At 51.9% G+C, this 59,766-nt stretch overlaps 3 protein-coding genes across 3 annotated transcripts; 2 read left to right on the plus strand and 1 right to left on the minus strand.

The window, feature by feature from the left end:
* Nucleotides 1-238: 238 nt before the first annotated feature.
* Nucleotides 239-43,072, plus strand: TRPM4 (transient receptor potential cation channel subfamily M member 4). Its single transcript, XM_081108415.1, has 25 exons — nt 239-300; nt 612-679; nt 5,220-5,394; nt 6,432-6,612; nt 6,802-6,965; nt 7,101-7,284; nt 12,567-12,628; nt 12,781-12,972; nt 13,273-13,372; nt 17,257-17,369; nt 17,586-17,948; nt 18,246-18,380; nt 22,484-22,613; nt 22,761-22,906; nt 24,374-24,486; nt 24,830-24,907; nt 27,254-27,673; nt 32,496-32,628; nt 32,906-33,080; nt 34,117-34,294; nt 40,694-40,887; nt 41,115-41,247; nt 41,468-41,540; nt 41,688-41,793; nt 42,025-43,072. Exons 1-25 carry the CDS (start codon nt 277-279, stop codon nt 42,027-42,029), a joined length of 3,645 nt encoding a protein of 1,214 aa, XP_080964541.1. The 5' UTR covers nt 239-276; the 3' UTR covers nt 42,030-43,072.
* A 53-nt stretch (nt 43,073-43,125) lies between these two features.
* On the plus strand, nt 43,126-43,730 carry LOC308531483 (large ribosomal subunit protein uL6-like). Its single transcript, XM_081108417.1, has one exon. It carries the CDS (start codon nt 43,144-43,146, stop codon nt 43,684-43,686), a length of 543 nt encoding a protein of 180 aa, XP_080964543.1. The 5' UTR covers nt 43,126-43,143; the 3' UTR covers nt 43,687-43,730.
* A 3,643-nt stretch (nt 43,731-47,373) lies between these two features.
* LOC308530653 (orphan sodium- and chloride-dependent neurotransmitter transporter NTT5-like) lies at nt 47,374-56,358 on the minus strand (the record flags this gene model as incomplete). Its single annotated transcript, XM_081107350.1, has 11 exons — nt 47,374-48,349; nt 48,552-48,717; nt 49,147-49,306; nt 49,647-49,851; nt 50,285-50,471; nt 54,273-54,514; nt 54,682-54,792; nt 55,123-55,301; nt 55,439-55,559; nt 55,674-55,831; nt 56,139-56,358. 11 exons carry the CDS (start codon nt 56,356-56,358, stop codon nt 47,864-47,866), a joined length of 2,235 nt encoding a protein of 744 aa, XP_080963476.1. The 3' UTR covers nt 47,374-47,863.
* Between the last annotated feature and the right edge of the window lie 3,408 nt (nt 56,359-59,766).

Consider the following 59,766-nt stretch of genomic DNA (forward strand, 5'->3'; position numbering starts at 1 on the left):
CTCTCTGGGTCTCTGTCCCTCTCTCTGGGTGTCTGTCCCCCTCTCTCTGGGTGTCTGTCCCTCTCTGGGTGTCTGTGGGTCTGTCTGCGCCTCGGTCTGGCAGCCCTGCCCCGCCTCCGCCCCGCCTCGCGCTCTGCGTGTCTCGGGGACGCCCCGCCCCCCGGGCGCCGGGCCTGGACGGGCCGGGAAGTGGCAGATCCGGTTTGTTCGGGCGGATCCGAGGCCGGGCTGCGAGGGAATGTGGGGAGCCGGGTAGGCGGCGGCGGCAGCGGCAGCATGGTGGTTCCGGAGAAGGAGCAGGTACCGTGGCCGGACCCGGGTCCGAGGGCACAGGGAGCGGGGCGCCTGGTCCCCCGTTCCCGCAGAGGCGGGTGCTGCGGACCCAGATTCGGGGGGCCGACGAAGACGGGGTGTCGGCGGGGCCCGGACTCGCGGGTCCGTGGGAGCGGCTCGGAGGCGGCTGCGTGTGCGGCCGGGACTCCGCGGTCCGGGGAGGCGGGCGCTGGGGTCCCTGATCCTGGTCCTGGGGCAGGACACGGGGTGCGGGGCTGCGTGTCCCCGAGACGTGACTGGAGCCCTCCCCCCCCCCCCGTCCCTGTCCCTGTCCCCAGAGTTGGATCCCCAAGATCTTCAGGAAGAAGACGTGCACGGCGTTCATCGTGGACCCCGCAGACCCGGGGTGAGGAGTTCGCCCCGGGGACCCGCCCTCCCGCCCGCTGGCCCCGCCCCCGGCCCCCCTTCCCCGACGCCTGACCCCGGGACACTTCCAAGGGCGTTCCCGGCGGGTGTCCCTCGGGGAGGGTGCGGGTCGCTGGGTCAGTGTCAGCGCCGGACTCGGTTCTGTCTCTTTCCTTCCCCTGGGCTGTCTGTCTCCTGTGTCTCTCTCTGTTTTTCTTTCTTGCCTGTTTCTGTTCATCCATCCGTCCGTCCGTCCGTCCGTCCATCCGTCCATCCGTCCATCCAAGAAAGCTTCCCTCAGGGCTCCCAAGACGGCCTACTTTTCAGGAGCACAGGCCCTGCCAGGGCTCAAATTTCACCTGGGGGACACGCGCTGTGTGGCTTTGGGCAAATGACTGCCCCTCTCTGGGCCTTACCTGGCCTCTGTGTGCGTACAAGCAGACCCTACCCCCCAGGGCCGTGGTCCGCAAACTGTGGCTCACGAGCCACATGCGGCTCTTTGGCCCCTTGAGTGTGGCTCCTCCTAAGCCTTAGGAGTACCCTAATTAAGTTAATAACAATGTACCTGTCTGTATAGTTTAAGTTTAAAAAATTTGGCTCTCAGAAGAAACTTCAGTCGTTGTACTGTTGATATTTGGCTCCGTTGACTCATGAGTTTGCCGACCACTGCGCCCCAGGGTTACGGTGAGAAACGTTGGAGTTATTTCTGGAACCGTGCCGGCCCACGGTAAGCCCTGAGAAATGCTTGCAACTCCCAGGGGCAGGGAGCAGGTACCGCCCGGGCAGGCCCGGAGCTTATGGGGGGGGGGGGGGGGGGAGCCAGACGGGTTGCCACCCCTGAGCCGCTCCTGGCCTCCAGAGACCATCTCTCAAGTGGGTCTGGTCTCGTTACTGGCAAGACAGTCTCGGGGCGTGGAGTGTGTTTTCTCGTGTGCCTGTTATGTTGATGCAGTCTGGCTTGCAACGATGGCTCAACAAACAGCTGTGCATTTAGGGGGTGAGTGTTCTAACACTTCCTGGTGGGCACTAGGGTGTGGTCAAGAAAGTGTAGGAACCTCTGGTCTAGCGGGCGGAGGGTAGCGGTAAGGCCAGGCCGGAGATCCAGATGCGAAGGGCGTGCCACTGGGTCCCGCGGGAGCTGGGGAGGAGACGGGGCATCACTCATGTCCTGGGGAGAAGGGGCCAGTGCGGTGACATCTGAAGGATGAGCTGGAGTTGGACGGGTGAAGGCTGAAGGCGGGCTGGAGAGAGGAAGGCGGGAAGTGATTCCGGGAGTGGGAACAGCATGTGCAAATTGACCATGTGATGAGTCTTGAAAATGGAGCGGAGTTCAGGGTGCACTGTCGGGAGAGTGGAGGCCAAGGAGGTTGGTGGGGCCAGACCTCATGGGGCCTCCAGTACCACTCGGGGGGGCAGGGACCCTGTCCTAGGTTGCTGGGGACCCACGGGAGGGGCAGGGGCAGCTCTGGGTGCGGGAAGACCCTGAGGGGGCCGTGTCAGGATGAATAGGAGTGCGGGAAGGCAGGGAAGAGTTTGGTCAAGGGTCCAGGTGGGAGGGGAAGAGGCCTGAGCCAGGCCAGGTCTGTGGGGACACAGGAGGGGTCACAGAGAGGAGAGAACGCGCACGCGGGTAGGACCTCGGGGACTGATGGATTTGGGGAGTAAGGAGAGTGGCTCCCGGACATGTGGCTTGGGGACTGAGAGACAGTGGGGTTGTCCCCACAGTGAGGGACCCAGGAGGATGAGCAGGTTTGGGGGTGCGTTTTGGGGCTCGGTGAGAGATCTAGTGAGCTGGGGCCCCGGGGCACTCCGGGCCTCGCAGACCTGGGTCGGGGACTCAGGGGAAGGTCTCGGACTTCCATCCAGGCTTTGAGAAGTCCTAGCTGTGGGTGGTCATGGAAGCTGGAAGTGGGGGAGGTGTTATGGGAGAAAGCGTGAAGTCAGGGAGGTTGCCAACTGGCAATTCCGTGACCTGTTTCCCCCCCATGGAAGAGCATTTGCAAACACCTGTCTCCAAACGCCGCCTCAGGTCCCAGGCCTGGGGCAGCCTCTTCCTTTCCACCTGATGCTTCCTTCCCTGAAGCGACTTGCCTGGCCCCTGGGCTTCAAGTTTGAGACTGGTGTGGGGAAGGGGCCTGGTCCTGGATCTGGGGACCACCTGACGCTCAAGCGGGGAGGAAGCCACAGATGAGGGAGGACAGGACGAGCTGCCAGGGGGAAGGTTTCTGCCACTTCGTGGTAGTCAGATAAGACCTGAATAGAGGCCATTGTATTTGGGGACACGCGGTAATTGCCGATCTTATCGGGAACAATTTCAGTTCCGGCGGCCACACCGAGAGGGCGAGGGCGGGCGGGGAGGAGGTGCGAGTGCAGAGGGAGCCGGCCAGCCCCGGCCCGCGGACGTTCGGTCGAGGTGGAGCTGTCCTGCAGCCACTGGCCACACGCGGCCCCTGACCGCTCCGAGAAAGTGGATTTTTAACTTTTATTTATTTATTTTTAATATATATTTTTATTGATTTCAGAGACGAAAGAAGAGGAAGAGGGAGATAGAAACGTCAATGAGGAGAGAGAATCATTGATCAGCTGCCTCCTGCACACGCCCCACACTGGGGATGGAGCCTGCAACCGGGGCATGTGCCCTGACCTGGAATCGAACCGTGACCTCCTGGTTCATAGGTCGATGCTCAACCACTGAGCCACTCAGGCTGGGCTGGATTTTTAATTGTATTTCACTTAAATTTACTTGAATACTAGAGGCCCGGTGCACGAAACTCGTGCAAGAGTAGGCCTTCCTTCCCCCAGCTGCGGGCACCAGCTTCCTTCTGGCACCTGGGACCCAGGCTTCCCTCGCAGCCCCAGTTTGTCCGGAAGGACACCCAGTCTAATTAGCATATCATGCTTTTATTATTATAGACAGAGAGCCCCATCTGGCTAGGGGCTTCTGTATGGACAGCTCGGATTCTGGAACATTCCTTGGATACGTTTTGCAGGGAAGGGCCGGTAGGAAGTCGATGGAAGGGAACAAGGGAGTCCAGGGATGAGGCTGAGATGGGTGAAAGGATCAGGGGGGTAAACCGAGGCATGCCAGGACCCTGGAGGTAGACCCAGGAAGGAGGTAGGGTGCATCTCCCCTGAGCTTCTCTCTGCCGGGTGCTGGGCCGAGCGTATTCTGTTCGTGGACCTTCGCGGACCGGGTGGCCATTCTTTTGTTGACCAAAGTTCGGTCTTCACAGCTCTTATCAAGTCCATGTGCCGCTTGTGCTGTCCTTCCCATAAAGCTGCTCCTCACTCACTGCCTTTGTGTAAACGCGCGTCCCCTGTTCTGGAATCGAGGACCAAAGAGATTCAGATACATTTGCAGCTTAACCCCTCCTTCCCCAAACCGGGGTTCCTTGCTTTCTAAAACTCTGGTGCCGGCTCTGGCCGGTGTGGTTCAGTTGGTGGAGTGTCATCCCAGGCACTGAAAGGATGCGGGTTCGATTCCTGATCAGGGCACATGCCCGGCTGCGGGCTCGATCCCTGATAGGGAGCATGCAGGAGACAGCTGATGTTTTGCTCTCACATTGATAGTTCTCTCTCTTTCCCTCTTGCTTCCTCTCTCTCTAAAAGTCAAATTAAGAAATCGTTAAGCCTGGCCGGTGTGGCTCAGTGGTCACGGTTGGATTCCCGGTCAGGGCACGTGCCTGGGTTGTGGGCCCCAGTGGTTGGTGTTTCTATCCCTCTCCCTTCTTCTCTCTCTAAGAGAAATCAATAAAAACATATTAAAAAACCCACCTCTGGCCAAATGGCATTGAGATAGCAGGGGCTACTTGTATGTTTGTTTAGGGGGGAAAAGTATCATAGGCGGTGCACTTGCCGCAAAGAGAAACGAGCCACACAAGACTATTACAATGAAAACCAAAGAAAGGAGTTGGCCCTCTCGCCGGAAGCTGTCGCCAGCCCCGTTTCAGAGCCTGCAGCCGGCGTTTCTGTGTTAAAGAGAAAGCTGTGCACGGGGCTGGGCGTCCCGTTCCGGCCCCAGCCGAGCCTCTGTCCCGGGCAGTCATCAGGACTGAAAAAGGGTGACGCCCTCGCTGTGTTTGTCATTCGAGGTTATTTAAAGCTCTGCGAGGAGCCCATGCAGCGCCTGGTATGTCGCCCTCGTTCCAGGGACGTTGCACAATGCCCCTGGCGCCTCTCAGGGCGACGGGCCAGGCTGTGTTGTTAGTGCCTTTTGCTTTGAGGGGGTTTTAGCTCAGAGAGGTGAAGCCACTCGCCCAAAGCCACACAGCTGCCTCAGCCTCTCTGGATGGTTCTTTCCTCGGTGAACATGGTCCGTGTGGACGGGGCAGCGAGGTCCCACCGTCCTCCTGGTGGGCAAGGCGGCTGTCTCTCCTCCCGCCCGTGTCCTCCTCAGGCTGCGCCAGGAAGGGGCAGGGCCAGGGTCAGCGGGGACGGTGACGGCCTCTGGGGCGCGGGCAGAAGTATGGACACGTCTCCAAGACGCTCGGGGCCGGGGGCCACCTCTGGGGCTCACGCGCCCCCTTGTCCCTCCCCTGCAGAGGGACCCTGTGCCAGTGCGGGCGTCCCCGGAGTGCCCACCTGGCCGTGGCCGTGGAGGACGCGTTCGGGGCGGCCGTGGTGACGGTGTGGGACAGTGACTTGCACACCACGGAGAAGCCCACCGATGCCTACGGGGACCTGGACTTCATGGGTGCCGGCCGCAAGGCCAGCAATGTGAGGCCTGCATGCTGGGCAGGGCCAGGGGCGGCCAGCGGGGCGGCAGGCTGGGGGCTCTCGGAGCTGGGGCCTGGGGCGCCCCAGCTGAACAGGTGTCTCCCCATTTGCCCACCCCTGTCTTCACCTCCCTCTGGGTGTCTGTCCCCCTCTCTCTGGGTGTCTGTCCCCCTCTCTCTGGGTCTGTGTCCCCCTCTCTCTGGGTGTCTGTCCCCCTCCCTCTGGGTGTCTGTCCCCCTCTCTCTGGGTGTCTGTCCCCCTCCCTCTGGGTGTCTGTTCCCCTCTCTCTGGGTCTGTGTCCCCCTCTCTCTGGGTCTGTGTCCCCCTCTCTCTGGATCTGTCCCCCCTCTCTCTGGGTGTCTGTGTCCCCCTCTCTCTGGGTGTCTGTGTCCCCCTCTCTCTGGATCTGTCCCCCCTCTCTCTGGGTGTCTGTGTCCCCCTCTCTCTGGGTGTCTGTGTCCCCCTCTCTCTGGGTGTCTGTGTCCCCCTCTCTCTGGGTCTGTGTCCCCCTCTCTCTGGATCTGTCCCCCCTCTCTCTGGGTATCTGTGTCCCCCTCTCTCTGGGTGTCTGTGTCCCCCTCTCTCTGGGTCTGTGTCCCCCTCTCTCTGGGTGTCTGTGTCCCCCTCTCTCTGGGTCTGTGTCCCCCTCTCTCTGGGTCTGTGTCCCCCTCTCTCTGGGTGTCTGTCCCCCTCTCTCTGGGTCTGTGTCCCCCTCTCTCTGGGTGTCTGTCCCCCTCTCTCTGGGTGTCTGTCCCCCCTCTCTCTGGGTCTGTGTCCCCCTCTCTCTGGGTGTCTGTCCCCCTCTCTCTGGGTGTCTGTCCCCCCTCTCTCTGGGTGTCTGTCCCCCCTCTCTCTGGGTGTCTGTCCCCCTCTCTCTGGGTGTCTGTCCCCCTCTCTCTGGGTGTCTGTGTCCCCCTCTCTCTGGGTGTCTGTCCCCCTCTCTCTGGGGCTCTGTCCGCCCTCTGGGTCCCTTTGGGCCTCTGCTCCCTTCTGGTCTCTGTGCCCCTCCTGTGTCCCCCCCTCCCCTGTGTCCACAGTTCCTCCGACTCTCTGACCGCACGGATCCGGCTACAGTTTATAATCTGGTCACGCGCACATGGGGCTTCCGGGCCCCGAACCTGGTGGTGTCAGTGTTGGGGGGGTCGGGGGGCCCCATCCTCCAGACCTGGCTGCAGGACCTGCTGCGCAGCGGGCTGGTGCGGGCCGCGCAGAGCACAGGTGACTGAGGGCGGGTGGGGGGCTCTGCCTCCGGGGCCGGGGCTGGCTGCTCGTCTCCCCCACTTCTCTGGGATGCTGCCTGCCCCCCTCTCCGTGTGGGGGTGTTTGTCTCACTCTGTTCTCTCTCTCTCTGTCTTTACGCACCTGTGTGCTGCTGGGCCTCACCGTCATCACCCCCTTTGTCTGCAGGGGCCTGGATTGTCACCGGGGGGCTGCACACCGGCATTGGCCGGCATGTGGGCGTGGCTGTGCGGGACCACCAGACAGCCAGCACTGGGGGCACCAAGGTGGTGGCCATGGGCGTGGCCCCCTGGGGAGTGGTTCGCAATAGAGAGGCCCTCACCAACCCCAAGGTAGGACCCGGGGGCTTGGAAAAGGAGCGGTTTGGGGGCCTGGACCCCTGGGTCTGAGGGAGGAGGGGCTGGAGGCCCGGACCTGGATTCCCGGGTCTGATGGAAAGACTCCCGGGTCTGGCCCCTCACCCCCAGGGCTCGTTCCCTGCGAGTTACCCGTGGCGCGGGGACCCCCAGGACGGGGTGCAGTTCCCCCTGGACTACAACTACTCGGCCTTCCTCCTGGTGGACGATGGCACCCACGGCCGCCTGGGTGGCGAGAACCGCTTCCGCCTGCGCTTCGAGTCCTACATCGCCCAGCAGAAGACGGGCGTGGCAGGTGCGTGGCGTCTCCACTGGCGGCCCGGGCTCGGGACCCAGCGGCCTGATCTGGTCAGGATTTGGGGTTTGGCGCGAGGAGGAGGTTTCTGTGGTCAAGGCCTTCCCGGCATTTGCTGTATTTTTTAAAAAAACCCTTTATCTGAAATGGGAAATGCACAGGAGTGGACAGCTCGCTGATTTTTATTTTTTTTAATAAATTAAATTTTCTTACGCCACCAGCACCTAGATCGAGAAGCAATATTAGCAGCCCCAGAAGCCTTCCGCCCGCACCATGGGCCATCTCATCCTGCTTCTAGCATCACAGAGTAGTTCTGGCCTGTGTTTGTCTTCACTACCATCTGTACCTTCTGGAGCCTGGCTTCTGACACCCGACATCATTTCTTTCTTTCTTTCTTTTTTTTAAATCTATTTTTTTAATTGATTTCAGTGAGGAAGGGAGCGGGAGAGAGAGATAGAAACATCAATGATGAGGGAGAATCATTGATCGGCTGCCTCCTGCACGTTGGACGGAGCCAGCAACCCAGGCACGTGCCCTTGACCGGAATCGAACCCGGGACCTTTCAGTCCACAGGCGGATGCTCTATCCCAGGGGTCCTCAAACTACGGCCCGCGGGCCACATGCAAATATAAATATTGTATTTGTTCCCGTTTTGTTTTTTTACTTCAAAATAAGATATGTGCAGTGTGCATAGGAATTTGTTCATAGTTTTTTTTTTTTAAACTATAGTCCGGCCCTCCAACGGTCTGAGGGACAGTGAACTGGTCCCCTGTTTAAGAAGTTTGAGGACCCCTGCTCTATCCACTGAGCCAAACCAGCTAGGGCCCGACATCATTTCTGTGGGCTTCATCCGTATCATTGCCTGAGTTGTGGTTTGTAAATAACCCATGAGTAAAAGAAAAACAAAACACGTCTTGAATATATGACATACCGATGCTTTTGAGATGCAGCTAATGCAATACTTAGAGGAAAATGTGTAGATTTAAGTGCATAATATCCAAAAGAAGAAGAAAGGCTGAAAATGGTTGACTTAAGCCTCCAATTTGAAAAGCTTTAGAGCCCTGGCTGGTGTGGCTCAGTGGTTAGGCACCCTCCCGTGCACCAGAAGATTTGATTCCGGTCAGGGCACTTGTCCGGGCTTCAGGCTCCGTCTCTGGTAGAGGGTGTGCAGGAGGCAGCTGATCGGCGTTCTGCTCTCACATCAATGTTTCTCTCTCTCTCCCCATCTCCCTTCCTCTCGCTCTAAAAATGAATAAAAATAGCCCTAGCCAGTTTGGCTCAGTGGACAGAGTGTCAGCCTGTGGACTGAGAGGTCCTGGGTTCGATTCCAGTCAAGGGCACATGCCTGGGGTTTCGGGCTCAATCCCCAGTGGGGGGCGTGCAGGAGGCAACCGATCAATGATTCTTTCTCATCATTGATGTTTCTATCTCTCTCTGCCTCTCCCTTCTCCTCTGCAATCAATAAAAATATATTTAAAAAATAAATAGCCGAAACCGGTTTGGCTCAGGGAATAGAGCGTCGGCCTGCGGACTGAAGGGTCCCAGGTTCGATTCCGGTCAAGGGCATGTACCTGGGTTGCGGGCATATCCCCGGTGGGGGATGTGCAGGAGGCAGCTGATCGATGTTTCTCTCTCATCGATGTTTCTAACTCTCTATCTCTCTCCCTTCCTCTCTGTAAAAAATCAATAAAATATATTAATAAAAAATAAATAAATAAATAAAAAGCAATAAAAATAAAAAATAAAAAAAGAACCCTAGAAACAACACAACAAATCAAATCTAGGGAACATAGAAGCAAGAAAATAAAACAGAAAAGGGCAGAAATTGATGAACTAAATACATGTATAGTGAAGAATATCAACTAAAACAAAAGTGGGGTTTTTTGGCAAAAATTTCTGTTTAATTTTTAAACTTTACTTCGCTTTCTGGCTACATTAATCTTATTTTTTTTAATGTTTATACAGTAAAACTTATTTTTGGGGTGTGCAGCTCTATGGTTATAGATTCATGTGACCATTTCCACAATCAGGACACAGTATGGGCCTCTTACCTTGAAGGCATCCATTTCTTTTTTACCCCAGCCCCCAGCAACCACTGATCTCTTCACCACCACTCTCATCTTCTCTTTTCCAGAAGGCCATATAAATAGAATAATAAAATGCATAACCTTTTGAGACCGGCTTTTCATGCAACCTAATATATTATGGCAGTTTTAACGTTCGCCCTTTGGAACAAATCAGCTCATACCAAGATATATAAAGAAACAGTTAATTACCCTCCCTACCTAGCTCCAACCCCTCTATTGGGGTAATTAGTCTTACACAATTTAGACTTTATCCCTTTATACCTTTATCTATGCTTATAAAATTCTACGCAATTATATTTCCAGCTATATGGTGTTTCTTTCTTATATTATACATATTACACTTTCTTTTTTTTTAATATATATTTCTTTATTGATTTCAGAGAGGAAGGCAGAAGGAGGGAGAGAGAGAGATAGAAACATCAATGATGAGAGAGAATCACTGATTGGCTGCCTCCTGCACACCCCGACTGGGGATCAAGCCCGCAACCCAGGCACGTGCCCTTGGCTGGAATCGAACCCAGGACCCTTCAGTCCGCAGGCCAACGCTCTATCCACTGAGCCAAGCCGGCCAGGGCTCATGTGACACTTTCTTATGGCCATCCCTTTAGGTCCGAACGTCTTTCTTTGGGGGGGAGTGGGGGGAGGGTCCCAACTTCTTCACCTTGCTCCCACTTCTAATAAGTAGTTGTATGATATTCCTTAGTTATGGGGGTAACATCTGTTGTTTATGTTTCTGAGTTGATGGATACTTAAGGCTTTACCAGTGCTTGGCACTATAAGGAATGCTGGATAAATATCTTTGTGTGGACATGCAGAATTACATTACAGGTGTCTTAAATTCTATACAGTAGATTCCCCGAGTGATATTGCTGTGGGTGTATATCAATAGGTAGACTAGATAATTTTTCTAAAAACTTGTAGTGCCCTGACTGGTTTGGCTCAGTGGATAGAGCGTTGGCCTGCGGACCGAAAGGTCCCAGGTTCGATTCCAGTCAAAGGCATGTACCTGGGTTGCGGGCACATCCCCAGTGGGGAGTGTGCAGGAGACAGCTGATCGATGCTTCTGACTGTCTATCTCTCTCCCTCTCTGTAAAAAATCAATAAAATATATTAAAAAATAAAATAAAATAAAAACTTGTAGCAATTTTCACTCCCATCGAGAATATATGAGAATGTCCTTTTCCATTTAGTCTCAACCAGCTCTGGATACTCTTGCTTCAATTATTTTATTTTTTCCAATTTGATGGGTAAAAAGTAACATCTCACTTTTAATTTGATTTTTTTAATTCATCTAATAATATTAAGAGATGTAAACATATTTTGTTGGCCAATCAGATTTCCTCAGTTATGAATTGCCTGTTCATATTCTGTCTACATCTTGTTGTTGTTGCCAAACCTCACCCAAGAATGTTTTTCCCTTTAATTTTTTAGAGAGAGTGCAAGGGAGGGAGCGGGAGGAGAGAGAGAGAGAAAGAGAGAGAGAGAGACATCAATGTGAGAGACACATCTATTGGTTGCCTCCTGCATGCGCTCCTACCTGATTGAACCTGCAACCCAGGTACGTGCCCTTAACCAGGAATGGAACCTGTGACCCTTTGGTGCACAGGCTGATGCTCTAACCAATGAGCAACACCAGCCAGCATATTTTAAAATTGGATTCTTTCTTTCTTGTCTTTTTATAGGCATTTTTGTATCCTGTCAATAGTAACCCTTTGAATATTAGATGTATTGTCCCTATGTTCATAGGGCTCCAAAATTTCTTAACTCTGACATTTACTCTTCCATGTGAATTTTAAAATGATCGTGTGCCATTAAAAAAAACCCCAAAAAACAAAAAGGGGCCTGGCTGGTGTGGCTCAGTGGTTGAGCATCGACCCAGGAACCAAGAGGTCACTGGTTCGATTCCCAGTCAGGGCACGTGCCCGGGTTGTGGGCTTGATCCCCAGTAGGGGCTGTGCAGGGGCTGCCAATGGATAGCTTCCTCTCTCATTGATGTTTCGATCTCTCTATCCCTCTCACTTCCTATCTCTCTAAAAATCACTAAAAAATATATTAACGAATAAAATAAACCGAAACACTTCCAAATTCCTCCTACCCTCCTTCTTTCCCCAAACTGCATTTAATTCCTTTGTTACTTTGTGACAGGTTAACATGGCACTAGTTTTTCCATTTATTCAGGCCTTGTCCTTACATAATTTTTTTTTTTTTGTCAATTTCTTCATAAAGGTCTAGTATTTTTTCTGGATGAATTAATTCCCAGGTATTCTATGCCTTTTAAAAAATCAAAACGTGAGTAAGAGACACGTTTTGAGAAAAGTTCTTGATTTTTGTTTCTTTTTCTTTTTCTTTTCTTTTTTAAAAAAATGTATTTTATTGATTTTTTTACAGAGAGGAAGGGAGAGGTATAGAGAGTTAGAAACATCGATGAGAGAGAAACATCGATCAGCTGCCTCCTGCACACCCCCTACTGGGGATGTGCCCGCAACCAAGGTACATGCCCTTGACCAGAATCGAACCTGGGACCCTTGAGTCCGCAGGCCGACGCTCTATCCAATGAGCCAAACTGGTCAGGGCTGTTTATTTTTCTTATATCAATTCTCTTATTAATATTTACTTATATTGAGGGGAGTCTCTACAACTGTCTGAGACTATAAATCATATTTTCCTCCAAATAAATTCCTTGGCTCTTCCAGCGTAAAAAAAAAAATACCATTTTCATTATTTTATTCTTTGACACCATTATGCCCGGATGAGTGTGAATAATAATAATGCGGTCTCATTTCTTCCTGTAATGGGAACAGATCTTGTGTGACTTTAATATGTGGCTTTGGTAGATATCTTTATTGCGTTTGGAGCGTCCTTTCTTTTCCTTATTTCCTTCATTTCCTGTTTGAACCTTCATCTTCTCCTGGCTCCTGATCTTCAGCAACCACAGAATTGCCGCTAACAAAAACCGGCCTCGCTCGGGAAGCCAGGAGTCCCGGCCCCGGCCCCTCCTTCCTCGGGGAGCTGAGCATTCCTGTCTTCAAAACCGGGCCCCTCCCCAGGTGCTCAAAGACAGGACAAGTCCCATGAGCCTCAGGGCAGAGGACTGGGCAGAAGCCAACCTTTGCCGCAGGGACTCCTGGCAAATGTCCACCGTCCCTGGCAAAGGCGGACGGAGGTGACCACACCCTGGCCCTCTGCTCTCCCCAGGGACTGGCATTGACATCCCCGTCCTGCTCCTTCTGATTGATGGAAATGAGAAGATGCTGAAGGTACAGTCAAGAGCCCAGACCCTTGGGTGTCAGGGGCTGGGGGCACGGGCCCTGGGTTTCAGGGGAGGAGGGAGTGGGGGACCTGTACTTCAGGTGGGGTGAATCCCTTCATCCCTTCCTTCCCTGACCTAACTCCCCCCTTTATCTTGTAGCGGATAGAGAACGCCACCCAGGCCCAGCTCCCCTGCCTCCTGGTGGCCGGGTCTGGGGGCGCTGCCGATTGCCTGGCGGAGATCCTGGAAGACACTCTGGCTCCAGGGAGGGGAGGGGGCAGGCAAGGGGATGCCCGAGATCGGATTAGGCGTTTCTTCCCCAAAGGGGACCCCGAAGTCCTGCAGGCCCAGGTATGACATGGAGGGCCCGACTCTCGATCCTGAGATGGAAGGGAGCTGGGGGCCTGAGTTCCTGGGACTGGAGAGAAGAGTGTGCTTGCTGAGGGCTGGGAGTCCTGGATCCAAGGGAAGAGGGTAGTAGGGACCCAGACTCGTGGGTTTGAGGGAGGAGAGGCCTGGGGGCCTGGACTCCCGGGTTCTGGGAGTAGAGGGAGCTGGGCGCCTGGAAGACCAGGTCCTGAGGGCCCCTGTGTCCCTGTGGCCAGGGCCCCGGTGGAGCGGGCTGGCGATGTGGAATTCGGTGTTCTGCAGGTGGAGCGGATCATGACCCGGAAGGAGCTGCTGACAGTCTATTCCTCTGAGGACGGCCCTGAGGAATTCGAGACCATTGTTTTGAGGGCTCTTGTCAAGGGTAAGACTTGGACCCCCCAATTCCTCCGCTCTCTCTGCTCAACTTTGGACAGTTTTCCTGGCCTGGGTGCTTACTCATTCCCTCTCCTCTGAGGCCCTGCCCCTCCTCACCTCTTTCTTTGTATCCTTCCCCTTTGCACTGTTTCTTGAGGCTTTGCATGGTGCTTTTGAACAGTTTCCCAAGAGAGTTTCTTTATATTTCAGCACTGCTTTCCTTCTGTCGGATCCATTTATCCATCCTTTCATCCGTTATCCATCCATCCATCCATCCATCCATCCATCCATCCATCTATCCACTCATCCATCCATCCATCCATCCATCCATCCATCCATCCATCCATCCATCCACTCATCCATCCATCCATCCATCCACTCATCCATCCATCCATCCATCCATCCATCCATCCATCCATCCATCCACACATCCATCCATCCATCCATCCATCCATCCATCCATCCATCCATCCACTCATCCATCCATCCATCCATCCATCCATCCATCCATCCATTCACTCATCCATCTATCCATCCATCCATCCATCCATCCATCCATCCATCCATCCATCCACTCATCCATCCATCCATCCATCCATCCATCCATCCATCCATCCATCCACTCATCCATCCATCCATCCATCCACTCATCCATCCATCCATCCATCCATCCATCCATCCATCCACCCATCCATCCATCCATCCATCCATCCATCCATCCATCCACCCTTTCTTCCTCTTCTGCGTGCCTCCAGTATGTTATGTTCCAAGCACTGCAGGGTGGGGAGTCAGAGAGGAGCCAGAGCACTGCCTCCCAGTGAGGAGCGCCTGATGTTTCACTGGAGGAATGAATGATGAAAACCAGGGTGGGGGGCATGATGGCACCTGGTGGACGCTGAGGGCAGGGCTGGTTTATTCATTCAACAAGCGCCATCCTAGGCTCCAGAGGTGATAGCAGATCCGTATCCTGCTCGCAAGAGCCCTGATCCTACCAGGGCTGTTTGGATGCAGCCTTAAATAAAATTTAAGACAAAAGCTTGGGGGAGGAACCGGCGTCAGTGAGGGGAGGACATTCTAAGAGGATTGGTGTTTAAATTGGGCCTTGAAGACCCAGTACTTTGGACTTAGTAAGATGAGGACACGGGAGACATACGTGGTCACGGGATTTCCCAGGGCTCTGTGGGGATGTGGGCGGGGAGGTTATTTTTGGTGTTAGACGAGTTTCACAGGGAAAACACCCCAGCTAAAAACTCCTAAGAGGCATAGTATCAATTTACAAGGTGTTCTCAGCCCCAGGCCCCCCCCCCAGTCGTATCCACCATGTTCTGTGGCGGCAGAAAGAACAGTTGCTTCTGATTTGGGAGTCAGATAAAGCTGTGTGCATAGTGGCCTTGAGAAAGAGGCTTTCCTCGCCGAGTCTGAATTTCTCTCTCTCTGAAAAATCGGAGATAATACCTTGCAGGGTGTTGTGAGCTGAGAGGCAGCTTCTGAGCAGTGCCTGGTGCCTGGGTGGGGGTGGGGGGACCCAGTAAATGAGAGGTCTTCTCAGTGTGACCCTCTTTCTCACGGGGACGCCTCCTCACACAGAGGATGACAGTGGGCCGATCGGCTTCGCTTTACGGAAGTTCAGGTACGAGCTCCTTGGGAGAAAGCAGCAGCGCAGCGAGACGTGGTTTGGGGGTGGCAAGCCCGTTCCCTGCAGAAGTGGAAGCGATCCGATCACACTCTGCGGGGAAATTGGAGCCGGCGGGCGGGCTGCGGGCTGGGTGATGGCCGAGTGGAGTGGATGGGGTTTCAGCAGGTGAGGAAGGAGGGAAGGGGGAAGGGACGAAGGCTCCTTAAGAGTCTAGCGGGAGCCAGGCACTGTCCTGAGCCGCTGGAGTGCGTTTCTGTCCCTGACCCTCCCTTCCCGCCTGTAAGGATTTCCTCCCCACTTTGCAGATGAAGAAACTGAGACACAGAGGGGGGAAGTGGCTTGGCCAGGGTCACGCGAGGTGACAGAGGCCAGGCTTCCATTCGGGCCTGTCTGACTCTCCATCCAGCCCACTGCACGGGCTGTGTTGGGGGTAGGGGGTTGGGGAGGGAGAGCCACGTGGATGCCATGCAGCATGTCGCCTGAGACAGCCACTGAGGGGGGCAGGGCCAGACCACCCTGGGCCTCAGCTGAGGCTTTGTCCTGAGGGGCATGGGAGGGACAGGGTCAGTCCTGTGTGTAGAAGGACCCTGGGGGCCAGGTGGGGCAGACTAGAGAGGAGAGGAGAGATTGAGGAAAGGAAGAGACTGCAGCGGAGGTGATGGGACAGGATGGAGCTGGGGCCTCGGGGACAGTCGGGGGCAGGGAGAGAGTCAGGGGCTGGAGAGAGAGGGCTTAGGCCAGTGATGGCGAACCTATGAGGCACGTGTCAGAGGTGACACGCGAACTCAGTTTTTTGGTTGATTTTTCTTTGTTAAATGGCATTTATTTATTTATTTTATTTTATTTTATTTGTTTATTTTTAAAATATATTTTATTGAGTTTTTACAGAGAGGAAGGGAGAGGGACAGAGAGCTAGAAACATTGATGAGAGAGAAACATCGATCAGCCGCCTCCCGCACACTCCCCACTGGGCATATGCCCACAACCAAGGCACATGCCCCTGACCGGAATCGAACCCAGGACCCTTGAGTCCATAGGCCGACGCCCTACCCACTGAGCCAAACCAGTTACGGCTTCCTTGCTCTTCTTAAGGACCCCCAGGGTCTCCCAGAGTCCCTAGAACAGTGGTCGGCAAACTCATGAGTCAACAGAGCCAAATATCAACAGGACAACGATTGGAATTTCTTTTGAGAGCCAAATTTTTTAAACTTAAACGATATGGGTAGGTACATTGTTATTAACTTAATCAGGGTGCTCCTAAGCTGGCCTTTGCTAAAAACGTCCTCAATCTGATTGCGGTACGTTTGCTGAGGTCGACCCCTTCCAACTCTCCCATCCACACTCGTCTTGTATACTTGTTTCATCTATATTCGCATTTTTTCCTATCCTCGTTTTCTGCTCCTGCCCCCTCTTCCCTCTTACACGTACTCCGCGTTTCAGGACTTGAGGGCGACTTAGGTTTGCCATCGGCTCCTGCGTTTTCCTGCACCCGCCTTTGCTCCAGCTGCTCCTGCTGCTGAAGGCGCTTTCCGCCTGAGATGCACACCTTCAACTCCACCGGCCTCCCCCAAGCCCCGCTCAGACCCACCTGTCGCACTCAGACCCCGGTGACCGCAGCCTCCCTGGCCCTTATCACATGCTATGCCCGCCTCCGGCGGTGCCCATCACCCTGAGGGTAGTTGTGTGGTTCCGGGACCTATTTCCCTGGAATGAGCTCCTTCCGGGCAGGGACTGGATCCAATTTCTCCACCCCTCCCAGTGCCCGGTCCATAACCTACCTCAATAATGTTCAGGGAGGGAATGATTCCCTTCCTTCTTCCTGGGGCCTTTACACACTGGGCTGCTCTCTGCCCCTGAGTTGAATGACTTTCTGCTTGACTTCTGAAGACCCCAGAATCTGCCAACAGCACCACTTATATGGGATTTAAAAAAAATTTTTTATTGACTTTTTGGGGTTTTTGTTTGTTTGTTTTTTAGAGAGAGAGAGGAAGGGAGAGGGATACAGAGATAGAAACATCAATGTGAGAGAAACATCAATTGACTGCCTCCTGCACGCTCCCTCCTGGGGATCGAGCTGGACACCCGGGCATGTGCCCTGACCGGGAATTGAACCAGGGACCTCTTGGTTCATGGGTTGACGCTCAACCACTGAGCCACACCAGCTGGGCTTAATATGCAACCCCAAAAGCAAAGCAGACACGCATCCGATGTCCCCGCCCTCCCCCTGACTTTTCCCTCCGCCCTCTCCCTTGCAGCCTGCGGGAGCTCCGAGGCCTCCGCTTACCTGGACGAGCTGCGTTTGGCTGTGGCTTGGAACCGCGTGGACATTGCCCAGAGCGAACTCTTCCGGGGTGACATCCAGTGGCGGGTGAGGGGGCGGAACCAGGGCTGGGGGTCCCGACAAGGGGAGGCACTTGACATGTGGCCTGTCCATCCGCTTCTTATTGTCCAGTGTCCGCATCCTGTTCCCTCTCCATCCGTCACTCAATTCTCTACCCCCATCCCTGGCCCTTCACCTCTGACCACACCTGGCCTCCTGCCTGCCCCTGCTCATCTCTCCTCCCCTGCATCCCGCCCCTGTCAGTCCGTCCACCTGGAGGCCTCGCTCATGGACGCCCTCCTGAATGACCGGCCGGAGTTCGTGCGCCTGCTCATCTCGCGTGGCCTCAGCCTGGGCCACTTCCTGACCCCCACGCGCCTGGCCCAGCTCTACAGCGCGGCGCCCCCCAGCTCGCTCATCCGCAGCCTCCTGGACCAGGCGTCCCACGGCGCGGGCGCCAAAACCCCAGCCCAGAAGCCGTCCGCCGAGCCCCGGCTCCCCGACGTGGGGCGGGTGCTCCGGATGCTGCTGGGTGAGATGTGCGCGCCGAGGTACCGCGCGTGGGCCGCGGGGGATCCCCACCGCGACCACGGCTGCAGGGACAGCGACCATGGCTGCCCCGAGAGCGTAAGGACCCGGGCATGCTGGTGGGGGAGACCCAGAAGGGCTGGGGGTGGGGCTACGCTGTGAGGGGGTGTGGCTACACGGGGAGGGGTGTGGCTACGCTGGGAGGGGGTGTGGTTACGCTGTGAGGGGGTGTGGCCACGCCAGGAGGGGGTGTGGCTACACGGGGAGGGGTGTGGCTACACGGGAGGGGGTGTGGCCAGCTGACGGTGTGTGAAAAGACGGGCAGGGGCCGATGGGGGCGGGGTCAGGGCGGTGTCGGGGGCGGGGCCAGTACTCACCACGCCCCCTTGCCTGCAGTCCCAGCTGCTCTGCCGCAGGGCCCCCTCGGAGCTCATGCTGGACGCGGTGCTGGGCCAGACCCCCTGGAGCGACCTGTTTCTCTGGGCGCTGCTCCTGAACAGGGCGCAGATGGCCTTGTACTTCTGGGAGATAGTGAGTGCTGCCTTGGCCGCTGATTCTGCTCTCCGCGTCCCTGTCCTTCGGTTCTCCCAGACCCCGGTGTCCCCCGTGACCTCTGATGTCACCCTGACCCCCACCACCCAGTCCTCTGTTCCTGGTGTATGACTCCAGCTGCTGCTGCCTCCCCTCCCTCCCCCCCCCCCCCAATATGTCATGCATTTCTTGTAACTGGACTTTTCTGTTAACAATATATATTGGGCCTTTCTCTTGTGCATACATGGGAATTAACCTCTTTCTTTCAAACTGTCTGTACAAAGAAGTTAGACGTTATTTGGTAGCCAACGGGCATCATTTAAACATTGGTACACTTGCAATTTATTTTATTTTATTTTAAAATATATTTTATTGATTTTTTACAGAGAGGAAGGGAGAGGGATAGAGACTTAGAAACATCGATGAGAGAGAAACATCGATCAGCCGCCTCCTGCACACCTCCTACTGGGGATGTGCCCATATCAAGGTACATGCCCTTGACCGGAATCGAACCTGGGACCTTTCAGTCTGCAGGCCGACGCTCTATCCACTGAGCCAAACCGGTTAGGGCTATTTTTATTTTTTTTTAAAATTTTTTTTTTATTGATTTCAGAGATGAAGGGAGAGGGAGAGGGAGAGAAACATCAGTGATGAGAGAGAATCATGGATCGGCTGCCTCCTGCACGCCCCACACTGGGGATTGAGCCCGCAACCCGGGCACGTGCCCTGACTGGGAATCGAACTGTGACCTCCTGGGTCGTAGGTTGACTCTCAACCACTGAGCCATGCCAGCCGGGCTGTACACTTGTGTTTAGATACCTTGTTGTAGCTGCAATGTAGAAGGGGAAGACTAGACAGAGACAAGGAAGCCAGGTAAGAAGCCACGCTGGGCTCTCCAGGCAGCCGAGGTGAGGGCCTGACTACAGCAGGTGGGATAGAGGTGTCGGGACACATTTGAGAAGTTGCAAGGTTAAAAAAATAAATAAAAAAACTTGTGGGAGTTAAATCGGATCTAAGATAGAGCTTATTTTTATGCCTATATGCGATAGAAATATCTTGACAGGACTCTTCAGCTGATCAGGTCAGGGGTTGAATACAGACTTTATTATTATTTTTTTAATCCTCACCCAAGGACATTTTTCCATTGATTTTTAGGGAGAGTGAAAGAGAAAGGGAAAGACAGAGAGAAACACATCGATTGGTTGCCTCCTGCACGAGCCTCTCCCCGGCCCCGATTATGCACCGGTTGGGTCTGGGATTGTGAGCTGGTGCAGGCCAGGCTGAGGGACCTCAACAGTGCACGAATCCGTGCATTGGGCCTCTAGTTGTTGTATATAAGTGTTTAATCCTACATGTTAATTCTACTGAGGTTCCTTGTGCGAGTCACTTCTCTCTCTCTTGCTGTTTTCAACATCCTTTCTTTTTGACTTTGAACAATTTGATTTCTTAGTGTGGATTTCTTTGAACTTTCCTCTTTGGAATGCCTTGGTCTTCTTGGATACGTAAATTCATGTATTTCATCAAACTTGGAAAGTGTTAGGCCATCTTATCTTCAAATGTTCTTTTGTTTCTTTCTGCCTGTCCTCCCCTTTTGGGAATCCAACTATGCATATATTGGCATGTCTTATGGTGTCCTACAGGCCTCTCGGGGCTTGTTAATTTTTGGTTCTTTTTTCCTTATGTGCCTCCAACTGTATAATCTCCATTGATTTTTCTTCAAGTTCACAAATTCTCTTCTGCCTCCTCAGAGCTGCCACTGAGCCTTTCTGGTAAACTTTTCACGTTAGTCATTGCACTTTTCTGCTCCAGAATTTCTTATTTGCTTACTTTATTATTATTATTATTATTTCTCTCTCTTTATTCATATTCTCTACTTGATACGACATCATTTACCTGGGTTCTTTTAGTTCCTTTTTCATAATTTCCTTTAGCTCTTTTTTTTTTTTTTTCCTTTAGCTCTTTAAGCATGTTTAAGACAGTTGCTTTAAAGTGTCTAAGTCTGAGTTTCCTTAGGGACAGTTTTTATTAATTTCTCTTTTCTTGTGAATAGGCCATACTTTCTCGTTTCTTTGCACGCCCCAGAATTTTTTTTGTTGGAAACTGGAATTTTTAATATTATTCTAAAGTGGCCATTCTGGATATCAGCTCACCTCCTCCCTCCACGGTTTCTCGTTGCTTCTTCTTCTGGCGTGTTGGCTGAGTGGCCTTTCTAAGCTATTTTTGTAAAGTCTGTATTCTTTGTCATGTGCGGCCACTGACGTACCTGTTCTGTTAGCTCAGGGGTCAACTGGTGACTTGATAGAGATTTCCCTAAATGCTTGGGGGCGGGGTGAGAGAAACCCAAACCCTCCCAGCCTGCAGATTCACTCCGTGTTGGAGCTGTCTTTCAACGCGCAGGCAGGCTGTTTACACTTCTGCTTTATCTGTTGCTTCCTGGTTTGGTTGCCTAAAGGTCAGCCTGAAGTGAAAGCTCGGGGCTTTCTCCAGTCATTTCTGGGCAGGCATCCAGGCTTGTCAATGCACGTAGCCTTCTAAGTCCCTTGGTACACACAGGAGCTTTATAAACCCCTAGTCCCCCCAGGTTCTCCCTCCCGAGCTGTTCAGTATGTCTATTACTACCCGGGCTGCTATTCTTTTGTCTTTTTTTTGTTCTTGAGTTGTAAGGGGGCCGCTCTTTATTTTTAAACGCTTTCAAACACCACCTGGGAAGCCACTTCTGTCCTGGGGAAGTTCCAAGGACAGTGGGACAAAGGCAAGCTCTTGTGCTGTTTTCTTCAGGGAGCCGCACACAACCACACACACAACCACAGTTACTTAAGAGTAAGATCTGAATTGCTGCCCTAACCGGTTTGGCTCAGTGGATAGAGCGCGGGCCTGCGGACTCAAGGGTCCCAGGTTCGATTCCAGTCAAGTACGGGGTGTGCAGGAGGCAGCTGATCGATGTTTCTAACTCTCTACCCCTCTCCCTTCCTCTCTGTAAAAAAATCAATAAAATATATTTAAAAAATAAAAATAATCATTCTCCCCTTTAAAAAAAAAAAAAGATCTCAATTGCCCTTCTGGTACCCCAAACCCACACCTTCAGGCGCCACTGAGCTGGGGAGTTGGCGATGGCAAGTGGGTTAGTTAAAATGTCACAGTGCTCTTTAAAAATATATATATAGATTTCAGAGAGGAAGGGAGAGGGACAGAGATAGAAGCATCCATGATGAGAGAGAATCATTGATTGCCTGCCTGCCCCACACCGGAGATCGAGCATCGAGCCTGCAACCCAGGCATGTGCCCTTGACCTGGAATCGAACCGTGACCTCCCGGTTCACAGGTCGAAGCTCCACCACTGAGCCACGGCTTACTGAAATTTAAGTTTCATTCTTCATTAAGCACTTTCCTATTTGTTGTACGCTTTATATGAGGTTCCAGAATTTTTAAAAAAGTGGATTCTGACAGTTTGGGCCAGCTTGTTTGTTGCTTTTGTGGAGGGATGGCGTTTGAAGCTCTCTACCCGGCATTTTGGGTGACATCTTCAGCTGCTCCCCGGCCTGTCCTTAATCTCTGAGGCCATTCTAACCAGCCCAGCCCCTGCTCTCTGAACTCTCTGACGCAGCGGTTCTCAACCTTCCTAATGCCGCGACCCTTTAATACAGTTCCCCATGTGGTGGTGACCCCCAACCATAACATTGTTTTTGTTGCTACTTCATCACTGTCATGTTGCTACTGTTATGAATCGTCATGTAAATATCTGATCTGCAGGATCTTTTCATTGTGACAAATTGAACATAATGAAAGCATAGTGATCAATCACAAACACAATATGTCATTATATCTGTGTTTTCCGATGGTCTTAGGCGACCCCTGTGAAAGGGTCGTTCCACCCCCAAAGGGGTCGCGACCCACAGGTTGAGAACCGCTGCTCTGACGTCTGACCTTTTCACCTGGTGTCCAGTGTCTTCCAGATCCATCCACGAGCATCCCTTTATCCGTGGCCTCTGCTGACCCCGGTTAATTCCTGAACTCTGGCTTTGTCCCTTCCCTTGATCTCAGGCTTGCTGCCCCCGCCTCACCCTCGGACCCTACCCACCACCTCTGTCTGTCTGTCTCTCCAGGGCTCCAACGCCGTGGCCTCGGCTCTAGGGGCCTGTTTGCTGCTCCGCGTGCTGGCGCGCCTGGAGTCCGAGGCGGAGGAGGCAGCGCGCAGGAAGGAGCTGGCAGCCAAGTTTGAGGGGCTGGGTGTTGGTGCGTGGGGCAAGGGTGCCTGGGGGCAGGGCCCGGGGCTGCGGTGACGGGGTCTGTGCGTCTCCCCGCTCTCCGCGCACCCCTTGTCTCTCCGCTCACACGGCCTCCTTGCTCCTCGCTCCGCCTCTCGCCGACCTCCGCGCCCAGACCTCTTTGGCGAATGCCACCGCAGCAGCGAGGACCGCGCCGCCCACCTGCTCCTCCGGCGCTGCCCGTTCTGGGGGGATGCCACCTGCCTGCAGCTCGCCATGCAGGCCGATGCCCGCGCCTTCTTCGCCCAGGACGGGGTCCAGGTGAGCGCGGAGGCCGGCCTCCCGACCCGCGGTCATGAGTCCACAGAGCCAAATAGCAACAGGGCAACGGTTGAAATTGCTTTTGAGAGCCAAATTTTTATAAGCTTAAACTCTATAGGTAGGTACGTTGTTATTAACTTCATTAGGGTCCTCCTAAGGCTTAGGAAGAGCCACCCTCAAGGGGCCAAAGAGCCGCATGTGGCTCGCGAGCCGCAGTGTGCCGACCGCGGTGACCCAAACAGACCCCGGCCACACAGGATCCCCGATGAACCCAGAGCAAGCGCCTCCCGGTTCTGGTCTCAGCCAGGAGAATGGCCTCACCCATTCCCTGGTGTTTTGGACACAAACTCTGGGTTAGGAAAGGCTGCCCCTCCTGCAGGAATCCCCCTCTTTCCGGAAGCCCGGCGTGCTGCCTGCAGACAGCAAGTCCAGCTTATCCCAACAGGAAGTCCCGCCCAGCCGTGGGAATGATTTGATTGGCATTTCAAATAATTACCCAGAGTTCTTTGCTCCAAACAATGGTTCAACTCCTGGGGTCTTTTTTTTTTTTTTTAATATGTTTTTATTGGTTTTTAGAGAGAGAGGAATGGAGAGGGAGAGGGAGACAGAAGCATCAACGATGAGAGCAAAACATCTGTGGGCGGCCGCCTGCACGCCACAACCCGGGCATGTGCCCTGACCCAGAATTGAACCGTGACCTCCTGGTTCATAGGTCCACGCTCAACCCCTGAGCCACCCCGGCCTGGCTCATGGGGTCTATTTTATGCCCTTATCTTAACCCCCTGTGCTCTGTGACCAGGGAGAAAATACTAGTGCCTGTCTTCCTGGGGTGTGGTGAGGGCTATGTGAGCTAATCTATGCAGAGTGCTTAGCCCAGTACCTGGCATATCCTTTATAATAAAGCCCTAATATGCAAATCGAGTCGCTATGATGTGCATTGACCATCACTAGGATGTGAGCTGCCCCCTGGTGGTCAGTGTGCTCCCACTGGGGGAGTGCCACTCAGCCAGAAGCCTGGTTCATAGCTGGTGAGCATAGCGGTGGTGGTGGGAGCCTCTCCCGCCCCCACTGTAGGCGGGTGGTAAGGACCGAGGGATCCCAGACTGTGAGCCCCAGACTGTGAGAGGGACGTCTGATTGCCGGCTTAGGCCCAATCCCCGGGGGAGGGTGGGGGAGTGGGCCTAAGCCAGCAGGTGGACATCCCCCGAGGGGTCCTGGACTGTGAGAGGGCACAGGCCAGGCTGAGGGACCCTTTCCAGTGCACAATTTTCGTGCACCGGGCCTCTAGTTGTGTTAATAACTGTCGGCTCGAACCTGAGGGAAGATGGTCAAAGGCCAGGACCCCGATAGTTGCGGTCCCCACATTGAGCACTTGCTCTGGGCCCTGGAGCCGTGGGCCAGTTCTTGCCTGGGGTCTTCGGGAAGGGCTGGGGGAGATTCAGGCTCTAACCTTCCCCACCCCCACAGTCTCTGCTGACACAGAAGTGGTGGGGGGAGATGGACAGCTCCACGCCCATCTGGGCCCTGGTTCTCGCCTTCTTTTGCCCCCCACTCATCTACACCAACCTCATCACCTTCAGGTCAGTCCCGGGGTTAGGCTGGTAGGAGGGCGCCGCTCATCATTCTTCCTGCTCAGCTCTGCCCACCTCTCAGGCCTCCCAGTGCTTCCGCCTTGTTTCTCTCTTTCCCTCCCCAAGACTGGGGCACGTTCTGGGAGGTGAGCTTTTGGGGGGCTCTCTATCTCTACAGGCAGTTCTTCTGCCCGCAGGCATGGCTCTGGGATGGTTCCCTTTAGGGTGACTCTTGTGGGGCACCTCCCTGTCTCCCTGCCATATCTCTGGGTAAAGAAGCTGGGTATCTCTGGAGAATTCCTCTCCCACTCTCCCCTCCCCAATTCTCACTCTGTGCCTCTCTCCATGCCAGGAGGTCAGCGGCGGAGTCCACACAGAAGGACCTGGGGTTTGACATGGACGGGAGCCTCAATGGGGAAGGGCCTGTCAGGTGAGCGCAGCACCAGCCCACACGCAGTGGGGCGGCCTGGGCAGCCGCAGGAGCTCTGGGTACGGGGAGCAAGGCCAGAGCGGAGAAGGGGGGCTTCCGGAGGTGCTGGTTTCACGCAGCCACTGAAGATACGGAGGCAGTTTCCCAATGCTAATAAATGGTGTGTGTGTGGGGGGGATATAAGAGACTAAATCTATGGTCACAGGGAAACAGAGTCCCACATTTATACCCATCTTTGCAGCCTCTATTTGTACTTTAGCCACATAAATGGGGAAAGGGAGGGCCTTGGCCCCCAGTCTCCCAGAAGTAGAAATGTTTTTGGGGCTGTTAGGAACATAATCAGACTGCCAGAAGTCTACGAAACCCACTACATCCCTTAGAAGACAAGTCAAATGTAAATATATGTGTGTGTGGGGTTTTCCGGGATGATGCACAAAAAATACAAAATATTCGCCAAGATAGAAAACTAAGAGAAAATGTTGGACTACTCCAAAAGCAGGAGAGAAGGCCCCGGGTCAGGGTCAGGGTCAGAAGTGATGCCCAAACTTCTGTACCTTCTGATGGTGATGATGCCAATGACAGGAGCTGATGTGACAGAACACTTATGATGGGCAGCCACTGAGCTACGTCCTTTGGGAAATCAGCTCATTTAATTTCCTCAACAGCCCTATGCAGTCAGGTCTGTTATTGATCTCAGTTACCCATGGAGTCACTGAGGCCTTAATTTCTGTGCCCCAGATCACCTGGCTGGTAAGTGGTAGAGCTGGGATTTGAACCCAGATCTCCTTGTGCCAGAATCTGTGCTCTTAGCCACTGTGGGGCGCCACCATCCTGGAGAGCTCTGTAAAAGAACGGTCCCTGGCTCCTCTCCCAGGGGCCTTGCGATGGGCCCGGGAAGCCACATGGGGCCTGGCTGTGGGGGGTCAGAGGTGGCAGTCTTTGGGAAGCACGCTGACGTACCGTGTATCTTCCGTACCAGGACCCTGCAGAGGGCGAAATGGAAACACCGGGCCGTTTCCCTGGTCATCAGGGAACCTGTGCTCCTCTCTGCCTCTCACTGTCTTTAGCGTGGACTGTTCTTTCCGCTTAATCTCTTTGGAACAGCTTTATTGAGACATAATTCACGTACCATTCCGTTCATCCATGGAATACAATTGCAATGTTATACAATTCAATGGATAGAGCACATTTATTTATCCATTCGCCAGCTGGTGAACATTTGGGATTATCATTTTCTGCTTGGTTTATAAAGAGAAAGTGCTTCTCCAAACCCGTTCGTTTTTCCTGCAAGCTTTTTGACTATATTATTTTTATACTAGAGGCCCAATGCAGGAAAGGGGCTCACCAGCCTCCCCACCCCCCTCCCGCTGCCACTGCAGCTGCCTCAGCAGCTTCGCCTGGAAGGTCATCTGGAAGGATGTCCGGAAGGATGTCCAGTCTAATTAGCATAGTATTATGCCTTTATTATTATAGATGCTTTTATTGATTTCAGAGAGAGGAAAGGAGAGGGAGAGAGAGGGATAGAAACATCTATGATGAGAGAGAATCATTGATCGGCTGCCTCCTGCACACCCCCTACTGGGGATGAAGCCACAGCCAGGGCATGTGCCCTGACCAGGAATCGAGCCGTGACCTCTTGGTTCATAGGTCGATGCTCAACCACTAAGCCACACCGGCCAGGCTGAACATAGTATTATTAGTATTACTCATTTTGGCATTTCCCTTTGGGTCAGAATTAAGAGTCAGGATGAAATTGAGACAGAGGCTCAGAACTCAGGAGAGAAGGGTCAGAGATATGAGTGGAACGAGAAAGCTGGAATTCAGGAGCCAAATGGGGCTGTATGGTCGGATATCAGATACAGGGGAGGAAGACTTATGTGGGAAAACCCGACTGCGTAGTCTAATCTCAGAATCTGTGGGTCAGAGGTTAATAGCCAGGGACTGAGTTTTCAAACTTGGGGAGCCGAGGTCATAAACATGAGGGGGTCAGAGGTCATATCTTAGGGCCCAAGGTCAGACAGAGAAAGTCAGAGATCGTGATGGTGAACGAAGGGGGATTTGGACTTCAGACAAGAGTCAGGAGTCACCCCAGGGGCCAGAGGCCAGAAGGGTGGCGGTAAGAGGTGAAAGGTCAGCAGTCTTGATGGTAGGGGCTTTCAGAGGTCAGAGGTCACAAGTCAAGGAGATGGCAGGCGGACCGCAGACTTAGTTTCAGTTCGGCAGGGTCAGAAGTCGTGAAGGTGCAGGAGGTCACGTGACAGGTTAGTGGTCTTGCCAGTGGTGAAGGTCGGGTTCAGAGGTCAGGCTGAGCTCTCCCTTCTCTCTCCCCCACCCCCACCCCCCCAGGCCAGCAGATCCCCCTGAGAAGATGCCCTTGGGGGTGTTGAGTCAGCCCAGCCAGAGGAGGTGCTCCCCACGCCTGCGGCGCTGGTCCCAGTTCTGGGGGGCGCCGGTGACGGCCTTCCTGGGCAACGTGGTCAGCTACCTGCTCTTCCTCATGCTCTTCGCCCGCGTGCTGCTCATCGACTTCCAGCCCTCGACGCCCGGCGCCCTGGAGCTGCTGCTGTACTTCTGGGTCTTCACCCTGCTCTGCGAGGAGTTCCGCCAGAGCCTGGGGGGTGGCTGGGGCAGCCTGGCCACCGGAGGGCCCGGGCCCGGCCACTGCCAGGCCCCGCTGCGCCGCCGGCTGCACCTCTACCTCATGGACACGTGGAACCAGTGTGACCTGGTGGCCCTCACCTGCTTCCTCCTGGGCGTGGGCTGCCGGTGAGTGCCGGTGGCTTCAAACCCCTGGTCCCTGAGAGGGAGGGAGGGAGGGAGGGAAGGAGGGAGAAACATCGATTTGTTGTTCCAATTATTTTATTATTATTATTTTTTTAAATATATTTTTATTGATTTCAGAGATGAAGGGAGAGGGGAGAGAGAGAGAAACATCAATGATGAGAGAGAATCACTGATCAGCTGCCTCCTGCACGCCCCCTACTGGGGATCGAGCCCACTCACCCGGGCATGTGCTGTTGACCGGAATTGAACCCGGGACCCTTCAGTCCGCAGGCAGATGCTCTATCCACTGAGCCAGACCAGCTAGGGCTGTTGTTCCAATCATTTATGCATTCATTGGTTGCTTCTTCTAATGCCCTGACAGGGGATAGAACCCGAAACGTTGGTGTATCTAACCAACTGAGCTACCCGGCCAGGACCTATCTCCGATTATTCTTAAAAAACAAACAGAAACCCATTCTTGATGGAACATACTGCGTAAAGATGGTCTAGAAACAATCTGATTCCTCAGGAATAGCTGCTTCAGGGATGAGATGACTAAAGGGAGAACCCCGCTATTTATGCTCGATCTGGGGCTCACTGGAGGTTTCTCTGAGCCCCCAGACCTGGCCCGGCATTGGCACCACCCTCACCTCTTTCCTCTTCCTCCACAGCCCAGGCCCTGGCCTCCTGGCCCCTGCCTCTCTCTGTCCCCCCCCCCCCCCCTTCTCCATCTCCATGGCTGCCTATCTTGTATCTTGCCTGGACCCTCACCCCAGCCTCCTGGACTCCAGGCTCTCCCCTCCAGCCCATCCCACAAGGGTCCTTCCACGCCCAGCGCTCCCTCCCCCACCCCCCACCCTGGCCTGGCATTGGGGCCCCACCCGTCTAGGCCGCCCCCTCTCTGCAGCACTGTCTCTCGATTTCTTTGTCTTCATCTGCACCCCGGCTTCTCTGAAACCTCCCAGTTCTTGCATCCCAGGTCCAGGGGCTGTGACCTTGACCTTGATATTTTGAGTCTGCGTAATTACAAATTTGTAATCAGGATTTCACCAGAGCCGACGGATTCTTACCAAGGAAGTACGTTGAAACTGCCTTGATCAGTCTTACGTGCAGGGCAATGAAACTAGCGTCAGTTATTCTCAGTTTCTGACATGATTTCAGCATGGTTACCCAGCATTTGGGCTGAGTTTTGCACAAACATTGGTTCATCATTGGCGTTTTTTTTTGTCTGGATTGGGTTTTGCCAAGTTTCGGGTCTGTGTTTGCGAATTGTACTTTTCCCGGGTGAAATGTCATCGGTTCGGATTTCATCAGGGAGGCCTGAATGTTGTGTCAGTGATTTCGTCCACAGAAATGCTGACTGTTTCCTACCATGTCTTAGCTCATTTATAAAAAACAGATTTTGAGGAATTTCCCCCTCAGTTACTTTCTGTTGCCAAGAATGGGCGACATAACGTCAGTTCCTTTCTGCCGTGGTTCCCAGATCAGACTGTGTGGTGGCCAGAGAGCGGCACAAAGGGCACATCTGAACTCCTCGGGAACACGTTGTCTTGTCTTTGGGTCTTGGCACCCGCGGGTCCCCCCTTCCTGAAACCCTGTCCCCTCCTCTCCTTGGCCACGCCGACTCCTGCACTTCCTGGGGGCCTCAGGCTTGCGGCCTCTGACTTTAAAGCCTTCCTTTATCCCACCCAGACTCTGGGTCCCTCCTTTGTGCTCCCCTAATGTCCTGCGATCACCCCAAATGGGACTTAGAGGACGGCCTGCGCTCTCTCTCTCTCTCCTTGAGTCATCACTCTATCTCAATGGAAAAGATCTTTGAAATGTAGTCTATGGCCAAAGAAATGCAAAAATCTGTCCTCACTGAACGAGATGAAGCAGGTGAAGGAACAGAACAGGAACCAACGATTTTCTTAGTCTTTTCAAGTGTCTCACTTTCTCAGCAGTGACTTCCCTCGACAGCTGGGTGCACACCCTGCCTGTTCTTTCTCTACACATTGCCATCAGCGGTTCTCAACCTTCTGGCCCGTTAAACACAGTTCCTCATGTGGTGACCCAACCATAACATTATTTCCGTGGCTACTTCATCACTGTCATGTGGCTACTGTGATGAATCGTCATGTCAATATCTGATAGGCAGGATGGTCTTAGGCGACCCCTGTGAAAGGGTCGTTCGACCGCCAAAGGGGTCGCGACCCACAGGTTGAGAACCGCTGATTTACGTGGAGAGACGCCGGTACTTCTTTGCTACACAAACGACACTGTATTTATGCATCCTTCTGCAACTTTTCCTTTTCACCTACAAATTGTCCTGACTTTTCCCCCACGTCCGTGTTTGCAAATATACGGTCTTCTTTGAAGATATGCTGCACCGGGTTCCAGAAGAAGGGAGCCGATGGCTAAAGATCAGACGAGACAGGCTTCTCCTGGCCAGAATGTAACGAGTGAACGCATTCTTTCCCCAAGGCACGGAGACAAAAATTCCGCACTCGAAGAGATAGGAATCAGGCCCAAAGCATCTCCACAAAGTCCCTTTCATTTTCTGCTCCAGATCGTCATCACGTATTAGCTGCTCTGGGGCCAGTCCTCTGCTGATCATGTTTCTTTTTCTGCAAAGTCCTCGCTGTGAGGACAGCGCTCCTTTTGAGAAGAAAGAGCTTTGTGGACAGAGTCCGGTGACTATTTACAGGGGATACACCCTAGTCTCTTCTCAGCGGATTCACCGGGAGGAATGCCTCTTCCATGCTGTGTTAGAAATGCTACCCATGAAGACGACATGATCACTTTATTCCAACAGCAATGCCAGAGAGTTTGGCAGGACCCTGAGCTTGCGTTTATCTCTTGTATTTTTGTATAAAATATCTCCTGAGATGAAAGGGGGAAGGCCTTGTTCGCCCATGCTCTAGAGCAGCGGTTCTCAACCTTCCTGATGCCGCGACCCCCAACCATAAAATTATTTTCGTTGCTACTTCATCACTGTAATGTTGCTACTGTTATGAATCGTCATGTAAATATCTGATAGGCAGGATGTCTTTTCATTGTGACAAATTGAACATAATGAAAGCATAGTGATTCATCACAAAAACAATATGTAATTATATCTGTGTTTTCCGATGGTCTTAGGCGACCCCTGTGAAAGGGTCGAGAACCCCCAGGTTGAGAACCACTGCTCTAGAGGTACCAGCGTGTTTTAGACATTTTGTCAAGCTTAGCGTTTTGTAGGGGAGAGGAGAAGTATTACGTGGAGAAAAAACAAAAAAAATCCCAAGATCTTGGCTTACCGTGGAGAAATTTCCAGTGAATTCCAGAACTGCATGGATGAATTGTTTTGTTTTACCAATCCCTTCCAGATGGACATTTTGGTTGTTTCTAATTTTTTATTATTCCAAAGTAATACAAGTTTACATGGGAGATTTAAATTTTGTAGGTTGAAGTGAACCTATTCTTGATGTGGATAGATTTCACCCACCGTCAGAGTAAGAAAGTGCCCTCTTGCCGAACCGGTTTGGCTCAGTGGATAGAGCGTCAGCCTGCGGACTCAAGGGTCCCGGGTTCGGTTCCGGTCAAGGGCATGTACCTTGGTTGCCTGCAAATCCCCACTGGGGGGCGTGCAGGAGGCAGCTGATCGATCTCTCTCATTGATGTTTCTAACTCTCTATCCCTCTCCCTTCTTCTCTGTAAAAAATCAATAAAATATATTAAAAAAAGAAAAAGAAAAAAAGTGCCCTCTTAAGGACATGCTTGGCAAAATCTAGTATTTTCAATCTTTAAAACTTTGTAGCTCTCAATTTAGCTTAAGTTTATACTTTTTTTTTTTTTTGCCAAAAATGACCTCTCTTTTTTATATTTATGCATCCTTGACTACTAGTTAAGTTGGACATCTTTTCATAACCAATGGTCACATGGACTTCTGTCAATTATCTTTTTCTTTTTTTTTAATCCTCACCCGAGGATATTTTTTCCAATGATTTATAGAGAGATGAAAGGGAGGGAGAAGGGGGCAGAGAGAGAGAGAGAGAGACATGGACATGAGAGACACATTGACACATTGATTGGTTGCTACCGGGACTGGGGAACTTGAAACCAAGGTATGTGCCCTTGACCAGGAATCAAACTTGCGGCCCTTCGGTCCAAGGACCGACGCTCTAACCATTGAGCAAATGGGCCAGGGCTCAATTGTCTTTTCATATCCTTTGCCTCCACTTAAAAATTTTCATGTTCATTGATAATATATATATATCTGGATCCTAATCCTTGGTGGTTTTGTTCTGTATATCTTCTCAAACTCTGAAGCTTGTCTTTTTACGTTGCTACCTTAAGCATTCTTTTAGTCTGTAACTTTTCCTTTGAAATAACCCAAGACTAACAAAAAAAAAAAAAACATTGCAAACACAGTGCAGAGAATGGCCATACACCTTTCACCCGGATCCTCCAAATGTTAACATCTTACCTTATCGAGACCCGAAATCTTATTCAGACTGCCCAGCTGTCCCGCTGATGTCCTTTTCTGGTCCAGGAGCCAGTCCACGGCCCCATACTGCCGTTGGTTGTCATGTCTGGAACTTGATGTTACAGGGACCTCCTAGGTTTTTGTTAAGGCTGTGCTTGTGCGGCTGGTATTGAGTGGATGCCAGGCTGGCCCGGCCCAGCTGGCACTGAGGTCTGCGTGCACCCGGGTGAACGGACGGTCGGGATCCCCCCACCCCCACCACACCCCGGGTGCATGGGGGAGGCCACAGCCTCATCTGCAGCCTGGTGCGGGGAAGACGCAGGTTCCTATGCAGCCTGTGACCCTTGAGGGACCCCTGTCTCGTCTCCCACACCCCAGGCTGACCCCGGGCCTGTATGACCTGGGCCGCACCGTCCTCTGCCTGGACTTCATGGTCTTCACGCTGCGGCTGCTGCACATCTTCACGGTCAATAAACAGCTGGGGCCCAAGATCGTCATCGTGAACAAGATGGTGAGGGGTGGGGCCTGGGTGGGGCCTGGTGGGCGTGACCAGATCCCTGGGGGCGGGGCCGGATCCCGGGAGGGCGGGGCCATAGCCCTGGTGCGGGGGGGGGGCCAGATCCCTGGGGGCGGGGCCAGGTCCCGGGAGGGTGGGGCCAGATCTCGGGAGGGCGGGGCCATAGCCCTGGTGCGGGGCCAGGTCCCGGGAGGGCGGGGCCAGAACCTGGGGGCGGGGCCAGGTCCCGGGAGGGCGGGGCCAGGCTTGGTCTCATCTCCCTCTCCTGCAGATGAAGGATGTGTTCTTCTTCCTCTTCTTCCTCGGAGTGTGGCTGGTGGCCTACGGGGTGGCCACGGAGGGTCTCCTCAGGCCCCGGGACCAGGACCTCCCGCAGATCCTGCGCCGCGTCTTCTACCGGCCCTACCTGCAGATCTTCGGGCAGGTCCCGCAGGAGGAGATGGACGGTAAGGAGGGAGGGGCCTGGCCCCTCTGAGTCCCTTCTCCCTCTTCCCCGTCTCTGGGTGGGTCTCTACACCCTTCGCTCTAGGTCCCCGTCTCTCTCTGCGTCTCTAAGCAGCCCCCCCACCCCCTTCATCCCTAGGGGACTCTGGCCTCCTCTCTCTGCATCTCTGTCCTCTTGTCTGTAGGTCTCGGACCCTTGCTGTGTTTTGTTGGGTCTTGTCCCCTTGCTTTCTTGGATTCTGTCTCCCCACGCCCCTCTACATTTTTTAAAATTCTTTATTAGTTAAGGTATTACAAATGTGTCCTTATCCCCCCCATTAACCCCCCCCACTCATGTTCTCATCCCCCTGTTGTCCATGTCCATTGGTTCTAGATTTTTTTTTTAAAAAATTGATTTCAGATCCAAAGACAGAGAAACAGCGATCAGACTATCAATCCCCAGAGGGAAAGTAGGGGAGGGAGGGGGTAAGGGGGAGAGATCAACTAAAGGACTTGTATGCATACATATAAGCCAAACCAATGGACACGGACACCAGGGGGATGAGAGCATGAGTGGGCGGGGGGGGGGGGGAGGGGGGGGAGGGGAAGGGGCGGGGAGGTTGGGGGTTAATGGGGGGATGAGGACACGTTTGTAATACCTTAACCAATAAAGAAATTAAAGATAAAAAATAATAAATCAATCAATCAGGAGAGTTCAATACACATAAAAAAAGGCAGTAAAAAAATTGATTTCAGAGGGGAAGGGAGAAAAATAAATAAACAAACTTGCAAACAAACAAACAAAGAGGACGGGAGAGGGAGAGAGAGATAGAAACATCCATGATGAGAGAGAATCATTGATGGGCTGCCTCCTGCACGCCCCCCACTGGGGATCGAGCCTGAAACCCCGGCACGTGCCCTGACCGGGAATCGAACTGTGACTTCCAGTTGATAGGTTGATGCTCAACCCCTGAGCCACGCCGGCCAGGTGCCCCTCTGGATTTCCGTCTTCGTTCGGTCTCTGTTCCTCTGCCCCCATCTGAGTGTCTCCCTCCACAGTGGCCCTCATGGAGCATGTCAACTGCTCCTCGGAGGAGGGCTTCTGGGCGCGCCCAGTGGGGGCCCAGGCGGGCTCCTGCGTCTCCCTTTATGCCAACTGGCTGGTGGTGCTCCTCCTCGTCATCTTCCTGCTCGTGGCCAACATCCTGCTGGTCAACCTCCTCATCGCCATGTTCAGGTGAGGAGCCCCGCCCGCTCTGATCTGAGGTCACCCACCATGACATTGGCCCTGGCATGACCTTTGACCCCAGCATGATTGATTCTTGATCCCAGCCGAATCAACTCACCTTTAGTCCCTAAAATCTAATGCTGCCCTGTCCCCAGACCAAGGAAGACTCTCCTTCTGACCTGGATGGTGGAATCTGATCCTCTCCCTGAGCCCAGGCTGAGGGTTTAAAAAAATTTTTTTTTTAAATATATTTTATTGATTTTTCACAGAGAGGAAGGGAGAGGGATAGAGAGCCAGAAATATCGATGAGAGAGAGACATTGATCAGCTGCCTCCTGCACACCTCCTACTGGGGATGTGCCTGAAACCAAGGTACATGCCCTTGGCCGGAATCGAACTTGGGACCTTTCAGTCCGTAGGCCGATGCTCTATCCACTGAGCCAAACCGGTTAGGGCTAAAAAATTTTTTATTGTGGCAAAGTATATACATATAACATAAAAGCCACCATTTTTGCCATTTTTTAAAAAATATATTTTATTGATTTTTTTACAGAGAGGAAGGGAGAGGGATAGAGAGTTAGAAACATCAATGAGAGAGAAACATCGATCAGCTGCCTCCTGCACACCCCCCACTGGAAATGTGCCCGCAACCAAGGTACATGCCCCTGACTAGAATCGAACCTGGGACCTCTCAGTCCACAGGCCGACGCTCTATCCACTGAGCCAAACTGGTCAGGGCCATTTATGCCATTTTAAGTATACAATCCAGTGGCATTGATTACATTTATTATTCTATATAATAAAACCCTAATATGCAAATTGACCGAATAGTGGAACGACCAGTCGCTATGATGTGCACTGACCACCAGGGGGCAGAAGCTCAATGCAGGAAGGTCAGTGCGCTCCCACAGTGGGAGTGCTGCTCAGCCAGAAGCCGGGTTCACGGCTGGCGAGCGCAGCGTGGTGGCGGGAGCCTCTCCCGTCTCCGCCTTGGGGAGTGGGCCTAATTGCAGTCAGACATCCCCCGAGGGGTCCCGGACTGCCAGAGGGTGCAGGCTGGGCTGAGGGACACCCCTCCCCCCCACCAATGCATGAATGTTGTGCACTGGGCCTCTAGTGTTTTATAATCATCACCACTATTTCCAAAACATTTTTATCTCTCCAAACAGAAAGTATGTACCCATTAGGCAAGCAATGACTCCCATTTCTCCCTCCTACCACTCTGATAACCTCTAATCTATTTTATGTCTCTATGACTTTGCCTATTTTAGGTGTTTCGTGTGTGTGTGTGTGTGTGTGTGTGTGTGTGTGTGTGTGTGTGTGTTTTAGATGTTTCTTATAAGTAGAATCATACAGTATTTGTCCTTTTGTGTCTGGCTTATTTCACTTAGCATAAAGATTTCAGTGTTTGTTTAAGCTGGGGCATGTGTCGGCACTCCATTCCTTTTTATGGATGAATAATATTCCATTGTATTGATCTATGCCATTTGGTTTATTCATCTGTCGATGGAACCTTGGGTTGTTTCCATCTTTAGCTATTGTGAATAATGTTGCTATGAACATTGGTATTCACATATCTGCTTAAGTTTTTGTCTTGATATCTTTTGGGTATGTTTCTAGAATAGAATGCTGGGCATATGGTAATTCTATGTTTTGCATTTTGAGGAATTACCAAATTGTTTTCTATAGCAACTGCACCATTCAAGTCTTCTTTTCTTTTTTTCCATTGATTTTTTTTTTAGAGAGAGTGGAAAGGAGGGGAGAGAGAAAAGAGAGAGAGAAACATTAATGTGAGAGAGACACATCAATTGGTTGCCTCCCGCATGTGCCCTGACCCAAGGCTGGGGATCCAGCCTGCAACCAAGGTACATGCCCTTGACTGGAACCAATCCTGAGATCTTTCAGTCCAAGGACAGACGCTCTAACCACTGAGCAACCAGCTATGGCCAAGTCTTTTGCCCGTTTAAAAAATATGTATTTTATTGATTTTTTACAGAGAGGAAGGGAGAGAGATAGTTAGAAACATCGATGAGAGAGAAACATCGATCAGCTGCCTCCTACACACCTCCTACTGGGGATGTGCCCACAACCAAGGTACATGCCCTTGACCGGAATCGAACCTGGGGCCCTTCAGTCCACAGGCCGACGCTCTAGCCACTGAGCCAAACTGGTCAGGGCTCTTTTGCCTGTTTTAATTGGGTTGTTTGTCTTTTTGTTGTTGCACTTCTTTATATATTCTAGATACTAAACTCCTATCAGATATATGACTTGCAAATATTGTTTCCCATTCTGTTGGTTGTCTTTTCCTTTTCTTGATAATCTCCTTTGATATGCAAAAGTTTTTAAGTTTTGATGAAGCCCAATTTATCTTTTCTTGTTGTTACTTGTACTTTTGGTGTCATATCTAAGCACTCAACACCAAATTCAAGGTCATGAAGATTTAGTCCTATGTTTTATGGTTTTAGCTCTATTTAGGCTGTTGGTCCATTTTGACTTAATTTTTTGTATATGGTGTGAGGTAGGGACCCAGCTTCATTCTTTTTGCTGTACAAATCCACTTGTTTCAGGCCTATTAGTTGAAGAGAGTATCCACACATGAAATGGACTTGGCACCCTGAATCAATTGCCCATGATGTTAGTTTTCTAGGGCGTCCCTAACAAAATACCAAAAAGCGGGTGGCTTTAAATTACAGAAGCTTATTGTTTGACAATTCTCGGAACTAGAAGTCCACAATCAAGGCATGGACAGGGCTGGTTTCTTCTGAGGGCTGTGAAGGGAATCTGTTTCATGCCTCTCGTTTAGTTTCTGGTGGATTGTGGCAACCTTTGGCTGGTAGATGCACCATTCCAATCTCTCCCTTCACCTTTACAAGGTGTTCTTGCTGTGTACATGTCTGTGTCCAAATTTTCCCTTTTTATAAGGACACCATAATGACCTCCTTTTCACTTGATTATCTTTATAAAGATCCTATTTCCAAGTAAGGTCACATTCTGAGATACGGGGGGTTAGGATTTCAATACATCTTTGGGGGCGGGCACAGTTTGAGCCACAGCACTCACAGATGTATGGGTTTATTTCTGAACTTCCAATTCTATTCCAATAGTTTATATGTCTCTCCTTAGGCCAGAACCATACTGTTTTTGATTTTGTAGCAGATTTTTGAAATTGAGAAGTGTGAGTCCTTCGACTTTGTGCTTTTTCAAGATTGTTGTGGCTATTCAGGACCTTTGCAACTCCATATAAATTAGAGGGATTGGCTTTTCCATTTCTACATAAAAGGCTGTTGGAATTTAGATAGAGATTGCAATTGATACTGTAGATTGCTTTGCAGATAGCTGACTCTAAACAATATTACAGCTTTGTACTCATGAACACAGGATGTCTTTCCATAATTTAGGAGCTCTTTTACATTTCCTTCATCACTGTTTTGTAATTTTCAGTGTACAAATCTTTCACCTTTTTGGTTAAATTTATTCCTAGGTGCTTAATTTTTTTTAGATCCTAGTGTAAATGGAATTGCTTTCTTTTTTTTTTTTTTTTTTATATATTTTATTGATTTTTTACAGAGAGGAAGGGAGAGAGATAGAGAGTTAGAAACATCGATGAGAGAGAAACATCGATCAGCTGCCTCCTGCACATCTCCCACTGGGGATATGCCCGCAACCCAGGTACATGCCCTTGACCGGAATCGAACCTGGGACCTTTCAGTCCGCAGGCCGACGCTCTATCCACTGAGCCAAACCGGTTTCGGCAGGAATTGCTTTCTTAATTTCCCTTTTGGATTATTCATGGCAGATGTATAGAAACACAATTGACTTTTGTTTGTTGATCTTGTACCCTGCAACTTTGCTGAATTCATTTATTAGCTCTAGCAGCTTTCTTGGGATTCTCTGGGATTTTCTCTAACAGAATCATGTCACCTGTGAATAGAGATAGTTTTGCCTCTTCCTTTTTATTTTGGATGCCTTTTATTTTTCTTGTCTAATTGCTCTGCCTAGAACTTACAGTACAATGATGAATAGCTGTGGTGAAAGTGGGCATCCTCGTCTTGCTCCTGATCTTAAGGGAAAACATTCAGTCTTTCTTTTCTTTCTTCTTTTTCTTCTTCTTCTTCTTCTTCTTCTTATTCTTATTCTTATTCTTATTCTTATTCTTATTCTCACCTGGGGATATTTTCCATTGATTTTTAGAGAGAGCGGAAGAGAGAGAGAAAGACAGAGAGAAATATCAATGTGAGAGAAACACATCAATGGGTTGCCTCCTGCATGTGCCCTGACCAGGGCTCAGGCTGGGGAGGAGCCTGCAACCAAGATACATGCCCTTGACCAGAATCGAAGCCAGGACTCTTCAGTCCACTGGCTGACGCTCTATCCACTGAGCAGAACCAGCTAGAGCCGTCCAGCCTTTCTTCATTAAGTGTGATAGTAGCTGTAGGTTTTTCATAATTACCCTTTTCATAATGTTGAGGAAGTTTCCTTTTATTCTAACTTTTATGAGGCTTTTTTTAAAAAAAAAATCATGAAAAGGTGTTGAATTTGGTCAAATGCCTTTTCTGTGTCTCTGGGTCAGTTGAGATGATTATGTGATTTGTTTCCCTTTGTTCTTTTAAGGTAGAATATTACATTGGTTGATTTTTATATGTTGACCCACCTTTGTATTCCTGGGATAAATCCTACTTGGTCATGGTATATAATCCTTTTACTATCCTTCTGAATTAGGTTTGCTAGTATTTTGCTGAGAAATTTTGCATGTATATTGATCTATGCCCTAGCTCAGTGATGGCAAACCTCTGACACGCGAACTCATTTTTTTGGTTGATTTTTCTTTGTTAAATGGCATTTAAATATATAAAATAAATATCAAAAATATAAATCTTTGTTTTACTATGGTTTCAAATATTTAAAAAATTTTCTATATGTGACACGGCACCAGAGTTAAGTTAGGGTTTTTCAAAATGCTGACACGCCGAGCTCAAAAGGTTTGCCGTCACTGCCCTAGCCCAATCATGTCAAACTCTGAGACTCACCAGCCACGAGTTTGACATGCTTGCCCTAGCCAGTTGTAAGTGGTTAGAGCATCAGCCTGAGGGCTGAGGGTTGCGTGTTTGATTCCGGTCCAGAACATGTACCTCGGTTGCAGGCTCCATCCCCAACTGGGCCACGTGTGGGAGGCAGCCAATCAGTGTGTCTCACATTAATGTTTGTCTGTCTGTCTCTCCCCCTCCCTTCCACTCTCTAAAAATCAATGGAAAAATATCCTCGAGTGAAGATTAACAAAACAAAACCAGAATATTGATCTGTAATTTTCTTTTCTTTTGATATTGATATAATGGGAAATGCTGGCATCATAGAATGATTCAGGAAATGTTCTCTCCTATTCAGCTTTTTGGAAGCATTTGAAAAGGATTGGTGTTGTTTTTTAAATGTTTGATGGAATTCACCAGTGTGTATGTGTGTGTGTGTGTGTGTGTGTGTGTGTGTGTGTGTGTGTGTTTGATGAGTTATCTCTTTACTTGTTTACTTGTTATAGGTCTTTTGAGATTTTCTATTTCTTCTTGTGTCAGTTTAGGTAATTTGTCTGTTTCTAGGAACTTTTCCATTTTATCTAGGTTATCTTTTTTAAAAACTTGATTTTAGAGGAGGGTGGAGAAGAACATTGATTTGTTGTTCTGCTTGTTTCTGCATTCGTTGTTTGATTCTTGTATGTGCCCTGACCGATGATGGAACCCGCAACCGTGGTGTGCTGGGATGAGGCTCTAACCAGCTGAGCTACCCGGCTACCATACTACCGTGGGGCCTTGACTTACGAGTTTAATTCATTCCGTGACGGAGCTCGTAACTCAAATTACTCGTATGTCAAATCAACAGTGAACAAGTGAGATACGTGATGCTGGGCTGATGTTGTGGCGTTCACTGTGACGTTCGCTGCGCCAACTAGCGGTGGGGTATCTGAAGCTGGCTTGTAACCCGAATTTTAGCTCGCAACTCAAAGCCAAAAATCGGCCGAGAGACGGCTCGTATCTCGAAAAACTCGTTAGTCGGGACACTTGTAAGTCAAGGCCCCACTGTATTCTCTTCTAATCCCTTTTATTTCTGTAAGTTTGGTAGTCATGCCCCCATTTTATTTCTGATTTTAATTGTTTGTGTTCAGACTGACTTTGGAAACTGACTACAACCTCTACCCTAATCCACGACACCATCCTCAACTTGACCTCTAATCTCGGACCCTTGGGCCTCCCACCCTAACTACTAATTGCATTTCGGAATAACCTCCGACATGATCGATTCTGACATCTATCCGCCTGCTTGCTGCCTTGGACTTTGAACGTATTGCCTGACATCTAACCTTGATCCTCTGCCCTTGACTGGGCAGCGACCTCTGGTGACCCTTGACCTCTGGTCCCCACAGCTACACCTTCAGCAAAGTACAGGGCAACAGCGACCTCTATTGGAAGGCGCAGCGCTACAGCCTCATCCGGGAATTTCACTCTCGGCCGGCCCTGGCCCCACCCTTCATCATCATCTCGCACGTGCGCCTCCTCTTCCGTCGATTGCGCAGGCACCGGGCCAGCGTGCCGGCCTCCCCCAACCAACGGCATTTTCGTGAGAAGCGGGTCTTGGCCCAACACAGAGAAACCCCAGGGGCGGGGCCCTGAGAGAAAGAACACGGATAAGCTGGGAGGATGGCGGCGGCGCCGGTGGGCGTGGCTCAGGCCGTCGGGGGCGTGGTCTGAGAGCTCAGGCGGGGTTTTGGGTGGGGATTGCGGGACGGGACGGGTTCCGGCCCCAGGAGGGGCGGGCCCTTGACGCTGTCCTGACCTGCCCTCCAGGGGTCCACCTCCCTAAGGAAGCCGAGAGGAAGCTGTTGACGTGGGAATCGGTGCAGAAGGAGAATTTCCTATTGGCGCGGGCGAGGGACAAGCGGGAAAGTGACTCAGAGCGCCTGAAGCGCACGTCGCAGAAGTGAGGGCGGGGCCTGGCCGGGGGCGGGGCTTCTGGCCTCTGGGGTGTGTCCGAGACATAGATTGGCTGGGAGGACGGGCTGGGTTTGCAGAGCGCCAGGCTGGAGGCGGGGCCTGAGTGGGCGGGGTCCTGGAAAGCGGGAAGAGGCGGAGCCACGGTGGGCGGGGCCCATGGTGGGCGGGGCCTCCCGCGGCGCGGGCCTGAAGTCCTGGGTGTGCAGGGTGGACACGGCGTTGAAGCAGCTGAGACAGATCCGCGAGTACGAGCAGCGTCTGAAGGGGCTGGAACAGGAGGTGAGGAGTGCGGGCCAGGCTGGGGGGTGCGGGCGGGGCGGGAGGCAGTGGGTTTCCGTAGGGCGCCCCGATATCCCATCTGCTCCCCGATATCCCATCTGCTCCCCGATATCCTATCTGCTCCCCGATATCCCATCTGCTCCCCAGGTCCAGCACTGTAGCCGCGTCCTGGGCTGGGTGGCCGAGGCCCTGAGCCGCTCTGCGTTGCTTCCGCCAGGGGGGCCTTCACCCCCGACCCCGCCTGGACCCAAAGGTCAGTGCATAGGGCTGCCCTGCATGTACCTCCGGCCTCGGTCACTGCCTGCTTTCCCGGCCCCTGGTCCCCTGTTTCTCTTTCTCATTCGCGATCCTTTCTTTGTCCCTCCTCCACCCTCTCGGCTTCCTTTGGACCTTTCCTGGGTCTTTCTGCTTCTCGCCGGCCTCCCATTGTTTCTGCCTTCCGCTCTGTGCCCACCACCTGTTCTCGCCCCTCTCCCTCCCCCAGACTGAGCCCTGATGGCAGGCTTCAAGGAGTAGCGCCATGGGGAGTTGTTGCCCCCAGAGGAAGGCCTAGCTGGCCCTGGACCCCAGTACGTGGCGGCCCTGTCTGGAGGTGGGCCCCATGCTGTGGACTGGATCGCTGGTGGCACCACTGCAGGAGTCTCACCCGTTGGAACCACAGCAGGCCCGGCCCCTCCCAGAACCAGCCCCACTCTGGGAGGATCAGCCTCAGGAGCCCAGGCAGGGCCCCCCCTGAAGGCCCCGCCACAGCCCGCTGGGCGGGAGAACGCTACAGGGCCCTGGGGGCACAGGGACCACAGAGGGCACTCAGCTCCCCACACGGGGAAATAAAGCCACTTGAGAGTCTGGATGCTTGATTCTTGGGGAACCGGTGGTGTCCAGATCCTCGGGGCATGGGGGTTAGAGCTGGCGGGGAGGTGGGGGTTGTGATCCTTGGTCAGTATTTCGGACATCTCGGGGTCTGCTCCCTCCCCTCAGCCCCACGATTCCTATCTGACTCGGGCCCAGCCCCTCTCGTCGGCGCTGTTTTGGTGGCTCTCACTTCAGTGGGAAAAGAACCATTCGCACCCCCCAGCTCCCTGCTTTGCAGAACTCAGTGGCGGAAGCAAATTCTTTCTTGGAGCGGGGAGGGTGGGCGCTGTGTACATCTGCAGTGGCAACAGGGGAACAGATGATGCAAATTTGAGCAGATAACAGCCTATGTGTCTTTAAAAAGTCTAATTAGTGGGAAATTACAGGCCCCGCGCACATGGAATCAAGCAAATATGCATCATTATCCAGGCAGTTTAACCAAACAACCCATAACAAACTAAACTGGTAATGACAAGGCTGAACTGACAGCAATTATTAGTTAAATAGCAGGAAAGCCAGCAACAACCAGCGCCTCCAGAAATCACAACCAAAACACCCTTTCTCTGAGTTGGAGGGGTTCCAGCTATCTGCCTCTTTGGGTGCAGAGTGGCTTTGAAACATGGCCAAGTGTTGTGCGGCAACCAGATTTCAACGGGAAAAAATATCCTCGGGTAAGGATTAACAAACAAAACAAAATTAGGTTAAAAACAAGAAAGAGCGAGGCTTCCTCTTTGCCGCATCTACTGCGAGGATGACGACCATTCTCGGCGATCAGACCGTGGACGTCCCAGAAAATGTGCACATCACGCTGAAGGGGCGCACCGTTATTGTGAAGGGCCCTGGGGGCACCCTGCAGAGGGACTTCAACCACATCCATGTAGAGCTCAGGCTCCTTGGAAAGAAAAAAAAGAGGCTCCGGGTTGACAAATGGCGGGGAAATAGGAAGGAACTGGCCACGGTTCACCCTGTCTGTGGTCATGTACAGGACAGGACCAAGGGCGTTACACTGGGCTTCCGTTTCAAGATGAGGTCTGCCTGCGCTCACTTCCCCACCAACGTCGTTATTCAGGAGAATGGTTCTCTCGTTGAAATTAGAAATTTCTTGGGCGAAAAATACATCCGCAGAGTTCGGATGAGGCCAGGCGTCGCTTGTTCAGGATCTCAAGCCCAGAACGATGAGTTGATTCTTGAAGGCAATGACATTGAACTTGTGTCAAATTCAGCTGCTTTGGCTCAGCAAGCCACAACAGATAAAAACAAGGATATCGCCAAACCGGGTTGGCTCAGTGGATAGAGCGTCGGCCTGCGGACTGAAGGGTCCCAGGTTCGATTCTGGTCAAGGGCATGTACCTTGGTTGCGGGCACATCCCCACCGGGGGGTGTGCAGGAGGCAGCTGATCGATGTTTCTCTCTCATCGATGTTTCTAACTCTCTGTCCCTCTCCCTTCTTCTCTTTAAAAAATCAATAAAATACATTTTTTTAAAAAAAACACACAAAAAACACCCAAGGATATCAGAAAATTTTGGGATGGTGTCTCTGTTTCTGACAAAGGAACAGTTCAGGAGGCTGATGAATAAGATCTAAGTTGCCCAGCTTTAGAAAACACCAAGATGCTGAGTGATTTGTCACACTTGTTTGTGAAACTATAAAGATGTACAATAAAAAGAAGAAAGAAAGAATGAATGAACTGTTTGGTCCTGCAGCCTCTACCTACCAAGGAGGCCAACAAGGACCAGCCTTTATGGATCTTGGACACAGTATGTCCCACAGAGGGAACTTCCACTCAGGCTGTCTCTGACTCAGGCATCTTAGACTTCTTGGTCCACATTCCCCACAGGAAAATGCACCTGAATTTACTTGAGAAGGCTCCTGGTGGGGGAAGAAAGTTGTGAGGACCTTTGGGCCCATTCAGTGTGCAGTGTGGCTTCCAATATATTTTTTTATTATTGATTTTTTATAGAGAGTAAGGAGAAGGATAGAGAGTTAGAAACATCGATGAGAGAGAAACATCGATCAGCTGCCTCCTGCACATCTCCCACTGGGGATGTGCCCGCAACCCAGGTACATGCCCTTGACCGGAATCGAACCTGGGTCCCTTCAGTCCACAGGCTGACGCTCTATCCACTGAGCCAAACCAGTGAGGGTGGCTTCCAGTATTTTTAAAAAATATATTTTTTATTGATTTCAGAGGGGAAGGGAGAGATAGAACCATCCATGATGAGAGAGACTCACTGATTGGCTGCCTCCTGCGCGCCCCACACTGGGGATTGAGCCGGCAATCCAGGCACAGAATAGAACCGTGACCTCCTGGTTCACAGGTTGATGCTCAACCAACCACTGAGCCAAGCCATCCAGGCAGTGGCTTCCACTATTGAAGGGACAGTTGATACTGATGTCCCCCTGCTCACCCTGTGGATATAAGTGTCGGGGTTCTGCCAACCAGCAACGGCAGTGTGTGCCCCCCTCTCCGTGGGAGTCTACGGGAACAATGCAGAATCCAGGAGAAAGGGAAATCTCAACTGTGATGATTTAATGACTGCGAACGGAGGCCATGTCCCAGCACAACAGCGCCACCTGCCTGAGGTAGCCACCATGTGCACCCCCTTTAAAAATATATATATTTTTTATTGATTGCAGAGAGGGAGAGGGAGAGAGAGAACCATCAATGATGAGAGAGAATTATTAATCAGCTGCCTCCTGCATGCCCCACACTGGCGATGGAGCCAGCAACCCGGGCATGTGCCCCAACTGGGAATCGAACCTGGGACCCTTCAGTCCACAGGCGGACGCTCTATCCAGTGAGCCACCCCAGCAAGGGCCATGAACACCTCTTTTAAGAAAAGGCAGCTATTAAGCTCTCCTTGAAAGCAGCCAGCGCCCTGACCCTCGGGAGGCCTTGTGACTCCCCTAGCCTTATGTTTCCATTTTGGAGAAGGCCAACTCATACTTGACAGCTCGTAAGGTCTGACATGGGTAAGTGTAAACGGTATATTCGGGCGTGCAGCCGGCCTGGTCCTCATGTATCTGTTTTGCAATGGAAGAGTAGCAGCTACCCCTTTGGAGGGAAGGCTGTTCCCCACTCTACTGCCTGAAGCAAGGCCACTGGCTCAGTGTGCCCCCCGCCCCAGTCCCCCCATTTCCAGAGGTTCCCACAATCCACTGGGCCTGGTTTGCTACCTGCTGAGCTCAGTTAAGAGCTGACAGTTCTGGCCTGTGTGACTTAGTTGGTTGAGTGTCGTTCTGTGCACCGAACGGTCGCCAGTTCGATGCCCAGTCAGGACATATAACCCAACTGCAGATTCGATCACCCATCCGTGTGTGTGAGGGAGGCAACCAATGGATGTTTCTCTCTCACACTGATATCTCTCTCTCTCTCCCCCTCTCCCTTCCTCTCTCTCTAAAAATCAATTTTTAAAAATGCTGATGGGCCCTAACCGGTTTGGCTCAGTGGATAGAGCGTCGGCCTGGGGACTGAAGGGTCACAGGTTCGATTCCGGTCGAGGGCATGTACCTTGGTTGCGGGCACATCCCCAGTAGGAGGTGTGCAGGAGGCAGCTGATCGATGTTTCTCTCTCATCGATGTTTCTAACTCTCTATCCCTTCTCCCTTTCTCTCTGTAAAAAAATCAATAAAATGTATTTTAAAAAAAATGCTGATGGCTGCATGGCTGGTGTGGTTCAGTGATTGAATGTCAACCTATGAACCAGGAGGTCATGGTTCAATTCCCAATCAGGGCACATGCCTGGGTTGCTGGCTCGATCCCTAGTGGGGGGCGTGCAGGAGGCAGCCGGTCAATGGTTCTCTCTCGTCATTGATGTTACTCTCTCATCCTCTCCCTTCCTCTCTGAATCAAAAATATATTTTAAAAAATAAATAAAAATGCTGGTGGCGTCCATTAGGGTGCAGCAGCCAGCCAACCCATCAGACATATTGCAGTTGATAGTTAAGGTATTGGACGGGTCTTCCTACTTTTCCCGCCATCCGCAAGCATCTGGTATTATTGTTGCAACAGTTTCCTCAAAATCAGTTCCAAAATATGTTTCTGACTCTACCTCCTGGCCCACACACCATAGTCAGGGAGTCCGGTCACTAAATGGGGTGTTTCTAGAGGGGTTCAACTTGGCTGCTTCCTAGATAGCGACTGAGAGCGAAGGGGTGGGAGTTATACGGCCTGTTTTAAAAATGAAAGACTCCGTCTCTGGCTCTTCTTGAGTCACGATTCTTCCTGCTGGACAACTTGGTGGCTACACCCTCTGGGTGGCAGCCTGGCCCAACTAGAGCTGACCAACCAGGGCAGTGCTCGGCAAACTGCGGCTCGCGAGCCACATGCGGCTCTTTGGCCGCATCGATCAGCTGCCTCCTGCACACCTCCTACTGGGGATGTGCCCGCAACCAAGGTACATGCCCTTGGCCGGAATCGAACCTGTGACCCTTCAGTCCCCAGGCCGACGCTCTATCCACTGAGCCAAACCGGTTAGGGCCCTTGAGTGCGGCTCTTCCACAAAATACCGACTTCTGCGCATGGGCCATGAAGTTTCAATCGCACTGTACGTGCACACCCGCACCTGGTATTTTATGGAAGAGCCACACTCAAGGGGCCAAAGAGCCACATGTGGCTCCCGAGCCGCAGTTTGCCGACCCCTGGCCTAGACTTACCATGGGCAGGCTACCGTCTCTGTAGTAGCAGTGAGATGGCAGTTTGGGGCCGAATCAGTACGGCCCCCGGTTGCCAACGTAGATTTCGGGGTTAACTTGTGTTCTGGTTTGAGCGATACGGGTTGTTGCTAAAAAGCTGCCCCACTGTTTGGCTCAACCCCGGGACGAGGAGCGGGTCTTAGAAACTCTGTGTGTCTTGAAGGGAGATTGGAGTCACCAACTGGACACGGCGTTCCCCAGGGGTTGGCGATTTGGAGGGGGGGTGGCGGGCGGTGGGGTGGGGGTGGAGGAGGTGGGGGGGTCGCTCACAGAAAGAACACCAGTCCCAGAGCCGGCTTTATTCACCCACAGCCTGGTCCCCGCTGGTCCAGGCGGGTGGTGGAGGTGGGGGGTTGTCTAGCTCCAGAACTGGGGAGTCAGGTCCTGGAGGGTCCTGGGATGCCCCTCCCCCTCAGGCCAAATTGGTGGCCCCACTTCACAGGGAGGAAGGGGGCCCTGGGTCCGGTTTCCCCCCCCCCCCCCAGCAGTCCAGCTGACTCCTCCCCGGGTTATCTCAGAGCTGACTGTCCCACTGAAGCAGAGTGGGTACCGATCCAGGAGAGGCGGGAGCCTGGGGTCGCCCATTTCCTTCCAAGGCCGAAGCTGAGAGATGTCACCGGTGGCTGGGTAAGCTTTTCACACGCCCCTCCCCTCCCTTTCCGGCAGAGCCAATGCGTCCTGCCACCCAATGGGCACCCATGCCACCGCCAGCCACCCGGGCGGCTTGGCTCCGTGGAGAAGATGGTGGAGGACCCCCCCCCCCCCCCCCCCCCCGTTACGGAGCAAACTTCGTGGGCAAATTCTCCTCCTTGGTCTTGCGCCTCTCGCTGTTGACGCCCGTGGAGGGCACGCTCCCCTGCTTGGAGGTGGGCAGGCTTATGGAGACGCCTGACGGCAGGGAGGAGACGAAAGGCAGGCTGAACCCCGAGTAGCTCTCCGTGCGCCGGCTCCAGGTCGTGTCTTCCTGCCACTCGGGGTCCGGGTTCGACTCCCGGGCCACGCTGGACCTGACCAGCGAGTTCTCGCTCTTCCTCTCCTGGAAGCTGGGCTTGGCCAAGTGGTACTTGGGCCAGTCGGAGGGCTTGGTGGGCACCATGCTCTTCTTGGACAGGAGCTTTTCGAAGGGGTCGTTGGCGACGTGGTCCTGGAGGTACCACCACCGCTGCAGCGGGTAGATCGGGATGGGCAGGAGGGCGACGACGCTGAGGAAGGTGATCCAGCCCAGGGTGCTTTGCAGGTAGGGCTGTTCTACTTCCTGGCTCTGGAGGCGGAGACGGGGGGGCCCGGGGGGGAGGAAGAGGTGGTGATGGGGTTTGGGCCCAGGCGATGTGGACGACCAGGTTCCCCAGGGGCTGGAGAGTGGGTGAGGGGGTCCCTGGGGGATGGTAAGGGCACCGATCGGGGGAGGAGGTCTGGCCGTGGGGCCCCCGAGAGGGAGGGGGAGGCCAGGGCCAGGGGCTCACTATGTTGCCGTTCCAGGCGATGTAGTGGGGGGGCACCTTCTGGTAGAGGTGGACGAGGCAGATGGAGAGGAGAGCCAGCAGCGCGGGCATGGTCACGTAGCACCACAGGAAGGGGCAGGAGGACCACAGCAAGCGGCCCAGCTCGCTGTACATCTCCTCCCTGAACCTGCGGTGGGGGCGGTGGGCACGGCGTCTGGGATGGAGCCCGCCTCTGGCCGCCGGGCCGGGAGCCCTTGGGAAGACAGGCCCGCCGGCTCTCTAGATCTCTCACCGGGTCTCAACGATTCGGGGAGGCTGCGTCCTGCCGGGCCCTCCCCAAGCCCGGGCCCTGCATCTGGTCCTCCCAGAGGCATCCCCCCCATCCAGGGGGCACGCACCCCGCCGGCCCTCGGCCTTTGGACCAGCCCCATGTGGGCCACGGCGGGGGAATCCGCGGCCCCTAGGTCCTGGCGGCTGGTCCCCTCAGAACCCACCCGGCTGCCTCGGGTCCCTGCCTCCTGCCGCCCCCCCCCCCGGCTCTCAGATCGGGCCCTCGCTCTCCTCGGAGACCCGGGAGGGGGCCCCGGCTGGGAAGGCCCTGGGGTTGGCACGTTACCTGTAAGCTCCGTACACCCAGGCCAGGGTCCCGTTCTGGAAGGCCATGATGATGAAGAGGGTCAGAGGGACCAGGATCTCATCCAACAGGGACACGATGTAGCTGCCGGACCGGCTGGTGAAGACGATGCTGCCCAGAAAGCCTCCCAGGCAGATGACCACTAAGGCGGAGGCAGGGTTGGCCCCGTTGAGGTCGGTTGGGCAGGGCGGGGTCGGGGGGTCAGAGCGAGCCCCCGAGATGGGGGTGGCCGGGGGAGGGAAGGCAGGAGGACAGGGTTGGCCCCATTGAGGTCGGTTGGGCAGGGCGGGGTCGGGGGGTCAGAGCGAGCCCCCGAGATGGGGGTGGCCGGGGGAGGGAAGGCAGGAGGACAGGGTTGGCCCCATTGAGGTCGGTTGGGCAGGGCGGGGTCGGGGGGTCAGAGCGAGCCCCCGAGATGGGGGTGGCCGGGGGAGGGCAAGGCAGGAGGACAGGGTTGGCGCCGGCGTGAGGGGCCACTGCACCTGGGAGCAGCGTGGGCTGCTGCTTCCGGATGGTGGACATGGCGTTGTGGATGGGATAGACGATGCTCTCCACGATCTTGACCAAGGTGGTCAGCTGGATCAGGAGCAGGACCAGGAAGAAGAGAAAGGCCCAGAAAGGGGCACCCGGCAGCGTGGAGATGGCTTGGGAGAAGGCTGGGAAGGCCAGGCCAGGGCCCTGCATGAACTGCGGGGGAGAAGGGCGCTGAGGCAGGGGCGGGTCTGGGGGGATGGGGTGTGGGTGGGCGGGGATGGTGCGGTGGTCGATTAGCAATGTCTGTCCTGGGCAGAGGCGGGAGACACGCCGTGGGGTGTGGATGGCAGCGTGTTGGCCCTTCTCGGTTTCCTAAGTGGTGTGAGTTTCACCTCTTGGGGCCTCAGGTTCCCCCTCTCACAAACAGGGGGTTCCCGGGATCCGTGTGAGAATTCAAGGAGAGTGACAACCTAGCCGAGGCCCTGGGCCACTCAGAATGGTGGTGGAAACGTGACGGCCACCGTTTCCTGCCTCAGAAGATGCTTGTGTGGCCCGTGAGGCCCCTGAGAAATACATTTCCCAGCGTCTCTGGGGCCCTTGGGATGCACCCTGCCACCCCCCCCCCCACCCCTCCCCGGAAACACACCTTTTTGCTCAGCACCTCGATGCTGCAGGATGAGGAGGCCTGCATGACCTTGTACTTGAGCTGCTCCGGGAGGCTGTCTATCCACTTCAGGTAGTCCAGGGGGGGCAGGAGCAGGATGTCTGGGGGCGGGTTGACATTCTTAGGCAGCACCCCCGTTTTTACCATGTCTTTCACCAATCGGACGCTCCTGAAAGGGAAGGAGAGGATGGGAAAGGTGGTGGAGACCAGCTGGCCACCCTGCTATTGACAGAGGGAAGCTGAGGACTGGACAGGAAACGGGGTTACCCACGATGAGTGCAGCTAAGACACCGGGGCAACTGGACAGGGACCGGACACAAGTCACATAGACTGGGGGCGAGTCACCCCGGGAGGTCCCCCTCAGGGGCCGATCATTTGTGCCTCTCAAGAAGTTTGTCCATTTCCTTTAAGTTATTGAATGTATTGGTATAAATTTGATCATATCGGGTGTGTGTTTCCCCCCCCCCCGCCCCCCCCCCCCGCCACAAGAAAATGTATACACACTTTTAACAGCTGTTAACACACTTAATTTTCACTCCTTTTTAGGTTTAACTGATTTGAAATAATGGGTGAAGCCAGACGAAGCTTTGAACAAAGAAAATGTATCCACTAGATTTTTTTATGGGGATACAGAAAAGATAAAGCTTACAGTAGAAAACGGACAACAGTGGATGAATTGGGGGCGCACAAATACCAAACAAAACGATTCTTTTCTTTTCTTTTTTTAACATTTAATCACCTTTATTTTTTGTTTGTTTGTTTTTGTTAATCCTCACCCGAGGATATTTTTCCATTGATCTTTTAGAGAGAATGGAAAACGGGGCGGGGGAGGGGGGACTGGGGCAGAGAGAAACATCGGCGTGAGAGAAACATCCATTGGTTGCCTCCAGCAGGAGCCCTGACCAGGGCCCCGGGCCGGGGAGGAGCCTGCAACCAAGGTACCTGCCCTTGATGGGAAGCGAACCCGGGACCCTTTGGTCCGCAGGCTGATGCTCTCTATCCACTGAGCCAAACCGGCTAGGGCACAAAATGATTCTTGATGTTTACAATTCCATTGCGTTATCAGCAGTGCCTGGACCAGAATGGGCATTGACCAAAAAAATTACTCTTTGCATTATTTTAAATTTTGAAAATGAACTGTGTTAATAAACACTGACTTTTTAATCATTCAAAGTGCGTGTACATCTGTGGGGACACCCTGTGGTTCGTTATGGCCTACTTAACGTCTACAGGATCTATAATGATGCTCCTGTTCATATTTCTGACATTTTCTTTTTTTTCTCTTCATCCTCAACCGAGGAAATTTTTCCATTGATTTTTAGAGAGAGTGGAAGAGAGAGGGAAAGACAAAGATAAATATCGAGGTGAGAGAAGTACATCGATTGATTGCCACCTGACCAAGGCCTGGGCTGGGGAGGAGCCCGAAACCAAGGTACGTGCCCTTGACCAGAGTAGAACCCAGGACCTTTCAGTCCTCAGGTCGACGCTCTATCCGCTGAGCCAAACCGGCTAGGGCAGTGACGGCGAACCTTCTGAGCTCGGCGTGTCAGCATTTTGAAAAACCCTAACTTTGGTGCCGTGTCACATATAGAAGTTTTTTGGTATTTGCAACCAGGGTAAAACAAAGACTTCTATTTTTGATATTTATTTTATATATTTAAATGCCATTTAACAAAGAAAAATCAGCCAAAAAAATGAGTTCGCGGGTCACCTCTGACACGAGTGTCATAGGTTCGCCATCACTGGGCCGCTAGGGCATTTCCTGATATTTTCAATCTGCATTTCCTTTCTTTTCTATCAGCTCCTGAAAGGGAATTGTTGACATTTCCAAGTATGATCATGATTTATCGCTTTCTTGCTTTAGTTTGGAAATTTTAAAATATATATATTTTTTATTGATTTTTTTTACAGAGAGGAAGGGAGAGGGATAGAGAGTCAGAAACATGGATGAGAGAGAAACATCGATCAGCTGCCTCCTGCACACCCGCTACTAGGGATGTGCCCGCAATCAAGATACATGCCCTTGACCGGAATCGAACCCGGGACCCTTCAGTCTGCAGGATGACACTTCATCTACTGAGCCAAACCGGTCAGGGCTGGAAAGTTTTTTAAAAAAATATATTTTTATTGATTTCAGAAAGGAAGGGAGAGAGAAGAGAGATAGAAACATCAATGATGAGAGAGAATCATTGATTGGCTGCCTCCTGCACGCCCCCGACTGGGGATCGAGCCCGCAACCCAGGCATGTGCCCTTGACTGGAATTGAACCTGGGACCCTTCAGTCTGCAGGCTGATGCTCTATCCACTGAGCCAAACCGGCTAGGGCTAGTTTGGAAAATTTTTTATTTTGAAAGTCTGTTTTGAGGTATATAAACATTTATTATTATTATTACTTTTTGGTACATAAACATTTAGATAATTCAGTCTTCCTGCTGAATTGACCCTTTTATCATCATGACATGCTTTTCTTAATCTCTGGTATGACTTGTTCTCACTTTGATATTAATACAGCCACACCAGCTTTCTTATGATTATTTGTGCATGGTATATTTTTCCATCCTCTGAACTTTATTTTTTTAGCATTTACTTTTCTTTTATAACCTCATTTTTTTGTTTTGTTTTTGTTAATCCTCACCCGAGGATATTGTCTCCACACTGATTTCTTAGAGTGAGAGGGAGGGAAGGAAGGAAGGAGAGAGAGAGAAACATTATGTAAGAGATACACACGGATTGGTTGCCTCTGGCACGCACCCCAACCAGGGCTGGGTGTTGAATCTGCAACCCAAGTACGTGCCCTTGACTGGGAATCGAACCCAAGACCCTTAGATGGGTGGGCCAATGCTAGATCTAACCACTGAGCAACCAACTAGGGCCATTCTCTGAACTCGAAACCTCTGTCTCTTTACACAGGACCTCTCTTGTAAACAGGATATGTCTGTTGCCTTAGCCAGTCTGGTGACCACTGCCTTTTACATAAGGTGGTTAATTAATGTAATTATTGACATGATTGGATTTATGCCTACCTTCTCACTACTTGTTTCTTTGTCTCTTCTCTTTTTTTCCTTCTTTTTCGCCTCTTTTATTTTTTGGATGGGGGGAGTATTTACCAAATAATTTTGTTTATATTTTACCTTTTCTATTGCCTTCTTGTGGCATTTTTTTTGTAGTGGTGGTGGGGGTTTTTTTTTTTTTGGCTGTTACTCTACAGCTGTGCTAAAACAGTGGCCCCAAACAGGATGTGGCTGGGAAAAGAAGATGTGGCTGTGAATACTTGAAATATGACTAATATGACCAAGGAAATACATTTCAAATTGAACTTTAATTTAAAATTTACAAGATCGGTTATTCAGCTATTGAGAAGCTTTTAAGTATATTCAGAACAACTTGGGTATGTTAAACTGCTTTTTCAACAGTATTCTCTTACGAAATCTAATAGAAACCCAAATTGAGCCCTAGCCGGTTTGGCTCAGTGGATAGAGCGTCGGCCTGCAGACTGAAGGGTCCCGGGTTCGATTCCAGTCAAGGGCACGTGCCTGAGTTGCAGGCTCCATCCCCAGTAGGGGGCGTGCAGGAGGCAGCCCATCCATGATTCTCTCTCATCATTGATGTTTCTATCTCTCCCTCTTCCTTCCTCTCTGAAATCAATAAAAATATATTTTAAAAAAATTGATTTTGAAATCTTTACACCATTTGTAACTTATGGAAACCTTTAGAAGTCACGACTCTGAGACCATTTTCTTATCTATAAAAGTAAAGTGGTGGCTATTAGAATATTGCCTTTTTGGCTGTTTTCTCTGACTTATTAATATACATTTATTATTATTATTATTATTATTATTATTATTATTATTATCATGATCATTAACTATTGGTGAGGTTTGAGCTTGACGGCCTATGAGCCGGGGAATTGCTAAGGTAGAGAGAGGGAGGGGGGACCTCTTCTTGGGCCTGCAAGGCTGTGATTACTCACTTCTCAACACAGGCATGGCCACTGGTGGTGATCCACAAGCCCAGCACCATGAAGATGATGGCCGTGGCCACCAAGGAGGTCACCAGGTTGGCCATGGCCACCAACAGGACCACCAGGACGTAGTTGTTGCTCCCAGCCTTGCAGGAGCAGATGTTGATGGTGGTGCCCAGCCCCAGGCCCAGCGAATAGAGCACGTGGCCTCCCGCCTGATGCCACAGGTCCAGCGAGGTCCAGGAAGATCGCTGCGGAGGGAGGTGGGTTCGGGCAGTTTGGGTGGGGGGCCCGGCGGGGGGGGACCCCCAGGGAGCGGGGAGCGGGGCAGGCTGGGGCAGAAGGAAAGAAGGGGGCAGGGGAAGGAGATTCAGAGACGCTCTGAGGGAGGGAGAAGGTGTGGAGCCCCCGGCCTCACCTCTATCGTCACCATATGTTTGAGGCCGGTGGCTGCACCTTCCAGGAAGAAACATCGGACCAGCAGGCCGAGTAAGAGGATGAAGGGGATGAATATCGTGATAATCAGGAGCTGTCCAGGTGGGTCAGGACAGAAGCCGGACGTCAGGGGCCGTGGGGAGGAGGGGAAGATGGAGGCAAACAGCAGCAGGCGACCACAGATCGGCAGGAGTAGAGGAGTGGAGGTGAGCAGTGTGAGGGAACCCACCCTCTTCCTGGGGGCCCCTGCTGGGGAGGCGGGGTGGCCATAGCTGAGCTGTTGTCTGGGTGAGCAGGAGGGCCATGGAGGCGGGAGGAGAGAGATCACCAGGAAGGGAGTGGGGTCGTGTCTGAACTGAGGCCCTGAGCATCTCAAGATTGGTAAAGGTGACGGGGTGGCGGGCCCAGGGTCGGGGCGGCTCACCGGCATGGAGAGCTTCAGGCCTGTGACTATGATAATGAAGAGGAGTAACCAAGTTCCTAGGGTCCCCCCGGTGAGAGTCAGGACGAGCTGCTCGCTCCCTTCCTCAATGTTGACGGCGGCGTTCAGGGTGGTTTCGTACCAGAAGTACTGGTAGGGCACAGTCCGGACGCAGGAGAGGCCTGGGGAAGGGACCCAGGCGCTGCGGCACCCCCTCACCTGGAGCCTACCTCTGCTCTCCCCCCCCCACTCCTCCTGCTCTTCCTCCCTGTCCCTTGCCTCCCTCGGCCCTGCCCGCCCTCTCTCTCCCTCTCCTCACCGGTGACATTGTGCAACTCTGGGCACTGGGTCCAGGGCAAAGGGTGGTAGAAGGAGTTGCTCAGGTAGTAGAAGCCCCAGCTGATGATGACGCTGTTATACACGCTGACGATGCTGCACACCTGGGGGTGGACACAGTGGGCCTGAGGGGCGGGCAGGGAGGAGACAGGGGGAACTTGGGAGACCACCAGGGGTGGGGGGAGCTAGGGTGCCTCTTGGCCAAGGCCCTCACTCACCAGCATGCTAACGTAGCCTAGGCCGCCCAGCAGGGGGACGAGATGCTTCCAGATCCGGATGCTGTCTACGCGCAGCCACTGTCCCATGGCCATCTCCATGTACAGGAGGGGGATCCCGAACAAGACGAGCAGGAGGCAGTATAACAGGATAAAGTCACCTGGAGAAAGGGGCCAGGAGCCGTGCTTTAGGCAGCCCGGAGGCCTGGCCCCCATCCTCCTTCCGATAGCCTTTCTCCTGCATCCGATGAATGTGATGGAGAACATGAGCTGGTTTGCTCTACGGGGGGATGAGGGGGGGGGGTGCCCTCCCTCCGTTCCGGGGGTCCTCCCTGGGTTCCCTCCTCTCCCGGAGCCCAGAAGTCTAGACTTCTGTCCTCAAGATGTCTTCCTGAAACTCGAGACCTAGGCCCCCCCCCGGGCCCCCCCCCGGCCCCCCCCCCGCCCCCCCCGCCCCCCCGGCCTTACCGCCTCCATTCTGATGACAAAGGTAAGGGAAGCGCCACAGGCTGCCCAGCCCGAAGGAGAAGGCGATCTGGAGTAAGACAGTCTCAGATCTTTTCGTCTGCACCACGAAGCTTTGGGTCTTGGCGGTCAGAATCTTGCCTGAGGGTCTCACGGGTGAGGATGAGAGAGTCTGGGATTGTTTGTGGGACCCTGTCTCTTTTTTGTTTTCGAGGGACGCCATCGCTTTCTTCTGACAGGTCCAATAACGCCTGAGCGAATCCTGGGGTCACCGAAAACAGCAGACGTTAAGGGTCATGTCTCAGAGACCAGACTGTAGAACTCCACCAGAAAGACGAATGTAGAGCGATGAGGGCTAGAGTTTAAATCCTGGCCCTTTTCACTAGTCGTGGACTGAGGGCAAATATTTTCATCTCCCTGAGACTCAATTTTCTCATCTTGCAAGCACAAAAGAATTGAAAAATATTTAATGACGGTTACAGCATGAGCACTAACCAATCAGATTGTGGAACAAGTTATTCGTTAGAGCTTGTGGGGGGGAGGGGGGGGGAAGGAAAAAGAAAGAAGGAGAAATTATCTGGAATTTATTTTTATTTTTTTTAATTTTTTTTTATATATTTTATTGATTTTTTACAGAGAGGAAGGGAGAGAGATAGAGAGCCAGAAACATCGATGAGAGAGAAACATCGATCAGCTGCCTCCTGCACATCTCCCACTGGGGAACGTGCTCGCAACCCAGGTACATGCCCCTGACCGGAATCGAACCTGGGACCCTTCAGTCCGCAGGCCGACGCTCTATCCACTGACCCAAACCGGTTTCGGCAATCTGGAATTTAGTGACTCCTAAAATCTGGGTGTGGTGAGGGGAAGAGAAAAAGAGAAGCTTCCTAAAACCACTGTCATCCCAAAGTTAGGGTGCATGCCTGAGGCTGTGTCCTTTGAGGATTATATAGTATGATGTCTCCCAGGAATGCAAGGTTGGTTCAACATCTGAAAATCAATAATTGTTATACATCATGTAAATGGAATACAGGACAAAAGCTATCATCATATTTTTTGGAAGAAAATGGCAGGTTAGCCCTAGCCAGTTTGACTCAGTGGATAGAGCATCCACCTGTGGATCGAGTTCAATTCAAGTCAAGGGCATGTACCTCAGCTGCAGGCTTGATCCCCGGCCCTGGTTGGGATGCATGCAAGAGGCAACTAATCAATGTGTCTCTCTCACATTGATGTTTCTTTTTAATATATATATATATATATATATATATATATATATATATATATATATATTTTATTGATTTCAGAGAGGAAGGGAGAGGGGAGAGAGAAATAGAAACATCAATGATGAGAGAGAATCATTGATCAACTGCCCCCTGTACGCCCCCTACTGGGGATCAAGCCCACAGCCTGGGCATGTGCCCTTGACTGGATTCAAACCTGGGACCCTTCAGTCCACAGGCGGACGCTCTATCCACTGAGTCCAACCAGCTAGGACTCACATTGATGTTTCTGTCTCTCTGTGTCTCCCTCTCCCTCCCACTCTCTCTAAAAATCAATGTGGAAAAAAAATCAATGTAAAAAGATACTCAGGTGAATATTAACAACCACAACAAAAATGACAAGCTGGCGATAAAATTCATATGAAAATCTGAGGAACTTAGTACAGTTAAAATAATCATGAAAAATAATGTTGAATACTCATACTTACCAATTTGAAAACTTACTACAATGCTATGGTAATCAAAGCAGAATGATACTGGAATAAAGATACACATATAGAACAATAGGATAGAATAAAGAACCCAGAAATAAACCTTCACATATATAGTCAAATAATTGTTAACAAGGATACCACGCATCTTCAGTGGGAGAAATGATGCCTGTGCAACAAATGGTATTGAAAAACTGGCTATACACGTGAAAAATAACGAAGTGGGACCCTTTCCTCACACTATGTACAAAAACTAACTAAAAATGGATGAAAAACCTAAATTTAAGGGTGAAACTATAAATCCCTTAGAAAAAAAAAACATATGGGTAGATCTTCATTTCCTTAGATTTGGTCATGGTTTTTAAAATATGACACTGAAATATGTCCTTTTGTGCATCAAATGACACTAACAAGCAAGTAAAAAAAAAACAAACCATAGAATGGGAGAAAAATATTTGCAAGGCATATATCTCCTAAGAGTCTAGAATATATAAAAAACTTATAACTGAACAACTGAAAAACCAAGCAACACAATTAAAAATGGGCAAAGGACTTGAGTAGACATTTCTTCCAAAAAGATATACAAATGGCCAACAAACACATGAAAAGTTGCCCAGCATATCAAATCATTAGGGAAATGAGATACCATTTCACACCCACTAGGATGGCAATAATAATAATAATAATAATAATAATAATAATAATAATAATAGGAAATGATGCCTGGCTGGTGTGGCACAATGGTTAAGTATCAACCTATGAATCAAGGAGGTCTCAGCTCAATTCCCAGTCAGGACATATGTCCGGGCTGCAGGCTCAGTCCCCAATAGGGGGCGTGCAGGGGGCAACTCATGGATGATTCTCATCACTGATGTTTCTGTCTCCCTTTCCCTTCCTCTCTGAAATCAATGGAAACATATTTTTTTTTTTATTGATTTTTTACAGAGAGGAAGGGAGAGAGATAGTTAGAAACATCGATCAGCTGCCTCCTGCACATCTCCTACTGGGGATGTGCCTGCAACCAAGGTACATGCCCTTGACCGGAATCGAACCTGGGACCTTTGAGTCCGCAGGCCAACGCTCTATCCACTGAGCCAAACCGGTTTCGGCGAAACATATTTTTTAAGAAACAAAACTGCGGGTGTGCTGGTGGGAATGTAAAATGATGCAGCCACTGTGGAAAACTGGCATTTCCTCAGAAAGTGAAACATAGAATTAGCATATGATTGAGCAATCCCACTTGGGGGTTTATACAGAAAATAATTGAGCCGAAACCGGTTTGGCTCAGTGGATAGAGCGTCGGCCTGCGGACTGAAAGGTCCCAGGTTCGATTCCCGTCAAGGGCATGTGCCTGGGTTGCGGGCACATCCCCAATAGGAGATGTGCAGGAGGCGGCTGATCGATGTTTCTCTCTCATCGATGTTTCTAACGCTCTATCTCTCTCCCTTCCTCTCTGTAAAAAATCAATAAAATATATTAAAAAAAATAATTGAAAGCAGGGATGCAAACGGATACTCGCACACCAATGTTCAGACCAGCACTATTCACAGTAGCCAAAAGGCTGAAATAGCCCAGCTGTCCACCAACAGATGAAAGAATAAACACGCTGTGGCAAATCCATATAATGGGATATTATTCATCCATAAAAGGAATTAAATTCTGATACTTTCTATAACAGGAGTGAATCTTGAAAACATTGCAGTACATGAAATAAGCCAGAGACAAAAGGACAAATATTGTATGACTTCACTTACATGAGATATCTAGAACAGGTAAATTCACAGAGACAAAAAGTAGATCTGAGGTTGGAATTCTTGCTTACAGAGTTTCTGTTTGGGGTGATAAAAGTGTTTTGAAGCTATGTAGAGGTGGTGGTGGCAGAACATGATGAATGCACTAAATGTCACCAAAATTTTCACT

This window comes from Myotis nattereri, assembly GCF_964212035.1.
Source record: "Myotis nattereri genome assembly, chromosome: 15".
Lineage (NCBI taxonomy): Eukaryota > Metazoa > Chordata > Mammalia > Chiroptera > Vespertilionidae > Myotis > Myotis nattereri.

Coding starts and splice junctions, on each gene's coding strand:
- LOC308531483 (XM_081108417.1), top strand. CDS start 43,144: ATGACGACCATTCTCGGCGATCAGACCGTGGACGTCCCAGAAAATGTG.
- TRPM4 (XM_081108415.1), top strand. CDS start 277: ATGGTGGTTCCGGAGAAGGAGCAG. Junction 680..5,219: donor GTGGACCCCGCAGACCCGGG/GTGAGGAGTTCG, acceptor CCTCCCCTGCAG/AGGGACCCTGTGCCAGTGCG. Junction 17,949..18,245: donor ACCATGGCTGCCCCGAGAGC/GTAAGGACCCGG, acceptor CCTTGCCTGCAG/TCCCAGCTGCTCTGCCGCAG.